The sequence below is a fragment of the Pleurodeles waltl genome, chromosome 2_1, assembly GCF_031143425.1.
Source record: "Pleurodeles waltl isolate 20211129_DDA chromosome 2_1, aPleWal1.hap1.20221129, whole genome shotgun sequence".
Classification (NCBI taxonomy): Eukaryota; Metazoa; Chordata; class Amphibia; order Caudata; family Salamandridae; genus Pleurodeles; species Pleurodeles waltl.
The window spans coordinates 322,085,654-322,157,742 of NC_090438.1; positions in this window are offsets into that span (position 1 = coordinate 322,085,654).

Genomic DNA, 72,089 nt, shown 5'->3' on the forward strand with positions numbered 1-72,089 from the left:
CCGGTAGAGCTGGGGCCAAAGCAGTTGGTGTCTCCGTCTTCTCTGCAGGGCTTTCAGGTCAGCAGTCCTTCTTCGTCTTAGGTTGCAGGAATCTATCTTGCTAGGTCCTGGGAGCCCCTAAATACTCAATTTAGGGGTGTGTTTAGGTCTGGGGGTTAGTAGCCAATGGCTACTAGCCCTGAGGGTGGCTACACCCTCTTTGTGCCTTCTCCCTGAGGGGAGGAGGGCCCATCCCTAATCCTATTGGGGGAATCCTCCATCTGCAAGATGGAGGATTTCTAAAAGTCAGAGTCACCACAGCTCAGGACACCTTAGGGGCTGTCCTGACTGGCCAGTGACTCCTCCTTTTTTTTCTCATTATCTCCTCCGGCCTTGCCGCCAAAAGTGTGGCCGTGGCCGGAGGGGACGGGCAACTCCACTAGCTGGAGTGCGCTGGGGTGCTGTAACAAAGGGGGTGAGCCTTTGAGGCTCACCACCAGGTCTTACAGTTCCTGCAGGGGGAGGTGAGCAGCACCTCCACCCAGTACAGGCTTTGCTACTAGCCACAGAGTGACAAAGGCACTCTCCCCATGTGGCCAGCAACATGTCTGGTGTGTGGCAGGCTGCTGAAACTAGTCAGCCCACACTGGAAGTCGGGTATGGTTTCAGAAGCCATCTCTAAGATGCCCTCTGGGGTGAATTTTACAATAAAATGTACAGTGGCATCAGTGTGCATTTATTGTGCTGAGAAGTTTGATACCAAACTTCCCAGTTTTCAGTATAGCCATTATGGTGCTGTGGAGTTCGTGTATGACAGACTCCCAGACCATATACTCTTATGGCTACCCTGCACTTACAATGTCTAAGGTTTTGTTTAGACACTGTAGGGGCATAGTGCTCATGCACTTATGCCCTTACCTATGGTATAGTGCACCCTGCCTTAGGGCTGTAAGGCCTGATAGGGGGGTGACTTATCTATGCCATAGGCAGTGTGAGGTTGGCATGGCACCCTGAGGGGAGTGCAATGTCGACTTAGTCATTTTCTCCCCACCAGCACACACAAGCTGGCAAGCAGTGTGTCTGTGCTGAGTGAGGGGTCCCCAGGGTGGCATAAGACATGCTGCAGCCCTTAGAGTCCTTCCCTGGCATCAGGGCCCTTGGTACCAGAGGTACCAGGTACAAGGGACTTACTTGGATGCCAGGGTGTGCCAATTGTGGAAACAAAAGTACAGGTTTAGGGAAAGAACACTGATGCTTAGGCCTGGTTAGCAGGCCTCAGCACACTTTCAAATCATAACTTGGCATCAGCAACACCTCCCCCACCCCGTCCATCTCCTAGGTCCCGAACTAGCACCCTACCCACAACATCTCCGGGGCCAGTGGTGCCTGTAGTGACCGGAATCTGGAGTGCACCGGCCACCAGGGCAGCCAGTGTGGCACAGAGCCACAGCACGGACAGTCCCCCACATGTGAAGCATCAAAAGTTGGCCAGTGCCCGGCGGGAGAGGGGGAAGACTCCAGCCACCAAAGCTGCTCCCAGGGGTCCCGGTGGAAGTGTGGAGTCAGCTGCGACACCTTCCAAGGTGGGGAAGGGCCACAAGAAACCAGGAAAGTATGGGAAGAGCAGCACGGTGATGGAGACCGTTCTCATCCCTGCTGCCCAGGAGGCCACCGCCATCATCCCCGCTGCCCAGGAGGCCACCGCCATCAGCCCCGCTGCCCAGGATGCCACCGCCATCATCCCCGTTGCCCAGGAGGCCACTGCCATCATCCCCGCTTCCCAGGAGGCCACCACCATCATCCCCGCTGCCCAGGAGGCCACAGCCATCAGCCCCGCTGCCCAAGAGGCCACAGCTATCAGCCCGCTGGGACAGAGAGGACCGCTAGCACAAGCCCCGCTGGGACAGAGAGGACCGCCAGCACAAGCCCTGCTTGGACAGAGAGGACCGCCAGCAGCTGAGTCACTGCAAAGGAGCCCGCCGCCTCAAGCACTGCTGAACAGGGCACCGCCGCTCCAAGCACCGCTGAACAGGGCACCGCAGCCTCAAGCACCACTGAACAGGGCACCGCCGCCTCAAGCACCGCTGAACAGGCCACCGCAGCTCCAAGCACCGCTGAACAGGGCACCGCCGCCTCAAGCACTGCTGAACAGGGCACCGCCGCTCCAAGCACCACTGAACAGGGCACCGCCGCCTCAAGCACCTGGACTACTAAGCTTGGTGTATATTTTGTTTATGGTGTATATATATATTTTTGCGTACTTGATTTTAATATATTGCAATGGTTACACTCATTTCCTTTTGTCTTTGCATGCTTCCGGTGGGCTTGGGGGGTGTAACTATAATGTACAAATATGTATTAGTGTGTGTGTTGTAGGGGGTGGGGGTGTTGCATGTGTGTGTCCCTGTTTTTTCCCTTCCCCCTCCCCTGTGTCGTAGGTGCAGTACTCACTGTGGTCGTCGCCGCCGGTGTTCGTGCTCCTGATAGAGGAGCAGGAAGACTATCGCAGGGAGAATTTGGAGTTCCGGCTCCATGGTGTCCTGGTTCCTCGTGGGGTGTGTAGAGGTGAGTGTTTTCCCTTCGAAGTCCTGTTTCCACCATGTTTTTATCCGCTTTGAATCCGCCCGAAAAAGGTGGCGGATTGGTAGGTTGTGATACTGTGGGCGGTACTTTGTCCTTCGCCTGTCTATTGGCGGTGACCGCCAAGCTGTTTGTCTGTATTGCCTTGGCGGTCGGAGTGTTAAAGTGGCTGTCTTTGTTGGCGGTTTCAGCCACGGTCATAATTCCAATTTTTTTACTGCCGGCCTGTTGGCGGTCTTACCACCGCTTTAACACCGACAGCCAGGGTTGTAATGACCACTATATTTCCTTACACATATTTTTAAGCCCACCACTGTAGGCTGGGTGTTTAGTTTTGAACTGCTTTTTCGACCAGACAATATAAACAGCTTACCAGGCCTAAACCTTCCTTTTTAATCATTATAAGTCACCCCTAAGGTAGGCCGTAAATGTCCATATGGCAGGGTGCATGGTATTTAAAAAGCACAAAGGGCCTGATTACAACTTTGGCGGAGGGGGTTAATCCATCCCAAATGTGACGGATATCCCATCCGCTGTATTATGAGTTCCATAGGATAAAATGGACTCGTAATACGGCGGGCGGGATATCCGTCACATTTGGGACCTATTAACGCCCTCTGCCAAAGTTGTAATGGGGCCCAATATGTATATTTAATGTTTTACATTTCCTGACAGTGAATGAACCTTCAAAGTTGTTTTTCCCTTTGGCAAGGCTGGTTCTGCAGTAGGTTAACGCTTGTTTACACTACTACCTCTAATAAGTGCTACAGTCAGTTAGAAAAATGGTTCATTAAAATCCAACTTAATGGTCAAGTCAGATTTATTATTTTGGGAACTACACTTCTAAAAAGTTGTCATTTTCATGCCTAAAACCAAAAGCCTTTTCTGCCAGTGTTCAGCAGTCACCTGACTCATGTGATGGGTGGACAAAAGGCTTTGAGTGTGGAGAGGGGGACTCCTTTGATAGGGTGGCCTGGGGCTATACCCAGGCCCTTCCTGAATTTCAGAGGTTGCCTACCTTATAACTGGCAGAAGAAGCTCACACCTAGGGCTGACTCCCTTTTTTCTCTCTAGGCAGGTTGCTTCCAAACCCAGTGAGATGGGAGGAACTGACCAGAACTGGTTTAGAGGATAAACAAAGGCTTGCCCTCCACTCACAGACACACATTAGGTATAAAAGTGAACTCCACACACCTACACTCAGAACTGTCCTGGACCAGTGAAAAGTCAGAATAAGGCCCGTCATGTTGTCTGAAAGACCTGAAGGATGACTGGACCTGCTTGCCATGAACCCAGGGCCCCAGAAGTGATTCCAAGTTTAAATTGGTTGACCTCTTGTTTGAGCCACAGGGACACAAAAAGCAACCATAGGTTTTTCGACCTGCAACTGTCTGGCTTAACAGTTCCAGCTAGACCTACCCTGGACTGTGCTGATGGCTTCTTTTAGAGTGAGTCCCAACACCCAAGGGTTTCCCCACTGGTCCTAGAACCGTGGCTGTTTCTAGAGTGTCTGCCTTGTGTTCCCAAACCACAAGAAATGGGACTCAAAAACTGTAGGAAGGTTCTATATATGATATATCATAATGAGATATATATCATGCAAAGAGTCTAGAAGTTCCCTTACTAATGGACAGGGGCTTTCTCTAGCAATCCCAATGTGCTCCATTTACAAGGCAGTGTGGTCGAGTAGCCTTAGGCTTATCAGAGAGGAGTGTGAGACATCTGCAAATACACACACAGTCAATAAATGAAACACACGACTCAAAAAGGAGATCCACTCCAATTTACAAAAAAAACCAGGTATATTAATATATATTGGGCACCAGAATCAATTCGATCAGGCAAGTACCTTTTGCAAGAAAAATCTTTACAGTTTAAAAAAGTGAACACACTTCAATTTTTAGCAGCTGTAATGTTATCCTATGGAGGAAAAACAAAGACTGCAAAGAGGTACAGTAGAGCAACTTACGGGACCAACTTCCTACACTTAAGGTGAGTATTGGGCAAGGGTCACGACCACACCAACAGGTCACAAGGTGCTGCAGGTGAGGACTGGGGATCCAGTCGAGGTGAACCAACAAGTGCGTTCCAATCTTGGGATGTTCAAGGAAGTGGGGACACCTTTGGTCCTCTTCTCCGCGGCCAGGTCAACAGGTGCAGAGGTGTCTTGAGGCTTTGGGTTTTCTCCACCAGAGCACTTGCGGTTGAGGGGGCCTGCATACAGAGGCTGCAGGTGGCGATGGTGAGTCCACACTGGCCAAGTCAAAGGTGAGCTTTGTCTCTGGACGGCTGGGGGACCACGTTGGCACTTGTTAGTCCACTTCAACTCAGGCTTGGCAGCACAGATGCAGTGGTGCCTTCAGATGTTGGGTTTGCGGGGGTCTTAGGGTGTCTGCAAGATGCAAGGATGTAGCTCCACTGCCCCACAGGAGTTCCTTGGTCCTTGTTGAAGGCAGGCAGTTCTCCCGGGCTTTGGAGGCACAACAGCTGCAGCATGAGACAACTTTGGCACAAATCAGCTGAAGCAGCAGACAGGCCGCCCTTCTGCCTCAACTTGCTGGTTCCCCCAGTGAAGGAGGTCCAACTTCCAGAAAATTTCTAAATTCGTTGTTGAGGTCTTCCTGAGTGCACACTTCGAAATTTGGCCACTTGGAACTTTTCCGCCTTTGTCCATGACTGCACCAGGAGCCCACTTGTCAGGAACCAACTATCAACAAGCCCTATTTCTGATCCAGCTTGCCCTGCTGATGGCTCATTGATGACCACTTTTTCTTCATAAATGTATCCATGTCGGAGCGTAAACTTTCTACTGGGGCAAACTTGGTCCTGGTTTTCGACCTGCATTCTAGTGTAGTCGGCCATTCTTTTATGCTTTGACACAATCTGCTGCGATGTGATATCTGCGGTTGGCGATTTGTGCTTTTTGGCACCTTTTTCATTCAAACTTTAAAAATTCATATTTCCAGTTGTCTTATTGGATTGTTGTTTATTTGGTGTCATTTCACCAATTAAAGTATTCTCTAATGTTCTTAATTGGTTTAGCTTTTGTGTTATGTTTTCACTTTATTACTGTTTGAATGCTGCATAAATATTTTACGTGTTGCCTCTAAGTTAAGCCAAACTGTTTTATGCCAAGCTAACAGTGGGTTAAGTACACGTTTCTTTAGCAAATTAAGTGGTTCACCCTGGCAAGGTTTGTGATTATTATTTGAGGTTGGTTCCCATCCCCTAAACTAATCCTCCAATTTCTTACAGTCGGTGATAGAAGAGAGGATGAACACATTATACATTTAATTACCAATAGGTGCTTGAATATGAAAAGTATATTTTACCAACTAAATGTATATCACTTAGTATTTTGAAATATAATAGACTGCTCCATAAAAACCATTCTTGGCATCCAATTATCTATTAAGAGAGATTTTGAAATTCATTCTGGTGCAGTACGTTAGTACCTATATGAATTATTGCTTACAATGTTCCTAATGTGCTGCAGGGAGGAAGACTAATTCCTAATGGTATTTCTGTGAGCTAATGTGGTTTGCACTCTCAAATATAACGTACCTGAGCATTGAACTATGGAGAGAGTGCAAGATGCAAAAAATATTGCATGCATTAAAATTTCACTGCACTAGTGCCGTTCATTTTCAGCAATACCTGAATTACCCCTTAGGAAGAGTTTGTGAGGTGTGTGAGGTTCTGTTTGGGAAGCTCCACATCCATGATTGCTTCTTAAAATTCTAATTCACAACCACAACAACATTTCCAGTTACAGCTTCTTTGTGGAATTCTTTGGCAGGCTCTGTAATGCACCAGGTCCACATGGCCTTCTTCATTCACCAGAAAAGACCGTGCAAACAGCCAAATGCCCAGTTGCAACTGAGTTAACTGAATCTGTATGAAGCAAGTCCAATTCCTTTTTCTCCTGGGCCTCCTGTGCTTTTCATCTGCAGCAGGAAATTTTCACTGTGAAAGCAACCATCCTGGACTCCTGTTATTGGAGGTCATTAAAGGCCCAACGCCCCTAGATCTGGAGAAACATTCTAATTTCTGAGATTCGAGTGACAGTCTGGAGACTACACTCTCCAGGCCTCAAAGGATCCCAGAGTTGCTGTAACAATAGGAAAAAAATCTTGACAGAAATTAGATTATCTTACGGCAATAATCAAGTGCCCAAAGAGATTTCCCCTTGTATGTCATCACAGACTCCTTCGGAACAAAGACTTGTATTGTAGCAACATTCAAACAAAGTGGCTAGACTGGCATTTGAAAGGCATGCCACTGAATACATATGATTTGTACTTGGAATTTCAGAATTGTCAGTTTTATAAAACCTGACTGTTAGACCTGGCATCCTTGGTGTGGTTTCCCGCTAACCTTTTGCCTTCAGACCACCTGTTTTTGCTGACTTTTTTTTTGCTGACCATGGGACTCTCTACACCTTACCACTGCTAACAAGTGATAAAGTGCTTGTGCTTGCTGCTCAAATCATGTTTATATTGTCTTATACCCAATTGGCATATTTAATTTACCTATAAGCCTCTATTAAAGTGTCCTACATGTGCCCAGGGCCTGTAAATTAAATGCTACTAGTGGGCCTGCAGCAGCCACTTAAGTAGCCCTTTAAACATGTCCCAGGCCTGCCATTGCAGAGTCTGTGTGTACAGTTTAAACTGTCATTTCGACCTGACAAAATAAACCTTTGCTAGGTCCAAACCTTATTTTTAAATACATGTCACTCACCCCTAAGGTAGGCCATGGATATTGACCACCCAAAGACAGGGTGGAGTGTATTTAAATAGTTGGACACATACTTTTAAGTTTTGCATGTCCTGGTAGTGAAAAACTCATACATTCTCTTTCCAGTGCTGCCAGGCCTAGCTCTCCCATAGATTAAAATTGTATCTGCCTTATTACATTTTATCAGTGGAATTTCCAAATGGGAAGTGATAACTGGTTTATGTTTGGTGTCTCTGGAATCCTAATTTAAAATCCTAACTTATGGTGAAGTCAGGATTTAAGTTACAATTCTAAAACTGCCACTTTAAGGAAGTTCGCATTTTCTGGCCTTACCCATCTGGTGCCTGCAACCTGTCTCTGGTCACATGGCTGGGTGTAGTTGGCAGTTGGGCTTTGTTTATTCCTCCTTGACAGCCATACATAAAGGTGAGACTGGATGGGCCATCACTGGCAGGATGGAAGAGAGGAGCTGGGGTCAGCTTTACTCACATTTGAATAGTCTGTGCCCTGTCTCCAGACAAAGGGCTGCATAACCCCGGTAGTTTGTCTGGAGGCAGGGTCAGGAAGGCAGGGCATCTGTGCACTTCAGAGGCAGGGGCAGCTCCTTCAAAATGTCAGAGGACCGTTGCCCCTGTGGCTAAGCCTGCAGCTGAAAAATAAAATGATAATTTACTATCATTTTATTTTTCAGCTGTTGGCTCAGCCAACAGCATATGCAGGAAGGGATGGGCTGGGCCATGGGAGGGGGAGTGGAGTGCATGTGAGTTTGTATGTGTTTTTGGTCGGCCGTCTTAGGCCGGCCATTCACACATGCACACTTAGGTTTCTCCAACCCGACTGTGTTACACAGCCGGATTGCAGAAGCTGCACAGACTTCCATGCAGTGTCAGAGCGGCAGACCAAGCCACTCATTTCAATTCTGGTGCTGCTTTCATGCTATGTTTAGCAGCAGAGCAGTGCCAGTATTGCTTGGGGAGCCTGTGCTGGTGTGCCAGGCACTGCTGGGACATTAGAAGAGCAGAGGAATGAAGCGGCGGGTGGCATCAGGAATGGCATGCTTTTTCTATTTACTTTTTGTTTTTTTAATTCACCACCCCCTTTCCTCATCCCCTTTGCCTGCCCCTCCCCTTGAGATTTGCGACAGCCGCTGCTGTTCAAAGACATGCCTGTAGATGTTTCTTCCCACTTTAAAGGCACAGCTGTGTATAAAAGAAGAACCTTAGACTCCACTTCAGGATCTGTGTATACTCTCCCAGGAAGAGAAAGTGCTGTGCTGCTACAATAACTGCCACTCTGCTGCCCTGCTGTACTGACCTGCTACCCTCTTACCTAGGTGAGAAGGACTGGATCTGCATCACTAGAACCCAGATTGACTCCAAGGGCTAGTGGGCTGTCCTCCTGATCTGAAGCCTTAGGGACATAACAGGCTTCCAACAGTCTTGCATCTGTACCTGGACTCTGCTATCTATAAGCCTACCTTGCTAAGTGGTGCCACCTCAGTCCTGGGCCCTTGGCAGTGGGTTTAATGTGCTTTGTCAGCCTCTGTGGTACCAGCTGAAACTATGCCTCTCCCCTGCTGCATGGATTGGACCTATTGCAAAGACATTCATTGTCTCTGCAGTCTGCATTGCCTTCAGAACTGCCACTGCGCATGCATCCTCAAGCGCAGGCAGCCTCCATGACGAAGTTGGACTCCACAATGTAGCCTCGCAGCCTTGCAACTCGGAACAGTCCCACATCACTTCCGGTGTGGGACGCATCTTTGACTTTGGACCACTCAATCCTCTGCAAACCAGGATTTAAGGTACTTCGTTCAGTGGGCCTAACTGGCTCACTGTAGCCAGCTTGTGCTCCATCATGGTTGGTGCAACCAGATATCTACAGTTGGCCTTTTATGCCTTTTGCACTATTTTCTCTAAAAACTATCTTCGATTTGACCAATTGAATTTATGTTGTTTTGGTCTTGTTTTATTTATTGAATTAAGCTCTACTTTGATATCCTGGTGTGGGATTCTTCTGTGTGGTGTTTTCACCCTGACTGAGCGCTGCAATTCCAACTCTGAACTTCGTATCTCAAGGCCTCGTCTGCAGGACCCTCAATGCAATTGCCAGAGGACCATGCAACACAGTCTCGGTGCCCCTTTGTTGGCGTGTCTGACCTTAAAAAGTAAACTTACAAAAGGGACACGAATAGGTCGATGAACCTTTTGACTCGCTTAAAGATGTTCCCACCATAGATCCAGTACATGCAAATCAATAATCAATCAATGACATTAGTAATCAGTGACAACTAGTGAAATTAGTAATCAGTTGGAGTCCGTAATTGACACACACCATGACCTTTCAGTCATGAATAACCACACCTTTATGTAATAGTTAGAATATTTATTTCCCTATATTAACAATACTAATGTCACGTAAAATAATCTCAAAACCAAATGATAAACATATAGAAACAATACTGGCTGACCGAATTGATGAAAGAAATGCAATCTAATCAAAGCTTGAACTATTACACATTCTAAAGTTACGGTGCAAAGGAATAACAAGAACAATTGCGCAAATGATATTACATACATTTAGATTCAGCAAAGGACAACTATATATAGGTTGCTATATATTAGATTTCATTAGTGAGGATCCCAACTAACCCCAGATTGGAATTAGTATGTTGGGCTTCATGCAAAAGAATTTAGTCAACACAAATTTAGGAAACATCTAACTATGGCTCTATCAAAATAGCGCGGTTGGTACCTAGAAAGAAAATCAAATAGACATAACAAACATCATCATTGTTAGTATACCTATCCTCGTTTGGATCAGCAAGTGGTGACAGTCTTCTTCATCAGAACATTAGTCTGGCCAGCACGGCATCAGGATTCAGCAGCAAAGTTCAGAACCGGTAAAGTCTTTTAAGCATTAAAGTTAAGCACGTTTCAAGATGCTCAATAAAGTAATGGATGTTTCTCTAGAAAGAATATGGGCAAATGGACTGTCTTCTCTCTGTGCAGTCTGGCTAACTTAGATTTCCTTAAATTACTCCCCAAGTCCCTATTGGTCAAGGGATCACGTATTCACACTTTGTCCAATAAAACTAAAACTTAAAATCTACATTTCTACTAGTACACCGTTCACATGACGATGATTGGCTCCTTCCATACTGTCCTCATCCATCCAGCTCGTCCGGTATCAATATTGTTGCAGCTTATACTCCAGTCAGTCTTACACATGTTACATTTACAATGTTACATTCAACAGGAACAGCATCTTCTAGCAAGCAGTTCTCATGAGAAAGACTTTAGCTAGGAGCACATTAGGTCAAGACAGTGAAAAATCGCAATTTAATTCTCTAATCAGACATTTTATTAAATGTCTAAGAAATGCAGGTTGACATGAAGCCGTGCAACTAGGGCAAGACCTCCGCTAAGTTAAGGGCTACAATTAATAAAACGAATACACAATGCATAACCTTTAATATGGTGTATTATTACATTAATCAAACTTAAGCTCATCATTTCATAATAATAAACCATTAATAAGTACACTTCGTGAACATAGGGGGACCACTCATGTAGTCATATTTTCAAATGTGTGCATTATTTTTTCTAGATTATTACATTTTCTACGCAAATCTATTACTCAAGATACATGAATATTCATTAATAATGTCATTAAAAACTCCTACTCTAACACCTTCAAAACTCATGCATCACCTTGACCTTGCGACACATCTTTGACTCAGATCCACACAATGCTCCCCAAACCAGGAGTTAAGGTACTCTGTTCAGTGGGCCTAATAGGATCCCTTTAGCTGGCTCATACTTCGTCGTGGTCGGCCTAAACTTGTCTTTGTCCCAGTCTGGAAGGACCAGATATACAACGTTGGTGCTTTATGTATTTGGTGCTATTTTTTCTAAAAACTGTCAAATTCATGATTTACTAGTCTATTAAATGAATTTATGTTGTTTTGGTCTTATTTTATTTATTGAAGTAAGCTCTATTTTTATAACGTGGTGTGAGATTCTTTTTGTGTCATGCTTTACTGTTTGAAATGTTGCACAGATACTTTACACATTACCTCTAAGTTAAGCCTGACTGCTCTGTGCCAAGCTATCAGTGGTCAGAGCACAGGTTAATTGGAGTTTGCTTGTGAGTCACCCTGACTAGGATTGTGGTTTCTGCTTGACCAGGTCTCACTCCACAGTCAACCAATAACCTAATTTTTTAACATTGAGGATCTCCTTTAGGAGATTGTGAAGTCGTATTTTGTCAATGTCCACCACCTTCTTCAAGCCTCTTTTTCATTCTGAAAGCCCGAAGATTAAATATATAACTTTTCATCTTTGATCCTGAATTTACATTTCCACATTTCTGCTGAAAGTTCCTTGATGGCATCTGTTCTCATAGATATTGAACTATCGTAGGTAGGTTCAAAGTTAAAGATGGTTTAATCGGTGTTTTACGGTGCGGGGAAGAGCTGCTATTAGAATAATTAGACTGCACGTGATTTTTCCCATATTATGGGAGAAGGTCTCTCGATTGAGATGAGATAACCCTGATATTGTGCGGATCTGGCCGTGTACGTACATCTGGCCCTTAGTGTGCAACGCACGACAGAAAGCGCACACAGAGCCACCTCTTATATATAAATATCTATATCTCCAAGAGACTCTGCGTCTCATCATATGCCTTTTTTTAATCTACACCTACGTTTTGGGAGCTATTTCAATCTAAAAAACTGTTTGCAATCCATACAATAAGTGAAGCTGTCCCTCAGTGAAATGCAGTCACTTTTTCAATTACTTATTTGCAGAAAAGCGAACACGGTTTTCTGCCATACGTTTGATTTTCTGGTCAGCATCACTTGGTATGTTTGTCGTATAAAGCTACAGAAAGCTGGACGTTTGCGAAGCAAGTAGTCCCTGGTTTATTGTATCCCACGATATAACTCTCTCTTCGGTTACAGCTTAATAGCTGAGTTGAACTTTCATTGTACGTGAATGATGCTTATCTCATTTTCTTTAATAATCCTGTTAGGTTGATATGTGCTTGCAAGCTCTGGTAACCTCTTTTCAGCTCCTCCCTGCAGCTGTCAAAATATAATAATACAATGTCTGCAACCTATGGAATAATAATGTGATTGTTTGGCTCTGTTGGGTCGCTTTAGATTTTAACCCTGTAATTGGTTTACTGAAACAGATCTTCCTGGACTCAGAAGTTGTTCACACGTGCATGCAAACATTCACCGTTTGTGTATTTGTAACGGTGCTAAACTGACATGTTTCAATCCTGTTTTTCAGGCAGCAGAAGACCTCTCTGCTCTCTCTGCTCTGCCACTTTGAGATATGTCTCCATAGCAGGCCCGCTATCATGCAGTTTAAACTGTGCCTCGGAAATCTGCCATAGACCACTCTTCTGCGATATGATTTGATGTGTTATTTCTGGCTCTAGTTCTGACATCTGTTTTTCCTACGAACTGCATTTAAATAGTTAATCAATTCTGACTTGATGCACTCTTCTTTAATGCCAACACGCTGATATTTCTCAGCAATTCCACCAGTATCACAGCCAGATGTTGCGTGTGAACTTTTTTGCCGGAACATATGCTCCTCGTTACAGGAAAGTGTCCGAGACACCACAAACAGTAACGTCAGCGCACTACAATGAGAGGACTCTCTTGTGGCCTATCAGCCGGAGGAACACTTCCTGTGCTTGTTCACATATATGCGTTGGGGTCCCTAGTACCAGGAAAGGATCACTAGAGAACTGATTTCCATGTACTTTCCTATCATTTGCATTAGCAATTCCCATGACTACTGCTGCAGATAGCGAGTAGCATAAGAAACTAGTCTGCGAATATAACATTTTATCTGAGAAATACAGATTGATCAACAGATAGATAGATGAAGGTTGATCAACAGATAGATAGCTAGATAGATAGATACAGCAGTCGAAAGATAATAGAAAGATCAATAGACAAATAGAGGTTGATAAGTAGATGGAGGTTGATCAATAGATAGAAAGATAGACAGACAGACAGGATGATTAACCGACAGGGAAATATAGATAGATAGATAGATAGATAGATAGATATCCTCGGGTAGGTCGCTCCCCTGCTCACGCAGCGCCTCCAGTCCCTGACTGCCTTCCTCTCCTGTGAGTGTGCTCCCCCCTTCTTGCCCGTGTACCCCGAGTGCTTGTGCTTGTGCTGGTGCTGACTAAAAATCCCTTTTCTCTCCTTGTATCCCGTGCGTGTGCCCCCGAGTGACTGAAATTCCCTTTTCTCTCCTTGTATCCCGTGCGTGTGCCCCCGAGTGCCGTGCGCCGTCCTCCCCTCTCAGCCCCTCCTTTTAGTAGATTTTAGTAGGCTCTTGTTCCCTTTTCGCCGTCTTGCCGCTTTTTCCCGCCGCTCCTACCGCGCTTTTCCTGCCGTTTTTTGCCGCTCTTTTTTGCCGCTCTTTTTTCCCGCTTCCAGCTCCCCTGCCCGCCCACCTCCCGCCTCCCAGCTGACCCCGCCTCCCCACCTACCCCTTAAATGGCGGCCGCTGCGAGGCAGAGGTAGCGACCACTGACCCTCGGGTAGGTCGCTCCCCTGCTCACGCAGCGCCTCCAGTCCCTGACTGCCTTCCTCTCCTGTGAGTGTGCCCCCCCTTCTTGCCCGTGTACCCCGAGTGCTTGTGCTTGTGCTGGTGCTGACTAAAAATCCCTTTTCTCTCCTTGTATCCCGTGCGTGTGCCCCCGAGTGACTGAAATTCCCTTTTCTCTCCTTGTATCCCGTGCGTGTGCCCCCGAGTGCCGTGCGCCGTCCTCCCCTCTCAGCCCCTCCTTTTAGTAGATTTTAGTAGGCTCTTGTTCCCTTTTCGCCGTCTTGCCGCTTTTTCCCGCCGCTCCTACCGCGCTTTTCCCGCCGTTTTTTGCCGCTCTTTTTTGCCGCTCTTTTTTCCCGCTTCCAGCTCCCCTGCCCGCCCACCTCCCGCCTCCCAGCTGACCCCGCCTCCCCACCTACCCCTTAAATGGCGGCCGCTGCGAGGCAGAGGTAGCAACCACTGACCCTCGGGTAGGTCGCTCCCCTGCTCACGCAGCGCCTCCAGTCCCTGACTGCCTTCCTCTCCTGTGAGTGTGCTCCCCCCTTCTTGCCCGTGTACCCCGAGTGCTTGTGCTTGTGCTGGTGCTGACTAAAAATCCCTTTTCTCTCCTTGTATCCCGTGCGTGTGCCCCCGAGTGACTGAAATTCCCTTTTCTCTCCTTGTATCCCGTGCGTGTGCCCCCGAGTGCCGTGCGCCGTCCTCCCCTCTCAGCCCCTCCTTTTAGTAGATTTTAGTAGGCTCTTGTTCCCTTTTCGCCGTCTTGCCGCTTTTTCCCGCCGCTCCTACGGCGCTTTTCCCGCCGTTTTTTGCCGCTCTTTTTTGCCGCTCTTTTTTCCCGCTTCCAGCTCCCCTGCCCGCCCACCTCCCGCCTCCCAGCTGACCCCGCCTCCCCACCTACCCCTTAAATGGCGGCCGCTGCGAGGCAGAGGTAGCGACCACTGACCCTCGGGTAGGTCGCTCCTCTGCTCACGCAGCGCCTCCAGTCCCTGACTGCCTTCCTCTCCTGTGAGTGTGCTCCCCCCTTCTTGCCCGTGTACCCCGAGTGCTTGTGCTTGTGCTGGTGCTGACTAAAAATCCCTTTTCTCTCCTTGTATCCCGTGCGTGTGCCCCCGAGTGACTGAAATTCCCTTTTCTCTCCTTGTATCCCGTGCGTGTGCCCCCGAGTGCCGTGCGCCGTCCTCCCCTCTCAGCCCCTCCTTTTAGTAGATTTTAGTAGGCTCTTGTTCCCTTTTCGCCGTCTTGCCGCTTTTTCCTGCCGCTCCTACCGCGCTTTTCCCGCCGTTTTTTGCCGCTCTTTTTTGCCGCTCTTTTTTCCCGCTTCCAGCTCCCCTGCCCGCCCGCCTCCCAGCTGACCCCGCCTCCCCACCTACCCCTTAAATGGCGGCCGCTGCGAGGCAGAGGTAGCGACCACTGACCCTCGGGTAGGTCGCTCCCCTGCTCATGCAGCGCCTCCAGTCCCTGACTGCCTTCCTCTCCTGTGAGTGTGCTCCCCCCTTCTTGCCCGTGTACCCCGAGTGCTTGTGCTTGTGCTGGTGCTGACTAAAAATCCCTTTTCTCTCCTTGTATCCCGTGCGTATGCCCCCGAGTGACTGAAATTCCCTTTTCTCTCCTTGTATCCCGTGCGTGTGCCCCCGAGTGCCGTGCGCCGTCCTCCCCTCTCAGCCCCTCCTTTTAGTAGATTTTAGTAGGCTCTTGTTCCCTTTTCGCCGTCTTGCCGCTTTTTCCCGCCGCTCCTACCGCGCTTTTCCCGCCGTTTTTTGCCGCTCTTTTTTGCCGCTCTTTTTTCCCGCTTCCAGCTCCCCTGCCCGCCCACCTCCCGCCTCCCAGCTGACCCTGCCTCCCCACCTACCCCTTAAATGGCGGCCGCTGCGAAGCAGAGGTAGCGACCACTGACCCTCGGGTAGGTCGCTCCCCTGCTCACGCAGCGCCTCCAGTCCCTGACTGCCTTCCTCTCCTGTGAGTGTGCTCCCCCCTTCTTGCCCGTGTACCCCGAGTGCTTGTGCTTGTGCTGGTGCTGACTAAAAATCCCTTTTCTCTCCTTGTATCCCGTGCGTGTGCCCCCGAGTGACTGAAATTCCCTTTTCTCTCCTTGTATCCCGTGCGTGTGCCCCCGAGTGCCGTGCGCCGTCCTCCCCTCTCAGCCCCTCCTTTTAGTAGATTTTAGTAGGCTCTTGTTCCCTTTTCGCCGTCTTGCCGCTTTTTCCCGCCGCTCCTACCGCGCTTTTCCTGCCGTTTTTTGCCGCTCTTTTTTGCCGCTCTTTTTTCCCGCTTCCAGCTCCCCTGCCCGCCCACCTCCCGCCTCCCAGCTGACCCCGCCTCCCCACCTACCCCTTAAATGGCGGCCGCTGCGAGGCAGAGGTAGCGACCACTGACCCTCGGGTAGGTCGCTCCCCTCCTCACGCAGCGCCTCCAGTCCCTGACTGCCTTCCTCTCCTGTGAGTGTGCCCCCCCCTTCTTGCCCGTGTACCCCGAGTGCTTGTGCTTGTGCTGGTGCTGACTAAAAATCCCTTTTCTCTCCTTGTATCCCGTGCGTGTGCCCCCGAGTGACTGAAATTCCCTTTTCTCTCCTTGTATCCCGTGCGTGTGCCCCCGAGTGCCGTGCGCCGTCCTCCCCTCTCAGCCCCTCTTTTTAGTAGATTTTAGTAGGCTCTTGTTCCCTTTTCGCCGTCTTGCCGCTTTTTCCCGCCGCTCCTACCGCGCTTTTCCCGCCGTTTTTTGCCGCTCTTTTTTGCCGCTCTTTTTTCCCGCTTCCAGCTCCCCTGCCCGCCCACCTCCCGCCTCCCAGCTGACCCCGCCTCCCCACCTACCCCTTAAATGGCGGCCGCTGCGAGGCAGAGGTAGCAACCACTGACCCTCGGGTAGGTCGCTCCCCTGCTCACGCAGCGCCTCCAGTCCCTGACTGCCTTCCTCTCCTGTGAGTGTGCTCCCCCCTTCTTGCCCGTGTACCCCGAGTGCTTGTGCTTGTGCTGGTGCTGACTAAAAATCCCTTTTCTCTCCTTGTATCCCGTGCGTGTGCCCCCGAGTGACTGAAATTCCCTTTTCTCTCCTTGTATCCCGTGCGTGTGCCCCCGAGTGCCGTGCGCCGTCCTCCCCTCTCAGCCCCTCCTTTTAGTAGATTTTAGTAGGCTCTTGTTCCCTTTTCGCCGTCTTGCCGCTTTTTCCCGCCGCTCCTACGGCGCTTTTCCCGCCGTTTTTTGCCGCTCTTTTTTGCCGCTCTTTTTTCCCGCTTCCAGCTCCCCTGCCCGCCCACCTCCCGCCTCCCAGCTGACCCCGCCTCCCCACCTACCCCTTAAATGGCGGCCGCTGCGAGGCAGAGGTAGCGACCACTGACCCTCGGGTAGGTCGCTCCTCTGCTCACGCAGCGCCTCCAGTCCCTGACTGCCTTCCTCTCCTGTGAGTGTGCTCCCCCCTTCTTGCCCGTGTACCCCGAGTGCTTGTGCTTGTGCTGGTGCTGACTAAAAATCCCTTTTCTCTCCTTGTATCCCGTGCGTGTGCCCCCGAGTGACTGAAATTCCCTTTTCTCTCCTTGTATCCCGTGCGTGTGCCCCCGAGTGCCGTGCGCCGTCCTCCCCTCTCAGCCCCTCCTTTTAGTAGATTTTAGTAGGCTCTTGTTCCCTTTTCGCCGTCTTGCCGCTTTTTCCTGCCGCTCCTACCGCGCTTTTCCCGCCGTTTTTTGCCGCTCTTTTTTGCCGCTCTTTTTTCCCGCTTCCAGCTCCCCTGCCCGCCCGCCTCCCAGCTGACCCCGCCTCCCCACCTACCCCTTAAATGGCGGCCGCTGCGAGGCAGAGGTAGCGACCACTGACCCTCGGGTAGGTCGCTCCCCTGCTCATGCAGCGCCTCCAGTCCCTGACTGCCTTCCTCTCCTGTGAGTGTGCTCCCCCCTTCTTGCCCGTGTACCCCGAGTGCTTGTGCTTGTGCTGGTGCTGACTAAAAATCCCTTTTCTCTCCTTGTATCCCGTGCGTATGCCCCCGAGTGACTGAAATTCCCTTTTCTCTCCTTGTATCCCGTGCGTGTGCCCCCGAGTGCCGTGCGCCGTCCTCCCCTCTCAGCCCCTCCTTTTAGTAGATTTTAGTAGGCTCTTGTTCCCTTTTCGCCGTCTTGCCGCTTTTTCCCGCCGCTCCTACCGCGCTTTTCCCGCCGTTTTTTGCCGCTCTTTTTTGCCGCTCTTTTTTCCCGCTTCCAGCTCCCCTGCCCGCCCACCTCCCGCCTCCCAGCTGACCCTGCCTCCCCACCTACCCCTTAAATGGCGGCCGCTGCGAAGCAGAGGTAGCGACCACTGACCCTCGGGTAGGTCGCTCCCCTGCTCACGCAGCGCCTCCAGTCCCTGACTGCCTTCCTCTCCTGTGAGTGTGCTCCCCCCTTCTTGCCCGTGTACCCCGAGTGCTTGTGCTTGTGCTGGTGCTGACTAAAAATCCCTTTTCTCTCCTTGTATCCCGTGCGTGTGCCCCCGAGTGACTGAAATTCCCTTTTCTCTCCTTGTATCCCGTGCGTGTGCCCCCGAGTGCCGTGCGCCGTCCTCCCCTCTCAGCCCCTCCTTTTAGTAGATTTTAGTAGGCTCTTGTTCCCTTTTCGCCGTCTTGCCGCTTTTTCCCGCCGCTCCTACCGCGCTTTTCCCGCCGTTTTTTGCCGCTCTTTTTTGCCGCTCTTTTTTCCCGCTTCCAGCTCCCCTGCCCGCCCACCTCCCGCCTCCCAGCTGACCCCGCCTCCCCACCTACCCCTTAAATGGCGGCCGCTGCGAGGCAGAGGTAGCGACCACTGACCCTCGGGTAGGTCGCTCCCCTGCTCACGCAGCGCCTCCAGTCCCTGACTGCCTTCCTCTCCTGTGAGTGTGCCCCCCCCCTTCTTGCCCGTGTACCCTGAGTGCTTGTGCTTGTGCTGACTAAAAATCCCTTTTCTCTCCTTGTATCCCGTGCGTGTGCCCCCGAGTAACTGAAATTCCCTTTTCTCTCCTTGTATCCCGTGCGTGTGCCCCCGAGTGCCGTGCGCCGTCCTCCCCTCTCAGCCCCTCCTTTTAGTAGATTTTAGTAGGCTCTTGTTCCCTTTTCGCCGTCTTGCCGCTTTTTCCCGCCGCTCCTACCGCGCTTTTCCCGCCGTTTTTTGCCGCTCTTTTTTGCCGCTCTTTTTTGCCGCTCTTTTTTCCCGCTTCCAGCTCCCCTGCCCGCCCACCTCCCGCCTCCCAGCTGACCCCGCCTCCCCACCTACCCCTTAAATGGCGGCCGCTGCGAGGCAGAGGTAGCGACCACTGACCCTCGGGTAGGTCGCTCCCCTGCTCACGCAGCGCCTCCAGTCCCTGACTGCCTTCCTCTCCTGTGAGTGTGCCCCCCCCTTCTTGCCCGTGTACCCCGAGTGCTTGTGCTTGTGCTGGTGCTGACTAAAAATCCCTTTTCTCTCCTTGTATCCCGTGCGTGTGCCCCCGAGTGACTGAAATTCCCTTTTCTCTCCTTGTATCCCGTGCGTGTGCCCCCGAGTGCCGTGCGCCGTCCTCCCCTCTCAGCCCCTCCTTTTAGTAGATTTTAGTAGGCTCTTGTTCCCTTTTCGCCGTCTTGCCGCTTTTTCCCGCCGCTCCTACCGCGCTTTTCCCGCCGTTTTTTGCCGCTCTTTTTTGCCGCTCTTTTTTCCTGCTTCCAGCTCCCCTGCCCGCCCACCTCCCGCCTCCCAGCTGACCCCGCCTCCCCACCTACCCCTTAAATGGCGGCCGCTGCGAGGCAGAGGTAGCGACCACTGACCCTCGGGTAGGTCGCTCCCCTGCTCACGCAGCGCCTCCAGTCCCTGACTGCCTTCCTCTCCTGTGAGTGTGCTCCCCCCTTCTTGCCCGTGTACCCCGAGTGCTTGTGCTTGTGCTGACTAAAAATCCCTTTTCTCTCCTTGTATCCCGTGCGTGTGCCCCCGAGTGACTGAAATTCCCTTTTCTCTCCTTGTATCCCGTGCGTGTGCCCCCGAGTGCCGTGCGCCGTCCTCCCCTCTCAGCCCCTCCTTTTAGTAGATTTTAGTAGGCTCTTGTTCCCTTTTCGCCGTCTTGCCGCTTTTTCCCGCCGCTCCTACCGCGCTTTTCCAGCCGCTTTTTGCCGCTCTTTTTTGCCGCTCTTTTTCCCCGCTTCCAGCTCCCCTGCCCGCCCACCTCCCGCCTCCCAGCTGACCCCGCCTCCCCACCTACCCCTTAAATGGCGGCCGCTGCGAGGCAGAGGTAGCGACCACTGACCCTCGGGTAGGTCGCTCCCCTGCTCACGCAGCGCCTCCAGTCCCTGACTGCCTTCCTCTCCTGTGAGTGTGCCCCCCCCTTCTTGCCCGTGTACCCCGAGTGCTTGTGCTTGTAATGGTGCTGACTAAAAATCCCTTTTCTCTCCTTGTATCCCGTGCGTGTGCCCCCGAGTAACTGAAATTCCCTTTTCTCTCCTTGTATCCCGTGCGTGTGCCCCCGAGTGCCGTGCGCCGTCCTCCCCTCTCAGCCCCTCCTTTTAGTAGATTTTAGTAGGCTCTTGTTCCCTTTTCGCCGTCTTGCCGCTTTTTGCCGCCGCTCCTACCGCGCTTTTCCCGCCTTTTTTTGCCGCTCTTTTTTGCCGCTCTTTTTTCCCGCTTCCAGCTCCCCTGCCCGCCCACCTCCCGCCTCCCAGCTGACCCCGCCTCCCCACCTACCCCTTAAATGGCGGCCGCTGCGAGGCAGAGGTAGCGACCACTGACCCTCGGGTAGGTCGCTCCCCTGCTCACGCAGCGCCTCCAGTCCCTGACTGCCTTCCTCTCCTGTGAGTGTGCCCCCCCCTTCTTGCCCGTGTACCCCGAGTGCTTGTGCTTGTGCTGACTAAAAATCCCTTTTCTCTCCTTGTATCCCGTGCGTGTGCCCCCGAGTGACTGAAATTCCCTTTTCTCTCCTTGTATCCCGTGTGTGTGCCCCCGAGTGCCGTGCGCCGTCCTCCCCTCTCAGCCCCTCCTTTTAGTAGATTTTAGAAGGCTCTTGTTCCCTTTTCGCCGTCTTGCCGCTTTTTCCCGCCGCTCCTACCGTGCTTTTCCTGCCGTTTTTTGCCGCTCTTTTTTGCCGCTCTTTTTTCCCGCTTCCAGCTCCCCTGCCCGCCCACCTCCCGCCTCCCAGCTGACCCCGCCTCCCCACCTACCCCTTAAATGGCGGCCGCTGCGAGGCAGAGGTAGCGACCACTGACCCTCGGGTAGGTCGCTCCCCTGCTCACGCAGCGCCTCCAGTCCCTGACTGCCTTCCTCTCCTGTGAGTGTGCTCCCCCCTTCTTGCCCATGTACCCCGAGTGCTTGTGCTTGTGCTGACTAAAAATCCCTTTTCTCTCCTTGTATCCCGTGCGTGTGCCCCCGAGTGACTGAAATTCCCTTTTCTCTCCTTGTATCCCGTGCGTGTGCCCCCGAGTGCCGTGCGCCGTCCTCCCCTCTCAGCCCCTCCTTTTAGTAGATTTTAGTAGGCTCTTGTTCCCTTTTCGCCGTCTTGCCGCTTTTTCCCGCCGCTCCTACCGCGCTTTTCCCGCCGTTTTTTGCCGCTCTTTTTTGCCACTCTTTTTTCCCGCTTCCAGCTCCCCTGCCCGCCCCACTCCCGCCTCCCAGCTGACCCCGCCTCCCCACCTACCCCTTAAATGGCTGCCGCTGCGAGGCAGAGGTAGCGACCACTGACCCTCGGGTAGGTCGCTCCCCTGCTCACGCAGCGCCTCCAGTCCCTGACTGCCTTCCTCTCCTGTGAGTGTGCCCCCCCCTTCTTGCCCATGTACCCCGAGTGCTTGTGCTGGTGCTGACTAAAAATCCCTTTTCTCTCTTTGTATCCCGTGCGTGTGCCCCCGAGTGACTGAAATTCCCTTTTCTCTCCTTGTATCCCGTGCGTGTGCCCCCGAGTGCCGTGCGCCGTCCTCCCCTCTCAGCCCCTCCTTTTAGTAGATTTTAGTAGGCTCTTGTTCCCTTTTCGCCGTCTTGCCGCCGCTTCTACCGCGCTTTTCCCGCCATTTTTTGCCGCTCTTTTTTGCCGCTCTTTTTTCCTGCTTCCAGCTCCCCTGCCCGCCCACCTCCCGCCTCCCAGCTGACCCCGCCTCCCCACCTACCCCTTAAATGGCGGCCGCTGCGAGGCAGAGGAAGCGACCACTGACCCTCGGGTAGGTCGCTCCCCTGCTCACGCAGCGCCTCTAGTCCCTGACTGCCTTCCTCTCCTGTGAGTGTGCTCCCCACTTCTTGCCCGTGTACCCCAAGTGCTTGTGCTTGTGCTGGTGCTGACTAAAAATCCCTTTTCTCTCCTTGTATCCCGTGCATGTGCCCCCGAGTGACTGAAATTCCCTTTTCTCTCCTTGTATCCCGTGCGTGTGCCCCCGAGTGCCGTGCGCCGTCCTTCCCTCTCAGCCCCTCCTTTTAGTAGATTTTAGTAGGCTCTTGTTCCCTTTTCGCCGTCTTGCCGCTTTTTCCCGCCGCTCCTACCGCGCTTTTCCCGCCGTTTTTTGCCGCTCTTTTTTGCCGCTCTTTTTTCCCGCTTCCAGCTCCCCTGCCCGCCCACCTCCCGCCTCCCAGCTGACCCCGCCTCCCCACCTACCCCTTAAATGGCGGCCGCTGCGAGGCAGAGGTAGCGACCACTGACCCTCGGGTAGGTCGCTCCCCTGCTCACGCAGCGCCTCCAGTCCCTGACTGCCTTCCTCTCCTGTGAGTGTGCCCCCCCCTTCTTGCCCGTGTACCCCGAGTGCTTGTGCTGGTGCTGACTAAAAATCCCTATTCTCTCCTTGTATCCCGTGCGTGTGCCCCCGAGTGACTGAAATTCCCTTTTCTCTCCTTGTATCCCGTGCGTGTGCCCCCGAGTGCCGTGCGCCGTCCTCCCCTCTCAGCCCCTCCTTTTAGTAGATTTTAGTAGGCTCTTGTTCCCTTTTCGCCATCTTGCCGCTTTTTCCCGCCGCTCCTACCGCGCTTTTCCCGCCGTTTTTTTGGCGCTCTTTTTTGCCGCTCTTTTTTCCCGCTTCCAGCTCCCCTGCCCGCCCACCTCCCGCCTCCCAGCTGACCCCGCCTCCCCACCTACCCCTTAAATGGCGGCCGCTGCGAGGCAGAGGTAGCGACCACTGACCCTCGGGTAGGTCGCTCCCCTGCTCACGCAGCGCCTCTAGTCCCTGACTGCCTTCCTCTCCTGTGAGTGTGCTCCCCACTTCTTGCCCGTGTACCCCAAGTGCTTGTGCTTGTGCTGGTGCTGACTAAAAATCCCTTTTCTCTCCTTGTATCCCGTGCATGTGCCCCCGAGTGACTGAAATTCCCTTTTCTCTCCTTGTATCCCGTGCGTGTGCCCCCGAGTGCCGTGCGCCGTCCTCCCCTCTCAGCCCCTCCTTTTAGTAGATTTTAGTAGGCTCTTGTTCCCTTTTCGCCGTCTTGCCGCTTTTTCCCGCCGCTCCTACCGCGCTTTTCCCGCCGTTTTTTGCCGCTCTTTTTTGCCGCTCTTTTTTCCCGCTTCCAGCTCCCCTGCCCGCCCACCTCCCGCCTCCCAGCTGAACCGCCTCCCCACCTACCCCTTAAATGGCGGCCGCTGCGAGGCAGAGGTAGCGACCACTGACCCTCGGGTAGGTCGCTCCCCTGCTCACGAAGCGCCTCCAGTCCCTGACTGCCTTCCTCTCCTGTGAGTGTGCCCCCCCCTTCTTGCCCGTGTACCCCGAGTGCTTGTGCTTGTGCTGACTAAAAATCCCTTTTCTCTCCTTGTATCCCGTGCGTGTGCCCCCGAGTGACTGAAATTCCCTTTTCTCTCCTTGTATCCCGTGCGTGTGCCCCCGAGTGCCGTGCGCCGTCCTCCCCTCTCAGCCCCTCCTTTTAGTAGATTTTAGTAGGCTCTTGTTCCCTTTTCGCCGTCTTGCCGCTTTTTCCCGCCGCTCCTACCGCGCTTTTCCCGCCGTTTTTTGCCGCTCTTTTTTGCCGCTCTTTTTTCCCGCTTCCAGCTCCCCTGCCCGCCCACCTCCCGCCTCCCAGCTGACCCCGCCTCCCCACCTACCCCTTAAATGGCGGCCGCTGCGAGGCAGAGGTAGCGACCACTGACCATCGGGTAGGTCGCTCCCCTGCTCACGCAGCGTCTCCAGTCCCTGACTGCCTTCCTCTCCTGTGAGTGTGCTCCCCCCTTCTTGCCCGTGTACCCCGAGTGCTTGTGCTTGTGCTGGTGCTGACTAAAAATCCCTTTTCTCTCCTTGTATCCTGTGCGTGTGCCCCCGAGTGCCGTGCGCCGTCCTCCCCTCTCAGCCCCTCCTTTTAGTAGATTTTAGTAGGCTCTTGTTCCCTTTTCGTCGTCTTGCCGCTTTTTCCCGCCGCTCCTACCGCGCTTTTCCCGCCGTTTTTTGCCGCTCTTTTTTGCCGCTCTTTTTTCCCGCTTCCAGCTCCCCTGCCCGCCCACCTCCCGCCTCCCAGCTGACCCCGCCTCCCCACCTACCCCTTAAATGGCGGCCGCTGCGAGGCAGAGGTAGCGACCACTGACCCTCGGGTAGGTCGCTCCCCTGCTCACGCAGCGCCTGCAGTCCCTGACTGCCTTCCTCTCCTGTGAGTGTGCTCCCCCCTTCTTGCCCGTGTACCCCGAGTGCTTGTGCTTGTGCTGACTAAAAATCCCTTTTCTCTCCTTGTATCCCGTGCGTGTGCCCCCGAGTGACTGAAATTCCCTTTTCTCTCCTTGTATCCCGTGCGTGTGCCCCCGAGTGCCGTGCGCCGTCCTCCCCTCTCAGCCCCTCCTTTTAGTAGATTTTAGTAGGCTCTTGTTCCCTTTTCGCCGTCTTGCCGCTTTTTCCCGCCGCTCCTACTGCGCTTTTCCCGCCGTTTTTTGCCGCTCTTTTTTGCCGCTCTTTTTTCCCGCTTCCAGCTCCCCTGCCCGCCCACCTCCCGCCTCCCAGCTGACCCCGCCTCCCCACCTACCCCTTAAATGGCGGCCGCTGCGAGGCAGAGGTAGCGACCACTGACCCTCGGGTAGGTCGCTCCCCTGCTCACGCAGCGCCTCCAGTCCCTGACTGCCTTCCTCTCCTGTGAGTGTGCTCCCCCCTTCTTGCCCGTGTACCCCGAGTGCTTGTGCTTGTGCTGACTAAAAATCCCTTTTCTCTCCTTGTATCCCGTGCGTGTGCCCCCGAGTGACTGAAATTCCCTTTTCTCTCCTTGTATCCCGTGCGTGTGCCCCCGAGTGCCGTGCGCCGTCCTCCCCTCTCAGCCCCTCCTTTTAGTAGATTTTAGTAGGCTCTTGTTCCCTTTTCGCCATCTTGCCGCTTTTTCCCGCCGCTCCTACCGCGCTTTTCCCGCCGTTTTTTGCCGCTCTTTTTTGCCGCTCTTTTTTCCCGCTTCCAGCTCCCCTGCCCGCCCACCTCCCGCCTCCCAGCTGACCCCGCCTCCCCACCTACCCCTTAAATGGCGGCCGCTGCGAGGCAGAGGTAGCGACCACTGACCATCGGGTAGGTCGCTCCCCTGCTCACGCAGCGTCTCCAGTCCCTGACTGCCTTCCTCTCCTGTGAGTGTGCTCCCCCCTTCTTGCCCGTGTACCCCGAGTGCTTGTGATTGTGCTGGTGCTGACTAAAAATCCCTTTTCTCTCCTTGTATCCCGTGCGTGTGCCCCCGAGTGCCGTGCGCCGTCCTCCCCTCTCAGCCCCTCCTTTTAGTAGATTTTAGTAGGCTCTTGTTCCCTTTTCGCCGTCTTGCCGCTTTTTCCCGCCGCTCCTACCGCGCTTTTCCCGCCGTTTTTTGCCGCTCTTTTTTGCCGCTCTTTTTTCCCGCTTCCAGCTCCCCTGCCCGCCCACCTCCCGCCTCCCAGCTGACCCCGCCTCCCCACCTACCCCTTAAATGGCGGCCGCTGCGAGGCAGAGGTAGCGACCACTGACCCTCGGGTAGGTCGCTCCCCTGCTCACGCAGCGCCTGCAGTCCCTGACTGCCTTCCTCTCCTGTGAGTGTGCTCCCCCCTTCTTGCCCGTGTACCCCGAGTGCTTGTGCTTGTGCTGACTAAAAATCCCTTTTCTCTCCTTGTATCCCGTGCGTGTGCCCCCGAGTGACTGAAATTCCCTTTTCTCTCCTTGTATCCCGTGCGTGTGCCCCCGAGTGCCGTGCGCCGTCCTCCCCTCTCAGCCCCTCCTTTTAGTAGATTTTAGTAGGCTCTTGTTCCCTTTTCGCCGTCTTGCCGCTTTTTCCCGCCGCTCCTACTGCGCTTTTCCCGCCGTTTTTTGCCGCTCTTTTTTGCCGCTCTTTTTTCCCGCTTCCAGCTCCCCTGCCCGCCCACCTCCCGCCTCCCAGCTGACCCCGCCTCCCCACCTACCCCTTAAATGGCGGCCGCTGCGAGGCAGAGGTAGCGACCACTGACCCTCGGGTAGGTCGCTCCCCTGCTCACGCAGCGCCTCCAGTCCCTGACTGCCTTCCTCTCCTGTGAGTGTGCTCCCCCCTTCTTGCCCGTGTACCCCGAGTGCTTGTGCTTGTGCTGACTAAAAATCCCTTTTCTCTCCTTGTATCCCGTGCGTGTGCCCCCGAGTGACTGAAATTCCCTTTTCTCTCCTTGTATCCCGTGCGTGTGCCCCCGAGTGCCGTGCGCCGTCCTCCCCTCTCAGCCCCTCCTTTTAGTAGATTTTAGTAGGCTCTTGTTCCCTTTTCGCCATCTTGCCGCTTTTTCCCGCCGCTCCTACCGCGCTTTTCCCGCCGTTTTTTGCCGCTCTTTTTTGCCGCTCTTTTTTCCCGCTTCCAGCTCCCCTGCCCGCCCACCTCCCGCCTCCCAGCTGACCCCGCCTCCCCACCTACCCCTTAAATGGCGGCCGCTGCGAGGCAGAGGTAGCGACCACTGACCCTCGGGTAGGTCGCTCCCCTGCTCACGCAGCGCCTCCAGTCCCTGACTGCCTTCCTCTCCTGTGAGTGTGCCCCCCCCTTCTTGCACGTGTACCCCGAGTGCTTGTGCTTGTGCTGGTGCTGACTAAAAATCCCTTTTCTCTCCTTGTATCCCGTGCGTGTGCCCCCGAGTGCCGTGCGCCGTCCTCCCCTCTCAGCCCCTCCTTTTAGTAGATTTTAGTAGGCTCTTGTTCCCTTTTCGCCGTCTTGCCGCTTTTTCCCGCCGCTCCTACCGCGCTTTTCCTGCCGTTTTTTGCCGCTCTTTTTTGCCGCTCTTTTTTCCCGCTTCCAGCTCCCCTGCCCGCCCACCTCCCGCCTCCCAGCTGACCCCGCCTCCCCACCTACCCCTTAAATGGCGGCCGCTGCGAGGCAGAGGTAGCGACCACTGACCCTTGGGTAGGTCGCTCCCCTGCTCACGCAGCGCCTCCAGTCCCTGACTGCCTTCCTCTCCTGTGAGTGTGCCCCCCCCTTCTTGCCCGTGTACCCCGAGTGCTTGTGCTTGTGCTGACTAAAAATCCCTTTTCTCTCCTTGTATCCCGTGCGTGTGCCCCCGAGTGACTGAAATTCCCTTTTCTCTCCTTATATCCCGTGCGTGTGCCCCCGAGTGCCGTGCGCCGTCCTCCCCTCTCAGCCCCTCCTTTTAGTAGATTTTAGTAGGCTCTTGTTCCCTTTTCGCCGTCTTGCCGCTTTTTCCCGCCGCTTCTACCGCGCTTTTCCCGCGCTTTTCCCGCCGTTTTTTGCCGCTCTTTTTTGCCGCTCTTTTTCCCCGCTTCCAGCTCCCCTGCCCGCCCACCTCCCGCCTCCCAGCTGACCCCGCCTCCCCACCTACCCCTTAAATGGCGGCCGCTGCGAGGCAGAGGTAGCGACCACTGACCCTCGGGTAGGTCGCCCCCCTGCTCACGCAGCACCTCCAGTCCCTGACTGCCTTCCTCTCCTGTGAGTGTGCTCCCCCCTTCTTGCCCGTGTACCCCGAGTGCTTGTGCTGGTGCTGACTAAAAATCCCTTTTCTCTCCTTGTATCCCGTGCGTGTGCCCCCGAGTGACTGAAATTCCCTTTTCTCTCCTTGTATCCTGTGCGTGTGCCCCCGAGTGCCGTGCGCCGTCCTCCCCTCTCAGCCCCTCCTTTTAGTAGATTTTAGTAGGCTCTTGTTCCCTTTTCGCCGTCTTGCCGCTTTTTCCCGTCGCTCCTACCGCGCTTTTCCTGCCGTTTTTGTGCCGCTCTTTTTTGCCGCTCTTTTTTCCCGCTTCCAGCTCCCCTGCCCGCCCACCTCCCGCCTCCCAGCTGACCCCGCCTCCCCACCTACCCCTTAAATGGCGGCCGCTGCGAGGCAGAGGTAGCGACCACTGACCCTCGGGTAGGTCGCTCCCCTGCTCACGCAGCGCCTCCAGTCCCTGACTGCCTTCCTCTCCTGTGAGTGTGCCCCCCCCTTCTTGCCCGTGTACCCCGAGTGCTTGTGCTTGTACTGGTGCTGACTAAAAATCCCTTTTCTCTCCTTGTATCCCGTGCGTGTGCCCCCGAGTGACTGAAATTCCCTTTTCTCTCCTTGTATCCCGTGCGTGTGCCCCCGAGTGCCGTGCGCCGTCCTCCCCTCTCAGCCCCTCCTTTTAGTAGATTTTAGTAGGCTCTTGTTCCCTTTTCGCCGTCTTGCCGCTTTTTCCCGCCGCTCCTACCGCGCTTTTCCCGCCGTTTTTTGCCGCTCTTTTTTGCCGCTCTTTTTTCCCGCTTCCAGCTCCCCTGCCTGCCCACCTCCCGCCTCCCAGCTGACCCCGCCTCCCCACCTACCCCTTAAATGGCGGCCGCTGCGAGGCAGAGGTAGCGACCACTGACCCTCGGGTAGGTCGCTCCCCTGCTCACGCAGCGCCTCCAGTCCCTGACTGCCTTCCTCTCCTGTGAGTGTGCCCCCCCCTTCTTGCCCGTGTACCCCGAGTGCTTGTGCTTGTACTGGTGCTGACTAAAAATCCCTTTTCTCTCCTTGTATCCCGTGCGTGTGCCCCCGAGTGCCGTGCGCCGTCCTCCCCTCTCAGCCCCTCCTTTTAGTAGATTTTAGTAGGCTCTTGTTCCCTTTTCGCCATCTTGCCGCTTTTTCCCGCCGCTCCTACCGCGCTTTTCCCGCCGTTTTTTTGGCGCTCTTTTTTGCCGCTCTTTTTTCCCGCTTCCAGCTCCCCTGCCCGCCCACCTCCCGCCTCCCAGCTGACCCCGCCTCCCCACCTACCCCTTAAATGGCGGCCGCTGCGAGGCAGAGGTAGCGACCACTGACCGTCGGGTAGGTCGCTCCCCTGCTCACGCAGCGCCTCCAGTCCCTGACTGCCTTCCTCTCCTGTGAGTGTGCTCCCCCCTTCTTGCCCGTGTACCCCGAGTGCTTGTGCTTGTGCTGGTGCTGACTAAAAATCCCTTTTCTCTCCTTGTATCCCGTGCGTGTGCCCCCGAGTGACTGAAATTCCCTTTTCTCTCCTTGTATCCCATGCGTGTGCCCCCGAGTGCCGTGCGCCGTCCTCCCCTCTCAGCCCCTCCTTTTAGTAGATTTTAGTAGGCTCTTGTTCCCTTTTCGCCGTCTTGCCGCTTTTTCCCGCCGCTCCTACCGCGCTTTTCCCGCCGTTTTTTTGGCGCTCTTTTTTGCCGCTCTTTTTCCCCGCTTCCAGCTCCCCTGCCCGCCCACCTCCCGCCTCCCAGCTGACCCCGCCTCCCCACCTACCCCTTAAATGGCGGCCGCTGCGAGGCAGAGGTAGCGACCACTGACCCTCGGGTAGGTCGCTCCCCTGCTCACGCAGCGCCTCCAGTCCCTGACTGCCTTCCTCTCCTGTGAGTGTGCTCCCCCCTTCTTGCCCGTGTACCCCGAGTGCTTGTGCTTGTGCTGACTAAAAATCCCTTTTCTCTCCTTGTATCCCGTGCGTGTGCCCCCGAGTGACTGAAATTCCCTTTTCTCTCCTTGTATCCCATGCGTGTGCCCCCGAGTGCCGTGCGCCGTCCTCCCCTCTCAGCCCCTCCTTTTAGTAGATTTTAGTAGGCTCTTGTTCCCTTTTCGCCGTCTTGCCGCTTTTTCCCGCCGCTCCTACCGCGCTTTTCCCGCCGTTTTTTGCCGCTCTTTTTTCCCGCTTCCAGCTCCCCTGCCCGCCCACCTCCCGCCTCCCAGCTGACCCCGCCTCCCCACCTACCCCTTAAATGGCGGCCGCTGCGAGGCCGCGCAGCGGACGCGCGCAGCGGGCGTGCCGCTGGCGCGCCTAAGGCAAGCCCGTCTGCGCCCGTCCGCGCCTCGACCGCGCCCAGCGCCCGAACCCCTGGCCCCCGCGCCCCCCGCCTGAACTATGACTCCGCCACCCTCGCCAACCTCAACCCCGGCCGCGCGCCGGGCTGCTACCGCGCCACCCCCAAACGAACCCACGGACCCTTCACCTGCAGCAACTGCCGCTTCACCTGCCTACGGACCCACACCGCCACCACCAAGAACGACGCCCCCGGAAGCAACCTCAAATGCATCCTGGTCAACACCCGCTACGTCCACAGGCACGCCATCGAACTGTGGAACCTCATCAACTCAACGAACCCAGACATCGCCTTCCTCACCGAGACCTGGATGAACCCCTCCTCGGCACCCGACATCGCCATAGCCATCCCCGACGGCTACAAAATCATCCGGAGAGACCGCTTCAACCGCACCGGAGGAGGCATCGCCATCGCACACAAAAGCTCCATCAGCATCTCGACCCACACCGACAACTCACTTCCCGACGCCGAACACCTCCACTTCGCGATCCACATCGACCCCAAGACAACCCTAAGAGGCACCCTCATGTACAGACCACCAGGACCCCGCACCAAGTTCAGCGAAGACATCGCAGACTTCGTCAACCCCCACGCACTCTCATCCACCGACTACATCCTCCTAGGAGACCTCAACTTTCACCTGGAGAACCACACCGACAACAACACCACCGCCGTTCTAGACAACCTCGCCAACCTGGGACTGAAACAACTGGTCAACACCCCCACCCACTACGCCGGACACACGCTCGACCCCATCTTCTCCTCAAGCAAACACATCACCTTCAGCCACACCACCGAACTCACATGGTCGGACCACAGCTGCGTCCACTTCAGCTTCAAGAAAACCACCGTGCATCACCACACCCGGCAACCACCAAAAAGACACTGGAACCGAATCACCACAGAACAACTCGCAGCAACGCTTTCCCTGAACCAACCCACCAGCACCAGCAACCCCAACGAGGCCGCCAACAACCTCACCAACTGGATCTTCAACTGCGCCAACCTCCTGGCCCCTCTGAAGATCCAAACCAACACCAACAACCACAAGAAAAACTCCTGGTTCACCACCGAACTCAAAAACTCCAAGAAAGAATGCCGCCTCCGCGAGAAGACATGGCGCCTCAACCCGACAGAGGAAAACCTGACAGCTCTCAAGGACACCACCCGCCAACACCACCAACGCCTCCGCACCGCACGAAAAACATCTTACCAGAACAGACTTGACAACAACGCCCACAACAGCAAGGAACTATTTGGCATCGTCAAAGAGCTCTCCAACCCGGACGCAGAAACCAACCCCATCCCTCCCTCACAGGACCTCTGCGACTCCCTCGCGACCTTCTTCCACCGTAAGATCGCCGACATCTACAACAGCTTCACGACCACCAACATGAACCTGCCCCCGGAAGCCGCAAACGACATCTCCACCATCCTCGCCTGGAACCCTACCACCACCGAGGAAACCACCCGCGTCATGAACTCGATCCACTCGGGATCACCCTCCGACCCCTGTCCTCACCACATTTACAACAAGGCCGACAACATCATCGCACCCCACCTCCGAGACGTCATCAACGCCTCCCTCACCACTGCTACCTTCCCTGAAAGCTGGAAACACGCAGAACTCAACGCCCTCTTAAAGAAACCTACAGCAGACCCCACCGAACTCAAAAACTTCCGGCCTATCTCCCTCCTACCGTTCCCCGCCAAAGTGATTGAGAAAATCGTCAACGCTCAACTCACCGCCGCCCTGGAAACCTCCGACTCCCTCGACTCCACTCAGTTCGGATTCAGGGCCAACCACAGCACCGAAACCGCCCTCATCGCAGCCACGGACGACATCCGAGCCCTGACCGACAAGGGTGAAACCGTGGCCCTCATTCTCCTGGATCTCTCTGCAGCCTTCGACACGGTCTGCCACCGCACCCTGATAGACCGCCTCTGCAGCGCCGGCATCAGAGGCAAGGCCCTGGAATGGGTCATCTCCTTCCTCTCCGGAAGGACCCAGAGAGTCCGCCTCCCCCCCTTCAGATCCGCAGCCACGGAGATCATCTGCGGCGTACCCCAAGGATCCTCCCTCAGCCCCACCCTATTCAACGTCTACATGACCCCCCTGGCAAACATCGCACGCAAAAACGGACTCGACATCATATCCTACGCCGACGACACCCAGCTCATCTTATCCCTCACCAACAACCCCACATCAGCAAGGACCAGACTGCACGACGGCATGAAGGAAGTAGCGACCTGGATGACAGACAGCCGACTGAAACTGAACACAGATAAAACGGAGGTCCTCATCCTCGGCCCTACCCCCTCCGCATGGGACGACTCCTGGTGGCCCCCCGCCCTAGGCAGCACTCCCCAACCGACCAACCACGCACGCAACCTCGGCTTCATCCTGGACTCCTCCCTCTCGATGACCAGACAGGTCAACTCAGTGACCTCAGCGTGCTTCAACACCCTCCGCATGCTCCGCAAGATCTTCCGCTGGATCCCCATCGACACCAGGAAGACCGTCACCCACGCCCTCGTCACCAGCCGCCTGGACTACGGGAACACTCTGTACGCCGGCATCACCACCAAGCTGCAGAGGAAACTTCAACGGATCCAGAACGCCGCAGCACGACTCATCCTGGACATACCTCGCCACCACCACATCTCCGGACACCTGAGAAAACTCCATTGGCTCCCGGTCAACAAGAGGATCACCTTCAGACTCCTCACCCACGCACACAAAGCCCTCTACAACCTCGGACCCAAACTCATCAACTCCCGCGTCTCCTTCTACACTCCTCCGCGCACTCTGCGCTCCACCGGTCAGGCCTTGGCAGCCGTTCCCCGCATCCGCAAAACCACCGCCGGAGGAAAATCCTTCTCTTTTCTGGCAGTGAAGACCTGGAACTCCCTGCCCAGTCACCATCGCGCCATACCCGAACACCTCCCCTTCAGAAGGCAGCTCAAGACCTGGCTCTTCGAGCACTGACCCCCTCCCCCCCAGCGCCTTGAGACCCTTATGGGTGAGTAGCGCGCTTTATAAATGTGATTGATTGATTGATTGATAGATAGATAGATAGATAGATAGATAGATAGATAGATAGATAGATAGATAGATAGAGAGATAGATAGATGCGAGCCAAATGGCAGCACTTTTTTTTACCACATTTCTAGCCATGCGGATTTATAATGTTGTGCTCTCAATCGTGAAAGGCTTGTAAGAACGTTTGAACAGGTTCTGAGGGCCATATTTATATTTTTTTGCGTCAAATTTGCGCCACTTTTTGACGCAAAAGCAGTGCAAACTTAAAAAATACAATTGTATTTTGCACGTTTGCACCACTTCTGAGTCAAAAAATTACGCAAATGGGGCGCTAAAAAAGTATAAATATGGGCAGAAGAGTGTTAACTAAATAATACATTTGCGAGCAGTATAAGTAGGAGTGCTTGCAGTCTCAGTCCAAGATGGTCTGCACTGTTTGGGCAGGGTCGTTTGCTGCTAATTGGTGGTGGCCACTACATTCTATGTCTCAGAGAGCCCCTTCGCTTCCCGGCTGTGTTAATAGGCTTGATTGTTGTTAATTGGTGGTCGTCACTACATTCTATATCTCTGCGAGCCACTTTGCTTCTCGGCTGCATGCATGGGCTTGCAGCATATTACATCTAACCAGCTTGTGCATGCACTGTTAATTTGCCCGTTGCTATGACAAATCACTGCTATCTTGTTGTGGAAAAGAAGGAAGACGGATCCAAATAAGTGTGAAATCTGGTCTTTAATGGAGCATCCCATCCACAGCAAAACTCCTCTCCTTCTCTCAGCTCTGCTCAAATCTCTCTCCATTCCACATTCTACATGATGTCAGACTATGACATCAGACCCAAAGCAAAGCAAAGAGAACATTCTACTGTGGTTTACACAAGAGTATATACCACACACCTCCCTCCTTAAAGACAGGATGCTTTTGATAACTATATACAAAATTTTTTAAACTTCACAAAGAAAACTAATTAATACAATGCATAAGCGAAGAACACCATTCTTAACAATTTCCTATAAATTTTACAATTCTATTAAGATTCCATATTCTACCATCTTTTATCTTTACAGCATTTCTGAAAAGTTTGACAACTTCAAAAGGTCCCTGAAATTTACTTTTATCTTTACTCAATGTCGGTTTTTTAATCAAAACTTGGTCTCCAATCTTTATGTCACTATGATGCACACCTTTCTTGTGGTCATAATACAGTTTCCTCTTTTGTACATTCAGACTCTCACGTACAATCTTCTCTTCCATAATGTCTTGTCCAATTACATTCTCTCTCCAACATACCCACGCAGGTGCTAAAGATGTGTTAGCTTTCCGACCACGGAAAAGATCAAAAGGAGCCTTTCCTGTAGTGGAATGAGGAGTTACCCTATATGCATAAAGACATTTTTTCAAACCTTCCTTCCAGTCCCTATTCGAAGTGTTTTCTAGTTGTATGCATTCCTTCACACACCTATTGAATCTTTCAATTATTCCGTTTCCTTCTGGATGGTAAAGAGAACATTGTTTGTGCTTTATGCCAAACTTCCCAAAGAACTCACTCATTTCTCTTGAAACAAACTGCGGCCCATTATCCGTGACTACAGTATTGGGAATTGGGTATTGGGAAACACATGTGTCCAGAGATGCACAGTAAAGGCTGTACCTACTTAAAGGTGAAATATTTAAAAATTAATGGAGTTCGTTTTTTGAAGATACTACATCTACCATGATGCAATGGGGCAGATTAATTGCTGGGATGTCAGGCAGGTGCGCTCCTAACTGTTTGTGACTTTAAAGGCTCCCTTGAGCCATTGGGCTGACGAGCTCTGGAGCAGGCACCAGCAGGCCAGGGAAGAGGTACTGAAACCGGGTGATTTATGGCAGCATTCCCAGCACCCCGCGAATATGTTCTCTGCTGAAGAAGGGACTAACCCAGAAACACATGTGTCCAGAGATGCACAGTAAAGGCTGTACCTACTTAAAGGTGAAATATTTAAAAATTAATGGAGTTCGTTTTTTGAAGATACTACATCTACCATGATGCAATGGGGCAGATTAATTGCTGGGATGTCAGGCAGGTGCGCTCCTAACTGTTTGTGACTTTAAAGGCTCCCTTGAGCCATTGGGCTGACGAGCTCTGGAGCAGGCACCAGCAGGCCAGGGAAGAGGTACTGAAACCGGGTGATTTATGGCAGCATTCCCAGCACCCCGCGAATATGTTCTCTGCTGAAGAAGGGACTAACCCAGAAACACATGTGTCCAGAGATGCACAGTAAAGGCTGTACCTACTTAAAGGTGAAATATTTAAAAATTAATGGAGTTCGTTTTTTGAAGATACTACATCTACCATGATGCAATGGGGCAGATTAATTGCTGGGATGTCAGGCAGGTGCGCTCCTAACTGTTTGTGACTTTAAAGGCTCCCTTGAGCCATTGGGCTGACGAGCTCTGGAGCAGGCACCAGCAGGCCAGGGAAGAGGTACTGAAACCGGGTGATTTATGGCAGCATTCCCAGCACCCCGCGAATATGTTCTCTGCTGAAGAAGGGACTAACCCAGAAACACATGTGTCCAGAGATGCACAGTAAAGGCTGTACCTACTTAAAGGTGAAATATTTAAAAATTAATGGAGTTCGTTTTTTGAAGATACTACATCTACCATGATGCAATGGGGCAGATTAATTGCTGGGATGTCAGGCAGGTGCGCTCCTAACTGTTTGTGACTTTAAAGGCTCCCTTGAGCCATTGGGCTGACGAGCTCTGGAGCAGGCACCAGCAGGCCAGGGAAGAGGTACTGAAACCGGGTGATTTATGGCAGCATTCCCAGCACCCCGCGAATATGTTCTCTGCTGAAGAAGGGACTAACCCAGAAACACATGTGTCCAGAGATGCACAGTAAAGGCTGTACCTACTTAAAGGTGAAATATTTAAAAATTAATGGAGTTCGTTTTTTGAAGATACTACATCTACCATGATGCAATGGGGCAGATTAATTGCTGGGATGTCAGGCAGGTGCGCTCCTAACTGTTTGTGACTTTAAAGGCTCCCTTGAGCCATTGGGCTGACGAGCTCTGGAGCAGGCACCAGCAGGCCAGGGAAGAGGTACTGAAACCGGGTGATTTATGGCAGCATTCCCAGCACCCCGCGAATATGTTCTCTGCTGAAGAAGGGACTAACCCAGAAACACATGTGTCCAGAGATGCACAGTAAAGGCTGTACCTACTTAAAGGTGAAATATTTAAAAATTAATGGAGTTCGTTTTTTGAAGATACTACATCTACCATGATGCAATGGGGCAGATTAATTGCTGGGATGTCAGGCAGGTGCGCTCCTAACTGTTTGTGACTTTAAAGGCTCCCTTGAGCCATTGGGCTGACGAGCTCTGGAGCAGGCACCAGCAGGCCAGGGAAGAGGTACTGAAACCGGGTGATTTATGGCAGCATTCCCAGCACCCCGCGAATATGTTCTCTGCTGAAGAAGGGACTAACCCAGAAACACATGTGTCCAGAGATGCACAGTAAAGGCTGTACCTACTTAAAGGTGAAATATTTAAAAATTAATGGAGTTCGTTTTTTGAAGATACTACATCTACCATGATGCAATGGGGCAGATTAATTGCTGGGATGTCAGGCAGGTGCGCTCCTAACTGTTTGTGACTTTAAAGGCTCCCTTGAGCCATTGGGCTAACTAGCTCTGGAGCAGGCACCAGCAGGCCAGGGAAGAGGTACTGAAACCGGGTGATTTATGGCAGCATTCCCAGCACCCCGCGAATATGTTCTCTGCTGAAGAAGGGACTAACCCAGAAACACATGTGTCCAGAGATGCACAGTAAAGGCTGTACCTACTTAAAGGTGAAATATTTAAAAATTAATGGAGTTCGTTTTTTGAAGATACTACATCTACCATGATGCAATGGGGCAGATTAATTGCTGGGATGTCAGGCAGGTGCGCTCCTAACTGTTTGTGACTCAAACTCATTGAGGTCTGTAGCATCTTCACCTGGATCCGGAAGACTCTCAAATATTTCTTGACCCTCACACCCAAGACAGTGCATGAGAAGTGCAGTTTTACGTTCATTTGTCAAGTTAGAACCACAAACCCTGGCATAATGTAAGAAAGTCTTCTTCCATTTGGACCACTTTATCAAAGGTTCACCAGGTGTTGTTAAAAAGAAAGGTGGTGGAGTAACACTTTGCATAATGCCAACACTTAACTAAACTAACAACAAATACAAAAGAATAAAATATTATCTCAGTAAAATAAACATTTCCCAAAAGTATGTAAAACTTGTAGAACAGTCAATTTCGTTTAGTAACTGGTAGCAATTAGTCAACCTTCTAAAGGAAATAGTTCTTGTTTCTCAATACATTTGGCATACTTCTGATAGAAACGTGCAGAAAATGTCTGGGTGAGTTGACTTTAAAATTAACCTAAATTCCAATAATGCCTATACCAAACAAGTTGAGTATTTCATAAAACAAGTCTTTTTCAGCAACGTGTTATAAAAAAAAACGAGTGCCGTTGACTTGAACTGATGGACCACTGTAGGAGCGCCCTTCTCCTAGCACTACAAATACCAAATACAGAACAGAAATTAAAACGTTCCTTGGCGTCGAATATAATTGAAAAACATAGCAGTCTAGAAATCTTCACGCTCTCCTGAACGTGAAATTAATGCCAACCAGGTTACAAATGTTGAATCCTGCTTGCGTTGAAATGAAATAATGAATAACTGAAGGATCACCGTTCTCCAAACACTTCAACAGCCAAGAGCTATACGGTGATTGTAACACTCCTTTGAACTCAAGTGTTATTGTACTGAACACTTCTCATAGCAGTTCAAAACAAACAAAAAAACTTCACGCTCTCCTGAACGTGAAATAGATATAAAACAGTTCAAGCTGTAGAGTCCAGCCGGACTCATTCTAGTCTTTCTGCCAGCCACTCTGCTGAGGGCTGGTCTTACAGATGTAACCCACACCCACCCAACACAGGCATCACCAGTCAGGTGACCCTGCCAATAAAAGAGGCCAGGCGCACGTGCCTGTGGCCAGTTCAGTACTACCCTACCACCGTGTCTGCGTCACCTCATTTACGAGCATGAGGGCCTAGGGCCCCACATTACAATGGCGACGAGTGGAATCTGCAACCCCACGTGGTTGCAGACATGAACCTAATCGGTGGAGGAAAGAGAAGTGAGGCCGTCGGAACCCCAGCCCCATTGGTACCAAGGAAGGGGGTGAGTGCTGTCGATCACAGCTTCCCGCAGCGCTGCCAAAGGCTGCGGTGTCGAAAATAAGTAAAGCGCTGTGAGGCGCCCAGTGCTGGGTTACCGGTGCCCCAGAAGAAATTGCCCTGAGCCCCCCCCCCCCCCCAGAGTCGGATAGAGCGCGCCCGCAGGGCTGCGGGAGTCCGCGCAGCACATGGGCAAAAGGCGCTGTTGCGCGCCGTGGAGAAGAAGAGAGAATGTGCTGAACCATGACTGAGACCGGCCGCCCCCGCCCCCAAGAAAATAAACGCGGTCCGCAGCGTGTCCCGTGCTGCGGCGGCCGCGCGTGAAGAACGTGGTGCGATCGGGCACCGAGAGTGCAGAAAAGACCAGGGACCGTTTTCGTTTTTCATTTAAAGTAGCGTAGTAGTGCGCCGTGAGGAGAAGTTGGCAAAAGGTGCCGGGGCCGGTCGCCCCTTTTCATTTTAATAATGGTGCACTCGCGCACTGAAGGAAATTTGCCCAGGGCCGCCCCCACCACAAAAATGCTGGAAAACGGCCGCAGCACGGAGGACTGCTGCAGCCGCAACGTAAGGTCCCCGACGGTGCTGGCATGCACCACAAACTAAAGGAAAATGCCCAGGGGCTGCCCCCCCCCTTGTCCTGGCAGGAATTGAAGAAAGTGGTGCAGACACGCACCGAAATAATTTAAAATTGCATGGTGCAGACACGCACCAGGTGCCCAGGGCCGCGCCCCCACCTCACAGCAACTGAATGACGGAGTGAGGTGCTCACACGCACCTAGAAAAGAAAAAAACAGTACCCGGAGCCCCCAACCCCCTCACTGAAATTCGTGCCATCTGCACGCCTCTTCAAACGAGGCTGTGCTGTTTTAGAAAAAAAAGTGGACAGAAGAAGAAAAAAAAACACAGAAAGGAAAAGAGAGAAGAGAAAAGGGAGAGATGAGAAAATGAGTAAAATGAACTTACCTGCATGCCTCCTCCAGCAGCGTGGCTCCTCAGCATTGTTTCACCAAGTCTGCTTCAAACCAAACAAACAAGGCCGGTCGGGAGAAAGACTGACTTGAAGCTAAAAAAAAAAAGTGCACTACTGGCATCCAGTGGCCAGAGTTGGTATTGCACCCTATTTCTGTTTTTAAAGGGAAAAGAAGCTTGGATGAAGGCATGTTTACAGCAGCACCTTCAGAAAGTGACTGCTCCAAACCCAGAGTGCGCCCGTGGACAGAAACGGCGCAGAAGACGGAAACGGCGAGAAAGAAGGAAGCGACGCCGGCGACGCTGCAAAAGGGAAGGAGAAGACTGCAGCTGTCCCAGCCAAGCTGCAACGGTGAGAAACGGACGCAAGTGCCACGTGAGGTACGAAGAGAGCGCACATGGTCTGCACAGCCTCTGGCGGCCGTCCGCCGCCACCGACGAAAGAACGCCACATGCCCCAGCAGTGATGGTCATCACCGCAGGACAAGAAAGGGACATGCCAGGCGTTGCCACAGGACGCCCAGAAAAAAAAAAGAGACTGACAAGTGCGCAGCGAGCACAGAGAGCTGCGCCCGAGAATGTGACGACATGGGTAAAGTCCGTGAAGATGGAGAGAGTACCCGAGAGCGTGACGTAACGCACGGGACAAGAGGCCATGTCAGTTGGCCCGCACAGCCCACGCAGTCCCGCAGCAATCCAGGGACCAGGGCCTCCAGCAAATTCCTGTGAGAGCGGAATATCGCTGAGAGAGAATGCATCTGACACAGCTCCACGTCAGGCATCCGGAAGCACGGAGGTCTCATATCGAGAGACTGGTCACCTGAAGACTTTGCACTATGGCCAGAGCACCTGAATCCGGATGGCTCGAGCAAGCGGACCCTGCATCAACAACCCTTGTGGCTCCATGCGAGACTAGGATGTGGTCCTGTAGGCTGTTCCTCTGAGACGTCTTTGCTGGGCCTGAGATAGGCAAGCACAGTCCACACAGTCCTGTGGAAGCCCGCGAAAGGGCCTTGAGGAGACTCCTGCTTGATGGAGATCTGGCACGAGAGGGAAGACTGCCGCTTCTCTGCCGCTGGACTCCCAGGCGCCCCAGGCCGTCACGTCATCTGCAGTCTTAGGAGGTAGACAATCTCCAGAGTCAGAATGCCGTCCAGAACTGTGTACAGTGGACTCCCCACTTCTCCAGATGCACCCGCATCAGAAACTGTAAATAGACTTTGACCACATGAGCCCAGGCAGGACCGGATCGACTATATCCAGTGAACTGTGAGGTCGTGGACAAGCAACTGAAGTATCTGGACTTCATCCACACCGTGTTCGTGCCCAGCTGTACCTGGTTAAATTATGGACTCGTGCGGAGGTGTCCGGATGCTCCCAGCTGCACCATGTCCACTGCAATTCTGCAGTCTGCCTTTTCGAGGCCGAGAGACTGATTGTGGTGCTTTGTTATTGTTTCTTTTACAGGTTGGACTTTTGTTTGGTTCCTCAATAAAGTTTGGGAGGGATGTAGAGTCCAGCCGGACTCATTCTAGTCTTTCTGCCAGCCACTCTGCTGAGGGCTGGTCTTACAGATGTAACCCACATCCACCCAACACAGGCGTCACCAGTCAGGTGACCCTGCCAATAAAAGAGGCCAGGCGCACGTGCCTGTGGCCAGTTCAGTACTACCCTACCACTGTGTCTGCCTCACCTCATTTACGAGCATGAGGGCCTAGGGCCCCACATTACACAAGCGTGTTTTGAATATGGAATGCTGCTCGCGCTGCACAGCGCGCGAGCCAAACTGAAAAAAAAAAACGTTCAAAACATCATGCGCTGCCGAGCACAATAACTAAAGAAAAATTACCGAACTTCACTCTCTTCTGAGTTTATATGTAAGATTAAAATTGAAAATTGAACGAACTTAAACCTTTCGTTCAAGTAATCCTGCTAAGGCTTTCCTAGGCGCAGTTAATTGTTCAAAACATTATGCTCTCCTGAGCATAATAAAGTGGAACAGATGAAAGAGTCTTTCCGCTCTGCTGAATGTAAACCGTTCCTTGTTTAGTTTGTGAACAAGGCACAGGGCTCAGCTGGAGAAAAATCAATAAACCTTACAGCTCGTTTGTTTAGTTTGAGAGAAGGCACACGGCTCAGCTGGAGAAAAATCAATAAACCTTACCCTCCTTTGTTTAGATTGAAAGCAAAACACACGGCTCAGCTGGAAAAAATCAATACATCTTCACCTCTCCTGAGAGTGAATGCAGACTGGAGTAGAAAAAAAAAATATTATTAAAATAGATTCCTTGAGAAGCAATGCTAACTAGTATGGATAAACACGTCAAAACATGATCAGCCCCTCCCCCAAAAAAAACAAAGGCTGATACCATGTAAGAATTGAGGTTAAAAAAAAATATATATATTTTTTTTCTACTTTTCGCAGGGCAAAATCTCAAAAACAGAACCACCACAAAAAAAAAAAATTGAAATCCAAATGGTACAATCCTGCACGAAGTAGCCACATACAAAGTGTTAAGATGCTCCAGAGGATCCCATCCGTGCACATCCCATCCTCGTCGCCAGTGTGGAAAAGAAGGAAGACGGATCCAAATAAGTGTGAAATCTGGTCTTTAATGGAGCATCCCATCCACAGCAAAACTCCTCTCCTTCTCTCAGCTCTGCTCAAATCTCTCTCCATTCCACATTCTACACGATGTCAGACTATGACATCAGACCCAAAGCAAAGCAAAGAGAACATTCTACTGTGGTTTACACAAGAGTATATACCACACTTGTGTCAAGATTTTACAATAAACTTATGGGCTTGTCTTCTTTTTTTTGTCACTGCCGCCTTATAATTTCCAGCTAGAAGTTAGTTCTAGGGGTGTATGGATCTGCAGATAACTATAACAAAGAGAAATACTGACTGAAGTGGCATAAACATCTTCAGCAACACGTAGTTGGGAAACGTTGCAGCTTCTGTACTCGACTGCCTCTTGAACTTTATCAAAATGAAGGAATGCATTTACATACGAGGTATGAAGGATCCGGACCAGAACCAGCAAAGAAATCATTAGAAACAGGAGTCGGAGAGCGAAATCCTCTACATTTTAAACTAATCATTTTATTGGAAATAATGGAGTACCACTCTACTAATTTCTCGAAAGACAAGCTGTAGGAAAATGCCACTGCTGGCATGGTCACCCCTCACTTTTTGCCTAGTGTCGATGCCAACTTTGATTGAAAGTGTGCTGGGACCCTGCTAACCAGGTCCCAGCACCAGTGTTCTTTCCCTAAAACTGAACCTTTGTTTCCACAATTGGCACATCCCTGGCACACAGTTAAGTCCCTTGTAAAAGGTACCCCTGGTACCAAGGGCCCTGTGGCCAGAAAAGGTCTCTCAGGGCTGCACCATGTATCATGCCACCCTCGGGACCCATCACTCAGCACATGCACACTGTCTTGCAGCTTGTGTGGGCTGGTGGGGAAAAAAAGACTAAGGCCCTTATTATCACATTGGCGGTAAATCCCACTTACCGCTGCGCTGACGACCACCAACTTACCGCTGCACTGGCAAATATCCGTTCACCATATTATGACACACACACACACACCAATCTGCCAGAATACAGCCACATACACAAATCCGCTAGCCCAAAGGTCAGTGATAAACTGGTGTTCCCAAAATCCACACCGTTACGCCAACAGAACAACTCCCATCACATTATGATCCACGAATCACCACGGCAGACATGCAACAGCGGTAAACCATTGGAGGTACATACCGCCGCGCTCACAATAGACACCCACATACAAAACAACACCACATTGGCCTACACCAAAAACTCGCTCCTAAAACCATACACACACCACACCCACACCACTATAAAACACACACCCACATTACCCACAATCCTTTACCATCAACTATTGCTACCAGGAGACTGAGAAGAAGAGCACAGAGACAACTAGACACACACACCACATACACCCATACACCCCTCACGCACTCTACATCACACACCCCACCACATTACCCAACACACTCTCACCAACACACATCACACAACAACCATGGCACCACAAAGGCACCCTCGTTTCACTGAGAAGGAGTTAAGGGTCATGGTGGAGGAAATCTTCAGGGTAGAGCCACAGCTCTTTGGAGCACAGGTGCAGCAGATATCAATAGCAAGGAAGATGGAGCTATGACGGAGAATCGTGGACAAGGTGAACGCCATGGGGCAGCACCCAAGAACAAGGGACAATTATCAGCCCCCATACCTGCATGCCATCACACACCCTCACCTCCACTCCCATCACGCCACAACATCCCACACACTCCACGAACACATCTCACTAATCCCAATGCCAGGCCCTGCATGCTGTACTAATGCATGGACACCCCTCCCAGCCCTGCATGGACACTCATCACCAAAGCATGCACAGCATAGGGAAACAATCCCACAATACACCAACACACACAAGCAACATCTGGCAGGGTAACAACAACCTTAGGGGGGAATCTACAGAAGTACAAATGTCATACACTTGAAGCATAATACATCATTTACATCCCCACAGGTACCCCAGATGATGTTACTGGAGAGGAGGTGCCACCGCTATCCAGTTCCCCAACAGAAGAGGCCCACAGTGATGACAGTAACTCTGGACTTCAAGATCTGGACGACCTACCTGGCCCATCAGGGACCATTGGCCAGCTGGTCACTCAAGCCCACTCACAGAGCCTCCCCCATCAGGTACCAACACCATAGCACCCACCCAGCATACCCACGCCTCTGTCCTCAGGCATGTCAATCAGCAGTGTACCCACCTGTCCAAGGACCCCAGGCCACACCTCACCCACAAGACAATCAGGGACCTGGGGTCAGTGGGAACACTGTTTAGGGGTCAGAGCACAGGCCAAGAGGGAAACTGGGAGGACTGCTATGCACCAGGGGGAGGACAGGAGCAGGAACCGACACTCCGGGAGGCACTCTCCAAGATCCTGGGAGCCTACCAACATTCCCAGGACATGATGGGCCAGATCCTAGACAACGTGCAGAAGAACTGCCGGCTGCAGGAGGGATAGTATCAGGGGATCAGGGAGGACTTTCAGACCATCAACACCACCCTAATCTCCATAGCAGGAGTGCTGGCAGACATGGCCAACATCTTGAGGGAGGCAACAGCACACCAGTGGGCCCCTGCCACTAGCCAGTCATCTCAACAGCCCTCCACTTCCACTGCTGCTAGTGGCAGGAGGCCCTGCCACAGGACCAACAGGCCACCAGCACCCCTCCCCTGCAGAAGGTGAACCACCCCACAAACGTTCTCTGTGAACCAGACAGAAGCCAGAGACACTTGCCAAGACCACTGCCAGGAAATGAGACTCTCCTGACTGTCCCCTTGTGTCCCACTCAGTCACCTGTTCTACCTTGAACTACCATTGCTCCCCTTCCTATGTCCTCATGGACAATAAACTTGTGCTACAAACAGACTGGAACAATACCCTGGACTTCCCTCCATCATCACCCCATTCCATTGCACTATCCACTCTATATACTAGCACAAAAATAAACACCCTTGGATAAAACTCGACTACTGGTATTTCATGTTTTACAAATTTATATTGTTTGATACAGCTACCACCATTTCAAATGAACTGTGAATAGTATGAGCATAGAATTATTGACCTGTCTCTGGCTGTTGTGATCACATCAAGACAATGTTGTCATGTCACTAACATCTGTAAAATGAATATCCATAGGAAACAGTAAGTAGGGGAAAGAAGTGTCCCCAGCGGCTCCCCAGCCTCTCCCCTCTCACTGCACTCTGAGGCTTTCAACAACCTTCCTCCTCCCAAGGCCCAGGTAAAAAGCCTTGGTTTTTGGTTGGATTCTCGCCTGACTATGGACTATCAAGCAAAAAGAATCTCCTCTACATGTTTTTGCGTTTGAAGAGTCCTTAGTAAATTTTTTAATCTTCTTCCCCCTACGGCCAGAAGAATCCTCGTTCAAACTTTGATCCTTTCCCGTCTGGACTATGGGAACTTGCTGTTTCTCAGCTCCCCGGCCTACGTCATAAAGAAGCTGCAGACAGTCCAGAATGCAGCAGCCAGGCTTCTTATTAATCTCCCCAGACATTTATCCGCAAAGCCTGCTCTTTCAACACTTCACTGGCTCCCCATTAAGCAGCGTACCCATTTTAAAGCCCTGTGCATTGTTCACAGAGCCCTTCAAGATAAGGGTCCGATGTTCTTTAGAAAGTGGCTACATCTCTATGCCCCCTCTCGAAGTTTGAGGTCCTCCTCCTCCCGACATGTCATCATCTTGCGGTCTAAGAGAGCTTGGGGAGCCAATTCCTTTCCCCCCAAGGCCGCTCGCCTTTGGTATGATCTTCCCTCTGAGCTTCGTTATGAACCCTCAGAGCAGCTTTTTAGAAAAAAACTTAAGACTATTCTTTTCTGTAGGTAACTCTCTGAATTCTCCTGTTGCCGGCATTGGTCATGTTACGTTAGCGCTGGGATGCCTTAGGGTAACTACGTGCTTTATAAATCCTCAAAACTAAACTAAACTAATGCCAGCATGCCAGTGCCACACAGAATACACCAATAGTCATAGAAATGTGAAGTTTCACTGTCTCACCTGTGTGTCATTGAAAGTACTGACGTATCACCAATGCTCTGTTGTCCACATCCTCATCCTCCTCATCCTCACTGTCCTCAGGATCCACTTCTACTACAGGAGCATCTCCAGACTCCTTCTCCTGCAGAAAAGGTACATGGCGTCTGAGGGCCAGGTTGTGCAACATGCAGCATGCCACTACTATCTGGCAGACCTTATTGGGTGAGTAGCACAGGGATCCACCTGTCAGATGGAGGCACCTGAAGCTGGCCTTCAGGAGGCTAAAGGTCTTCTCAATGATCCTTCTGGTTCGCCCATGTGCCTAATTAAAAAGAAGGGATTATGGCGTGCCATCGCCAAGGACGTGCGGACCCTGGGGGTCTATGGTAGCGTGGCACCCACTGTCGGAAACAGTGGGAGGACCTGGGACGCTGGGCATGAAAGACCACTGAGGCCCAGCTGGGGATGGCCTCCCAATGAGGAATTGGTGCCCGTCGACACGCATACTGGCGGTGGCCTACCCTGAGCTGAATGGGCGCTTGAGGGCACCACAGAGGCCACAAGGGGGTGAGTACAGTGGCTATCATTACAACTTAGGGCTGGAGGGGTGGTATCCGGGTGATGGTTGTGTGTCAGTGGGTGGCCCTAGGCCAGGCCAGACATTGCAGTGCAGGTCCTCTGGAGGTTTAGGGTTTGAATGGAAATTACTGCTCACATAACTTGTTAGTATTCACTTCTAGACAGGGCTACGTGGGTCCCAGGTGTGCTGCAGTTGGCGGTGTGTTCCCCTCCTCATGCCTTGGTGACTAGCCATTTCACTGGTAGTGCAATGCATAGTGCGTATGCCTGTTCCCTGTGTGTGAGGGTGCTATGTACGCCCATGGTGGTGTCGGTGCAGTCATTGACCCAGTTTATCGTTTGTCTCTCTCCCCACTTTCTTGTTTTGTCATCCTGTCATTATGTGCATTAGCATCATCTGGCGGAGGAGCAGAGGCACTGGAGACAGAGGAAGCTGCATTCTACAGGACTTTGGAGGCAGAGTTCACCGACGCCGAGGGAACCCGTGGGACGGAGGGCGAGGGGAGCACCACAGCGGACACTGGAGGGGACAATACAGACTCTGATACCTCCTCGATGGGGGCTCCCTGGTGGTGGCGGACACCTCTGTGACCACTTCAGCTGCAGGTACAGCTGACAACCCCTGTACCAGCACCGCCCTCCCAGTAGCCCCTCAGCGAGTTGTCCGTGCCCGCTCACCCAGGAAGGTGGCCATCTCCTTCGCTCCAGGCACCTCAGGCCCTGCCCCATTGAGCACTGCTGCCCTGAGTGAGGAGGCTATTGACCTCCTGAGATCCATTTCTTTAGGGAAATCAACCATTGTGAATGCCATCCAGGGGCTGGCATCCCAGATGCAGCAATGCAATGCATTCCTGGAGGGCATTCACGGTGGATTGGCGGCCCAACAGAGATCAATTCAGGCTCTGACCTCCTCTCTGATGGCAGCCAATTTCCCTGTTTCTACTGTCCCCCCTCCAACTTCCACTTCCCAGACCCGTTCTCCCCAACCCATTCCAAGCACATATACAGATGAGCATGCACACAAGACAACACACAAAAGTGGCACAGGCAAATACAAGCGCCACACTTCATCCCACAGGCACTCACACAAAAACCATTCAGTTGCAGACATGACATCATCCACTGCCTCCACTGTCTCCCCTTCCTCCTCCTCCTCTACCTCCCACCCAGTTATGTCCACATTCACACCTGCATGCACTGCATCAATATCCACTACCAGCATCTTCACCACACCAAGCAGAACATACACCTCACTGCAGACACCTCCACAACATCCATGCACACGTCACCTGGGTCCTCTCCCACCATGTCTGTCCCCCCCTCCTAAAGGACACAAACACAAGCACTCAGACACCCAACAACCATCGACCTCACAACAGCATACAGCCCATGCACCTGCACCCAAATCCAGCAGACATACACCTCCAACAACCACTCCCTCATCCTCCACTCCAATAACTTCTCCCTCCTCCTGCCCCAATGTCCCTGAAAAGCTTTTCCTTTCCCAGATTGACCTCTTCCCTACCCCTACTCCCTTCCTGCAAGTATGGGCAGGGTAGAAAGGACATAGCCCACCACCTCAGCCAAAGAGTTTGCGGGGACTGTGGTAGCACCACCTACTCGTGCTGATAGGGATACCAGAACAACGCTGAAGGGGAAGGAGGCAGCACACCTGGGATGAAAGGGAAGAGTCCGGCACCAGCTGTGAGGAAGGGAAAGGAGCCTCCACCAGCTGTTAGAAAGGGGAAGGAGCCTGCACCAGATGGGAACAAGGGGAAGGAGCCTGCACCAGCTGGGAAGAAGGGGAATGAGCCTGCACCACCAGGCAGAGAGGGGAAGAGCCCATCTAGGAAGGGTAAGGGATCCCCAACCCATGACCAGGAGGTGAAGAGGCACTCTACACCAGCGGAAGCTGTGAGGAAAACACTGCCACCACCAGCAGCTGTCATGGGGCCCCCACCACCAGCCGTGGATGTGCTGTCATCACAGAGTGCAGGGGCTGCCCAGGAGCCTCCCCAGCCACCACCAGCATGCAGCCATCACAGAGTGCAGGAGCTGCCCAGGAGCCTACCCCAAACACCACCAGCATGCAGCCATGTAGTCCACCCTCCAGGGCCTACTGTGTGGGCTGCCCCCTCCAGAACCAGTGGGCAAGTCATCCACTTGAGAGACTGTGGCCTTGCATTCCTCAGGACAAAGCAATGGGCATGTTGCCCCCTCCAGAACCAGTGGGCTTGTTCCTGCATCCGGCTAAGGTACCCCCTGAGGTGCCTATTTGCAAACTGATGCCCCTGCAGTGTTCTATCCGGATGTGCTCAGGTTTCTAGTTGGCCCTTGGGCTGTGCCCCCTGTCCATGTGGGCCCTTTGAACTTTGGACTGGACAGTGTCCCTTTTCTATACAAGGGTACATATTTGTTTCATGGCCAAATCTGATTATTAATTTTGCTGTTGAACTGATTACAATCACTTTCATAAATTCCTGTTGTCCTTGCATTACTCTGCCGATTTTCAGGGTCAAAATGTTTTTGTATTGCAGCTGGTTGTGTGTGGTGTGTGTGTCTCAGGTGTGTGTTGTGCCTGTGTGTGCCACTCTCTTTTTCCTCGCACCCGTCCTTGTGTGCTAGGCAGCTGTACTCACCTTCGTCATCTTCGTCTGCGTTTGTGTTCCAGGTGGAGCATAACATAGAAGATCATCGGGAATACATGCAGTTCTGGTTCCATGGCGGCGTGGTTCTTCCCTGTGTCTCCAATGGTGAGTCCTTTGACTTTTGTGCTCTGTTTCTGCCAGGCTTTTGATGGCATTGGTACTGCCCTGGAAAAGGTGACGGTTTGCAGGGCCTTAATATGGTGGGCAGAAGTTTGACTTCTGCCTGGCTGTAGGGGGCTACCACCGTGGTGGCTATTGTTTCCGCCCTGGCAGTTGGTGTGGTACATTGGCTGTCTATCGGAGATATCACCACCATGGTCGGAAAATGGCGGTACTTACCGCCTGCCTGTTGGCGGTATTACCGCCATTTTATCACCCACTGCCAGGGTTTTAATGAGGGCATAAGCAAACATAGCTGCCCCCCTCAGAGTGCCATGCCCACTAACCACTGCCTGTGGCATAGGTAAGTCACCCCTCTAGCAGGCCTTACAGCCCTAAGACAGGGTGCACTATACCACAGGTGACGGAATAGCTGCATGAGCACTATGCCCCTACACTGTCTGTCAATTCTTAGACATTGTAAGTGCAGGGTATCCATACTAAGTGTATGGTCTGGGAGTTTGTCAAAAACAAATTGCAAAGTTCCATAATGGTTCCACTGAATACTGGGAAGTTTGGTATCAAACTTCTCAGCACAATAAACCCACACTGACGCCAGTGTGGGATTTATTGAAAAATGCACACAGAGGGCATTCTAGAGATGCTCCGTGTATGTTAGCCTATCTGATAGTGTAAGACTGACCAGTCTGTGCCAGCCTGCCACTTCCAGATGAGTTTCTGACCACAGGGGGTGAGTCACTTTGTGCACTCTGTAGTCAGAAACAAAGCCTGTCCTGGGTATAGGTGCTTCACACCTCCCCCTCTAGGAAGCATAACACATGGCGGTAAACCTCAAAGGCTCAAGCCTTGTGTTACAGTGCCCCAGGGCACTCCAGCCAGTGAAGATGCCTGCCTCCGGACAAGCCCCCACTTTTTGGTGGCAAGTCCAGAGGGATAGTGAGAAAAACAAGGAGTCACTCCCTCAACCAGGACCACCCCTAAGGTGTCCAGAGCTGAAGTGACCCCGTCCTTGAGAAATCCTCCATCTTGCCTTGGAGGATTATGACCAATGGGGATAAGGATGTGCCACCCTCCCCAGAGGGAGTGGACACAAGGAGGCAGTAGCCACCCTCAGGGACAGAAGCCATTGGCTACTGCCCCCTGGCTCTAACACACCCCTAAATTTAGTATTTAGTGACAACCATGAACCCAGCTCTTCAGATTTCCCGATGACCTCAGGAAAAAAGAAGGACTGCTGAGCTGACTACCCAGCAGAAAGGAGAAGGAGACACCAACTGGCCCATCTCCTGCTTCAAAAAGCTGCAAAAGAAGAAACAACACATTCTCCAGAAGCAGCGACCCCTGAAAAGCCTCCAGGGGACTGCCTGCATCACCGAGGACCAAGAAACTCCTGTAGACAGCGGGCCTGTCCAACAAAAAGACAAATAAACCATCTTTAAAGGGATTCCCACCTCACTCCAGAAGTATGAGTCCAAACTACTCTGCTCCCTATGCCCCTGGCCCGTGTCCAGAGGAACTAACTACCCAGAGAGGATCCCCAGGAGATTCCGACTGCGTGTCCACCCCGGGCCAACCTCTGTAGACCCCCATGATGACGCCTGCAGAGGGAATCCCAAGGACCCCCCGACCGCAACTGCCCGGGAAAAAGATATCCGTCGCCTAGAGACGCTCTGCACCCGCAGCCCCCAGACCTGAGAGAAACCGACCACTGATGCAGCAATGACCAGCAGGTGGCCCTCACCCTTGCCCAGTTGGTGCCTGAGAAGCCCCCCTGTGCTCTGCCTGCAGCCCCTAAGAGACCCTGGGTCCCTCTATAAAGTTCCATTGAGAACCAGACGCCATGTTCACACACCGCACCCAGCCGACCATGTCCTACCTGGACATCCCCCAGTGCTCCTCCAAACTCCCCGGGTCTGCCCTCCAACAATGTGGGTACTTACCTGCAAGCAAACCGGAAATGGAGTACCCCCTGTTTCCATAGGCGCCCATGTTATTTTGGCTCCTGTTTGACATCTGCACCTAACCAACCCTGTGTTGCTGGTGCGGGTATTTGAGGTTATCTTGAACCCCTAACGGTGTGCTACCAATGCCCCAGAGACTGAACCAGTAAGTTTGTTACTTATCTCAAAAACTGTACTTTACTTGCCCCTCCCAGGAACTGTTGAAAATTGCAGTGTCCACTTTTAAAATAGCTTTTTGCCATTTTAAAGAAAACTGTGTACATTGTTGATTCCATTCAAAGTTCTAAGTATTACTATGCAAAGTACCTTTCATTTAATGTGCTAACCTGCTAAATGAATCTTGTGGTTCAAGAACTAAAGTACCCAAAGATATTTTTCTATATAAAAAACTTTTGGTCTGGAGTTAAGTCATTGAGTGTGTGGTTTCACTTATTGCTTGTGTGTGTGTACAACAAATGCTAACACTACCCTCGGATAAGCCTAACTGCTCGACCACACTACCACAAATAGAGCATTAGTATTATCTATTGTTGCCTGTGTCAAGCCTCTTGGGGAACCCCTGGACTCTGTGCACATTATCACCCTCATTACAACCCTAGCAGACGGTGGAAAAAGGGCGGTAAGACCGCAAACAGGCCGGCTGTCATTACTGCCCCATTATGACATTGGCTGTTTGGCATATGCCAAACTGCCAATGTCCCGCATCGTCTGCCATGGTAGTAATGACCGCCAGGCTGGAGACAACGGTCTCCAGCCCGGCTGCCGTCACTAGACTGCTGGAGGTATCAGAACTCTCCCCTCCCCTGAGTCCTCCCAAAACACCCACTACCTCCCTACCACCTCCCAAGGGTAGTAGGACCCCCTCCCCCACCCCACCCCCATTGAAACCACCGAGCATACCCCCTACATGCACGCCCACACCACTAACACACATACACATGCACATACATGCACACATACATACACGTTACATTTCCCGTACACACATTACACCCCGCATGCATACACGCACTCACACAACCCCTCTACACACTCACACGCACACCCCCATGCATGCACACAACAGCCCCCACACCCTCCCCTAACGGACAATCACCTTACCTGTTCTGGTGACCCTCTGGGAGGGAACGGGATCCATGGGGGCTGCTCTGCCGCCAGCTCCCCGTCACCGAACACCACCACGCCGAATACTGGGTCGTATTACAGTGGGCGGTGTTCTGATGATGTGGCAGTGACGGTAGAACTGCCTCCACTTCACCGCTGACCGCCAGTATGGCTGCTGGCGGCTCTCTGTCCAAAAAAGGGCAGAGGGTTGCCAGCAGTCATAATATGGTTGGCAGAAAACCACCCACACTGGCAGTCTTCAGCCCGGCGGAACCTTGGCGGTCTTCAGAAAAGACCACTGAGGTTTAAATGAGGGCCTATATCTCATTTTGATATAGTATATACAGAGCCAGCTTCCTACACAAGCAGTTCAAATTTGCTGGCTTTTAACAGGTAAACCCATACTTCATTACAATGTAAATTTGGGAGATAAAAGAGCCCTGTTTTACCTACCGAGTGCTTTAAAATTAACCGATTCCACTTGAAGGCACTTTCTAAAATGCTGACATGAAAGTGGTGCAAATACACACCAAATAAGTGTGAGCTTCACATCTCACAGGCATGGACATGTCTCTGTCTCAGGAACGCTGCTGAAGCCTGTACCTTGTCTCCTGGAATGTAACAGAGCATTTCCGACCCCCTTCAAACAGCAGAGCTAGCACCAGACAGAAACAGGAAGAGAAGAGGATCACGGAGAACCTGTAAACCTAAAAGAGGGGGCGTGACTAGCCTTCTCACACAATGGGGAAGGAATTTCTTGTAAAGCTGCCGGGTCCTGATACAAGGTCTTAAAGCAGCAGGACCGTAGCTACGCTTTAAAACAAATATAGAGATGCACTCCCAGTTCTTCAATGCAAACATAGGCAGCAGCATGATGTAGCACGTACAATGTGAGAAATGGGGTCTCTAGTTGGCAGTCAGTTTACACCCTGTCCAAGTAGGGACCTTCACTCTAGTCAGAGTAAGGGAGAAACACAGCTCAGATAACTCCTGTTTACTCCCTTGGCAGCTTGGCACAAGCAGTCAGGCTCAGAGACAATGTGTAAAGTAATTGTACAAACACATACAGTAATACAGTGAAAACACCACAAAAGAACTTCACACTAGTTTAGAGAAATAGCCAACATTTATCTAATCAAACAAGACTAAAACAACAAAAATCCAACAAACAAAAGAAAATGATTTTTTTAATGTAAAACGAATCTAAATCCATAAGAATCAATGGATGTGTTGTTTCAGCACAAAGTACCTGGAATGCATAAAAAATAAAGCTGCAGGGGTGAGCATGCATCGGAAAAGCAAGTGATGCGTTGATTCCTTACTTGCAAGGGAGGCCATGCGTTGATATTTTTCTCCTCTGGGTAATGGATGTGTCAATTCTTTCCTTGTAGGAAAGGGATGCATTAATTTTCAGACAAGCAGCCCTGTGTCCATGCAGTGATGTTGTTGATTTTGACACCTAGGGGTGATGCGTGGAAAATCCAGACGCACAGTGATGGTGAAGTCCCGATGAGATGGTGATTTCTGCAGCAGTGAGGCAGGTGCAGCATTAAGTTTACAGCAGTGAGGCAAGTGCTGCATCGATTTCCCTGGTGTGTGGATCTTCACTCAGGTTCTGCCAGCTTCTCCTTCCAGGGTCCCAGGACTGGATGTGGCACCATTTCGCAAGGTTCCCCTGGGAAGACATCATCCCTCATACCTGAGCAAAGGCCTGAAGTCTGCATAAGCAGCTGTAGCGAAGAGTCCAGCAATCGGCATGCTGTCGCGATCCTCTCTCTGGAATCTCCCTCTAACGTGTAAGGGACAAGGAAGTGTTTTTTTAATAAAACAGCTGATGTTCTGGAAACATTTCTCTACGTAAGGATGTGTGTTTTTCTATGAATACCAGAGACGAAACTTTTTCCAGGTTCACTGGCAGCCTATCTTACTACAGCCTTGAACGAAGCACAGAGTGTGCAAGAATGTGTTGTTTGAGAACGTAGTGCTGGCCTAGGCAAAAAAAGCTAGATAGAGAGAAATAAAACAAGACTGCAAAAGTGGCTATCGTTAAAATAATAAACAAAGCTGAATAAAATATATCTAGGTTAAAGTGCACAGCGGCACGCCTAGTATGCTAAAATAACATGCATGAAGCCATAACTAAAATGGCTACACAACAGTTAACACCGCTGAGGAATCCAACAACGCCAGGGGAAGTCTACTTCAGTGAGGCCCATGGAAGAACACAGAGGCCAGTGGAGCAGGCTTTTGGGCTCCTAAAGACCAGATTTTGCAGTCTGGATAAAACTGGTGGAGCCCACTCTACTCACTGGATAATGTATGCAGAATCCCCATGGCCTATTGCATGTTGCACAACGTAGACTGCATCAGAATATCCAGCACATTGGATGGGCACCATGATGAGCCATTGGGTGAGGAGGTTGAAATGCCAAATGGAAATGATAGAGGTGAAGAGTAAGGAACTGACATAGGTTTAGATGTTACTGACTTCTCACATGAGTATCAGTATATCTTTGCATAATATTACATTCAATGTCAAAACAACTTGTAGTAATATGAGCATATCAGTCTGTGCTGGAATTTGTCTAAGAACGGGTAGTTCAGGAAATTCCAGGGCAAACATTTTCGGTGATTAACCTTTTTACACGTTGACTACTGTGTTCATTTACATTGTTTATCTTTGATTGTTCTAAGCAAATGTGTCCTCATAATTTGTCATATGTAATGTGTCTATTTTGTCACTTAAAATCATTATTTTAGAATCATCCATTTTAGAATCCTTCACCATGTGATCTTCGTTTGGACATTTCAAAGTTGTGACATTTGCATTTATATGCTGCTGTTGTAGAGTACAAAGGAAACATAGATTGATCCTATGAAAGACACACATACTTAGGATGTACGTATTGTGTACAAAGACAACTTATACAGTGATTGAAAGGATGTTTTTTGAGTTTGCATAAGGCTTATTAGACATGTTTTCAGTTGATTGTTGCCACAAAGGCAATATGTGCTGCTTAACGTGCTCTAACTACCTGTGTAAGTCCACCCATAGCATACTCATCTCCCTTCTCATTTGTAAAATCCTCATTTGTGTTAAGTGTATGAAGCTGTTGATGTGTCTCTACATTGTAGAAAAACATGTTTGTAGCACACCACATAAAGTTGGATGTGACATGCCACCAGACATTGCCACAGTGTATTGGAAGGATCTTGTGGCCACACAATGGAGTACTTTCATGATTTTGACTTAGTGTTATTCATGTGGGATTTCTATTCTGAGGCAGGAGGTCTGGCTCCAGCTGGTGACATATATCAATAATAGTTTGCCTATTGAATAGGATTTTTATTATTATATCCTGTTATTCCACAGTGTCAACATCTGGAACTGTAAAAATTAAAATGACACACGCTATTTTGGTTATGCATGGGTAATATATTTTTTTACATTTGACAAACAATTCTTACTAATATATGAAATTGATAAATTTTGATTTGTGGTGTTTGTTATATTTCACTTTTTTGAAAATCGGAGAAACATTACCTAAATATAGCGTTTTGTGGAGAATTTTATTTTGATTACTTGCATTTTTAAAATAGTGATGAAAGGAAGAAATAAAAAAGTAACTACCACAAGAAATACAACACCAGTCTTTGACTTTGTGTTTTTACAATTTATTTTACAAACACAAATAAACTAATACAGGATGAAAACCAAATAAAGTTGAAAACCAAAAAAAGAGTCAATCATGATGACTTAAACTACTGTTTGGAAGGCAATTTTTCCAAGCACCAAATACAGCTCTCAACTAAAAGTTATGTGTCCATAATCTAGTCCACAGTGTGTATGGTAGTCACACACTTGGAGAAATTAGGTTCTTGACCCCTTGCTTGTGGTTTTGGAGGTCTTGTTATCCTCTCCTGGTAGTCTGGATGAGTGTTCCCTTTTGAGGGGGAGGGGAAGTCCAGAATTGCGGGGACTGAGTTGGTTGCAGGAATTTGTGCTTGTGGCAGGGCCTCTCTTTCTATGGTTGAGGCAGTGGTGGACCTGGATGTTGTATTGACACAGAGATCGGTAGATCTTGCTGGGAAAGCCCTGCACATATGGTGGTAAATGTCAAACAGCACCCCAGTCAGGGAGTTCGAATGTGATTCTACACCTCTACATTGTACTGACTGTGTAACTACTTAATGTCCGAGAGCTCTTTAAGGACCTGACCCCTCATGTCTTGGGACTGATGTGGGGATCCCAGGAACTGGTTAGTGATGGCCTGGGTGACAGTGAACCCAGTGGCCTCACTTTTCTAGCCCACAAATTCCCTCACACGTACCCTACTCCTACTTCCCTGCGCCTTTGAGCCAGTGTGCTCCATCCCACTGGGTTCTGGCTGAAATGGAGGTGTTGGCTCAACAGCAGCCAGGACTGGGAAACACAAGATTGGGGTGATGTTCCTTTCGACACAGGAAGTGGAGGTGTTTATTGGCTGAGGTGCTGTAACAGGTGGGGTGGGAGGTGTAGGTGTGGGCTGAGTGAAACAGAGCTGTCTACCCAGACAGACCAGGTGGACCAGGTTGCTCCACATCATCCGGACTTGCAGGAGTGGAGTCCTCAGTGAAGGCTTGATCCTGGTCTGGAATGGAGGTATCCTCAGTGCAGATGGTTTTCCATGTACTGTGGGTGTAAAATCTAATATGAATTACAAGAAAACATATTGTAGAAATCTGGATTATGCATCAAATGTGTTTGAGCTACAAAGGAAGCAAACTAAAATTAGAAAAATAGTATTAATAGTATGTTTGGACCTTGTGTTTTTCTTTTGCTAATTTCCCAAACATTATAAATTACACATGCAAACTGCAAAAAGTGGCACGTGAAGTGATGTTCTGAAAAGAAAAAATAATCCTAGGAAGTGTACATTAATCGTAACACATATTCAGCCCACCTCAGTAGAGAGGAAAGAGGAGAAGTGAACCATTCCATGGCCTAGTAGGCTAAACTTAAGACTATTATACAATTTAGCAGGATTAATGTCATTGGTCAACATATAACCCTTGCTAAGTAACTGTGTTATTATTACAACTTATATTCTGCAAACAACATAACATGATTTAAAATATTTAGGTCACCGTACTTTGAGTTATGAAACCAATTACATCACGTCAATGAAATGACAGCATACAAAAGTACATGAAATAATCCAGTTATTATTCATTGCATAAAATGGGGCTTGAGAAATGCCTGACACTTTGACATATGTTCATATATGGAAGAAAAGAAAGAATGACCAGCATCACATTGCAAACATATTTTCTATATCCAAAAACAAGACATTGTGGTATTTGTAGTCCTTTCACTTTGATATTGCCAACACTTGGAAAATTGTAAGTTAAACATTCTTAGTAAAATATATGCATTGAAGATGTACACATATTTACTAAATCATGATGTGAAATATGTTAAAAGGTAAAAAGTTACTTACAAACAGCATATGTTCATGGTATGATAGATGGGGTTTAAAACTGATATCTTAACTCCAATAAAATACATTCAACCAAACAAACAAGCAAATACAAGAAATGATCAATGAATAATTTACATATTGACCGCACACATTGCCTCGTAGTAAAAGAAGTGATTACACCTTAATGCTACTGCTTTACAATAGATTTGTGATTTTCAAAATTCTGCTTCTATGTCTTACAAAGGTGGACAATACATTATGAACGGCTAACCTAAGAGCAAAATCTACATTTATGTTTAGTGAGACATAAAATAAGACTAACTTACTAGTCTCCTCTCCGCCAGGGAGTCCTTTTATGGTTTCAGGATGTAGGATCTGCAAGACTTTCTCCTCCCAGGAAAATAGTTATAATGGGGAACTGGGGGAACCACCACCAGTCCTCTGAGCCTCCAAGTGATGCTTGGAAGCCAGGGAGCACACTTTACCCTGCAGGTTATTCCACCTCGTCATAATTTCCTCCTGTGTGTGCAGGTTGTTGGGTACAGCATTCACTCTGTCAACTATTCTGGACCACATTTACCTTTTCTGAGAAATGGTTGTATTTAGCACTTGGGCTCCAAACATTTGTGGCTCTACTCTATTGATTTCATCCACCATGACTGACAATTCTCCCTCTGTAAAACAGGGATTTCTCCTCAATGCTATTATGAGTAAATAAAATTGGATGTGATAGAGTATCCACAAGTAAAGGAAAAAAATCAGACAAGTGAAAAATGAACAGAAAAAAAAAAAGGAAATAACCTGACTTCTGTGTAGCAAACGCAGAAGCAAAATGGGGTTGTGCAGTGGAATAGCAAAGGATCATGGTCTGAAATGGAATGTGTTTTATAGTGTGGTATGCAGATAATCACAAATTAGCCAACAGTCCTTAGGTGTGTGCTGCTAACATCCATCCAATAGCCACAGCCAAAGTACAATGTTGAGGGGGTCCCACTATGGACTCCTGCCACTAGGAACCTGCTGCTAGTACAACAGTAGCACAAAGATGAAGTGTATATATGCTTGGCACAATCCTGCCATCCTTATGGAGTACTGTTAGCTAGCATAGGAGTCCACTGCGTCTGCAGCGGAAAACTGCTAACGCAACATACCATACTCTCTCCTCCTAACCCACTGTATTACACTGACGGATTTCAACCTTCTGTGTGGGCCTGATGACTGAATAATGATGATCTTCTTCAGGGCTGTACGTGCTCTTAGTGTAGGACACTTTTGTATTTCTCAATGAGATATTTTTAAAAATGGGAGTAGAGTGCTCAGCCACAAAGGTTGGTATTTGTTTAAGTGCTGTTTTCGGACCTCTCGCTTTCCATGGGGATCAAGCCTATAAAGAACACTCCATATTTTGCACCTTTCACAATTCAACTGTTCTTGGAGCTCATATAGCACTCCTATGGGCCACTTCAACATTTAAAATGAACCCGGCATGTGCCTTGCATTACTCTTTGACGTTCCCTGTACATCTAATATTGTAGTATGGCCAGAAACTTGGTGAAAATGCAGGGGCTAAATTGAGGCTAAAGAGGAGGACTCTGAATTGATAATGGGTGCCAGCTATCACTTACCTTAGGACCTTTCAATGTTTTGGATGAATCTGAGCATGAAAATATGCACCTTGTTGGTTTAGGGCAGTCGTGTGGTCCTGTGGTTGAGTAGGTGTAAAATGTCTTGTGGGCTGACCATGTTAAAATTCTTTTTTTCAAGTATTTGTTGAGCTTCTATAGATCTAAGATAGGGCACCAGTCTCCTGATATTTTCCTTATGATGAAGAAACAAGAGTAGAAACTGATTCTCCTCTAATCCTTCAGGACCTCTTCTACTACACCCTTTGCCAGCATGATAGATATTTCCATCAAAAGCTGTATTAATGGGGAGGCGGGAGCTCTTTTAATGGAACATTTGGTGGTTTGCTAATGAACTTGAGTGTATGTCCCGAGCTATGACATCCAGGACCCATTTAACAAACATAGTAGGATGTATGGTCCCCAAGTTCTCTTGTTTGCAGTGGGAGAAAAATGGAACCAAGAAGGGGTCACTGTTTTTGTAGCTGTGATTTACCCCATAGGAGGCTGTTTTCCTCCTGTTGGTTGCTTGTATGCTACCGATGGTGGTTGTTGATATTATTGTGTATACTGGGGGCAATATTAACTCTGTAATGGCTGAAATTTTTGTTTGTATGTTTGGAATACTCCTCAATAAGAGTAGGCGCCTGTGCATCTAGCTCCTTGAATGCCCTGTCTTTTCATCTGTAAAGTGGCTAGAGACTTTATATGCCTGTGTTAGTTTCAATAGTGCAGACCATCATCAATATGTATTCTGAACAAGGCTTCTCCGTCGTATGGCATGTCCAAGATCTTACTTTGGGCCTCTGGTCTGAAGGATATTGCTTTCAGCCAGCCTTGCCTCCTGAGTACTGCCGCTCTGGCTAATTGCCTGAACCCTGTTGATGAAATATCAATGGCACAGTCAATAATCTGATGAGGCTCGTTCTCACTCTTGGAGAACCTTTTTGGCATCCACCTTTATGTCTTCTAGTAGGAGGGCTATACATTGCGCCATATCAGACTACATCTGTCAGTTGAAGCTCCTTAAGATCGCCAGAGAATTGGCTGCTCGAACTGTGATAAATACCATGCTAGAGAAACGTTTGCCAATGTTATCCAGGTGGTATCTATCCCTATCCGGTGGTGCAGTGACAGGGGTTGATGGATTTTTTTAACGTCTTTCGGCAGATTATGTAATAACAGAGTCAGGCTTAGGGTGACACACTAGACATGCTGGAGAGTCATCCGGTGCTTTGTATTGTTTGTCTGATCTGGGCATTATTGCTGAGACCGTGGCTAGACATCTCATGTTTTTATGTCCTCCTGCCAGAAAAAATCCACTATATGTATGACCCTTACTGATGTTTCCATAAGCTCTCTAGAATTGTACAGACAACAGTCTCTCTGATTAGTGGTAATAGGAAGATGAAACCTAGTTGCTGCTGTCTCCATGATATTAAAGAAGCCAACAATGTCTTCTGGTGGTGAGTCGACTGCTGGTGGCATGTTTAATAATCTTGTAGCATATGCTGCAGGATGGAGACTAATTTGAGGGGCATCTGGACCAAGTGTTCCTGTTGTTCCTGGTGGCCAAAGGCAGCGAACCGTTCTTCATAATGTTGTTGGTGTTCAGCGGTGTAATAGACATCATCATTTTATTGATCATTGTTGTCATCATCTTGACACTTTACGTGTAATTCAGAGGGATTATGAGCCACACCAAAGAGACCTTCCTTGTCTTCATCAAGTAAATGTGCAGGTGGGACCAGCAAAACCTTGCTTGGAGATGCATGGGCAGGAAGACATATCTTTAGTTGATGATTTAGAAAGTGTCATTATAGATACAAGCATCATTGATATTAATGGTACCCTGTGGATTGTGGTTATGTTTCCATTAATTCAGATGCCATAGTGTAGGAAAGTACCATCTTGACTGGCATGTTACCCCCATTTTTCACTTACGTGTCAGTTTGTTTTTGCCTGTCTCACTGGGGTCCTGCTAGCCAGGACCCCAGTGCTCATAGCTGTGGCCTGAATGTGATCACTGTGTGGTGCCTAACTGTGTCACTGAGGCTCTGCTAACCAGAACCTCAGTGCTTATGCTCTCTTTGCCTTTAAAGTTGTCACTGCAGGCTAGTGACCATTTTTACCAATTCTGATTGGCACACTGGAACACCCTTATAATTCTCTAGTATATGGTACATAGGTACCCAGAGTATATAGCATTTCTTGTGACACCCATAGGGAGCTCAGACCAATATTACACAGGACTGCCACTGCAACCTGAGTAAAATAACGCCCACGTTATTTCACAGCCATTTTACACTGCACTTAAGTAACTTATAAGCCACCTATATGTCTAACCCTCACTTAGTGGAGGTTAGGTGGGGGAACTAGCCAAGGATGCCCCCACATAGTTCAGGGCAATTTCCACGGACTTTGTGAGTGCGGGGACACCATTACACGCGTGCACTACATATAGGTCAATACCTATATGTAGCTTCACAATGGTAACTCCGAATATGGCCATGTAACATGTTTAAGATCATGGAATTGTCCCCCCATGCCAAATATGGTATTGGGGTGCCAATCCCATGCATTCCCAGGGCTCCAGCATGGACCCCGGGTATTGCCAAACCAGCACTCAGGGGTTTTCACTGCAGCTACCACTGCTGCCAATCCACAGACAGGCTTCTGCCCTCCTGGGGTCTGGGCAGCCCAGTCCCAGGAAGGCAGAACAAAGGATTTCCTCTGAGAGAGGTGTGTTACACCCTCTCTCTTTGGAAATAGGTGTTAATGGCCTGAGAGGAGTAGCCTCTCCTGGCCTCTGGGAATGCTTTGAAGTGCACAGATGGTGCCTTCCTTGCATAAACCAGTCTACACCGGTTCAGGGATCCCCCAGCCCCTCGTCTGGTGTGAAACTGGACAAAGGAAAGGGGAGTGACTACTCCCCTGTCCATCACCACCCAAGGGGTGGTGCCCAGAGCTCCTCCAGTGTGTCCCAGACCTCTGCCATCTTAAATGCAGAGGTGTGAGGGCACAACGGAGGCCTCTGAGGGCTATTTAGGGTCTCTCCTGTGGGCTTTTCTTCAGATAACGAATGCAAGAGCTCACCAGAGTTCCTCTGCATCTCCCTCTTCGACTTCTGCCGAAGATTGACTGTTGACTGCTCCAGGATGCCTGCAAAACTGCAACAAAGTAGCAAGAAGACTACCAGCGACATTGTAGCACCTAATCCTGCCGGCATTCTCGACTGTTTCCTGGTGGTGCATGCTCTGGGGGCTATCTGTCTTCACCCTGCACTGGAAGCCAAGAAGAAATCTCCTGTGGGTCGACGGAATCTTCCCCCTGCTAACGCAGGCACCAAACTTCTACCTCACCAGTCCTCTGGGTCCCCTCTCATCGTGACGAGTGTGGTCCCTGGAACACAGGAGTTGTATCCAAGTGAACTCGAGAGTCCAGTGGTCCATCTGTCCAAATTTGGTGGAGGTAAGTCCTTGCCTTCCCAAGCCAGACAGTAATCCTGTGTACTGTGTGTACTGCAGCTGCTAGGGCTTCTGTGCACTTTTGCAGCCCATTGTCCCCAGCACTCCGGACTGCATTGCTCAACTCGCTGAGTTGACCACCGGCTTCGTGGGACCCTCCTTTGTAGTGTTGAGACGACCGCCATGCTCAGTTTTCTTGAAGTACTTCTGTGGGTGCTGCCTGCTTCTGTGTGGGCTCTCTGTATTGCTTAGTGCCCCCTCTGTCTTCTCCTCCAAGGGGCGACCTCCTGGTCCTTCCTGGGCCCGGGTAGCACCCATTTTCTTCAACTGTGACTTTTGTAGCTAGCAAGGCTTGTTTGCGGTCTTTGTGCGTGGAAACAACTCTGCATCCTCCAGCACGCCGTGGGACATCTTCTCTGCAAAGGAGAAGTTCCTGGCATTTTCCGTTGTTGCAGAATCTTCAGCTTCTTCCACCCGGAGGCAGCCATTTTGCACCTTCATCCGTGGTTTAGTGGGCTCCTGCCCTCCCTGGACACTTTCGTGACTCTTGGACTTGGTCCCCTTCCTTTGCAGGTCCTCAAGTCCAGGAATCCGTCTTCAGTGCTTTGCAGTCTGTTGTGGTCTTTGCAGAATCCCCTATCACGACTTTAGTGTGTTTCTGGCAAAGTAGGGTAACTTTACTCCTACTTTTCAGGGCCTTGGGGTGGGGTATCTTGGACCCCCCCATAGGCCCTCATTACAACCCTGGCGGTCAAAGACCACCAGGGCTGTTTTGAAAGTTGCACCGCCAACAGGCTGGCGGTGCAAACTCGCGGATTACGACTGCGACGGAAGCGCTGCGGTCGCACCGCCGGGACCGGTGGTTTTCCGCAACGGTGGCCCCGGCGGTTTTAATTCGCCAGGGCAGCGCTGCTTGCAGCGCTGCCCAGGGGATTATGAGTCCCCTTCCAGCCAGGCTTTTCGTGGCGGAAGGAACCGCCATGGAAAGGTTGACGGAAAAGGGAGTCGCGGGGCCCCTTGGGGCCCGGCACTGACCATGCCTTTTGCATGGGCAGTGCAGGGGCCCCCTGGCACAGCCCCACAAAGCTTTTCACTGTATGCACAGCAGACAGTGAAAATCGAGATGGGTGCAACTGCACCCGTCGCACGGCCGCAACACCGCCGGCTCCATTTGGAGCAGGCTCCCATGTTGTGGCCCACATCCCCGCTGGGCCAGCGGGCAAAAACTTTGTTTCCGCCTGCCGGCCCTGCGGGGATGTCATAATGGGCACCGCAGGAGTGCGGCCGCACAGTGGTTACAACTTGGCGGGCGGCAATGTTGTAATGAGGCCCTTGGTGTTTTCTTACACTCCCAGTGACCCTCTACACACTACACTACGCCTGCGGTCCCTAAGTGGTTTGCATTCCACTTTCTTAGTATATGGTTTGTGTTGCCCCTAGGCCTATTGCATCCTATTGAATTCTACAGTGTTTTCAGTACTTTTTTAACTGTTTACTTACCTGATTTTGGTTTGTGTGTATATTTTGTGTATTTTACTAACCTCCTAAGGGAATATATCCTCTGAGATATTTTTGGCACATTGTCACTAAAATAAAGTACCTTTTATTTTTAGTAACTCTGTGTATTGTGATTCTTATGATATAGTGCTATATGATATAAGTGGTATAGTAGGAGCTTTGCATGTCTCCTATTTCAGCCTTAGCTGCTCTGCTGTAGCTCCCTCTATCAGCCTAAGCTGCTAGAACACTACTAATAAGGGATAACTGTACCTGGCACAAGGTGTAAGTACAATCAGGTGCCCACTATAAGCCAGGCCAGCCTCCTACACCTAGTCACTGTTTTATTTGACAGTGTTGCTGGTGATGGTGTCCTTGTTGAGGTAGTTTTTGCTGACTTGTCATCGTCGTCAGGGCTGTCGTCAACGTTTTTCTTTTCGATGGGGCCGTTCTTGATGGTGTCTTCGTCAATGGGGTTGTCATTGACAGTCACTTCATCGACGAGGTCTTTGGCGGTGTCTTCATCGATGAGGTTGTCGTTGACAGTGTCTTAATTGAAAGAGCTACCAATGATATTGTCTTCATTGTTGGTGTCTTCATTGATGGGGCTGCCATCGACGATGGACTCGTCAACAATGGTGTCACCAATGGATGCTTCAAAGTCGATTTTAGCAGCAGGTTTGAAGATTGAAGAGTTTTCTCAGACACTCTTTTTGATGATGGTGCTATTATCGATGGCAGTGTACAACAAATAATGGTTGCGATGCTGCTGGAAATGATGATAGTATAATTGGTGACATTCCTGAGGTTGATGTTGACGTCGTATTAGTATATGTCACGCTGTTGTCTACAATGTCATCATGGACAGTGAGAATGTCAACAAAATTTGGAATTTAGGTTCAGAAAGTGATACGGTAGTTGCTGGTAGTGATTTTCAAGATCTTTTGACAGAAAATTTGCTGATAAATGGAGTTGAGGGTTCAGATGAAACCTTTGAGGAAATGTTTTTTTTTATCGTCAGTGGTAGGTGTACATCAGATTTTTTATATTGTCTAGATGACTCATGCTGAGTTTTCTTTGAAGATTTTGTAGGTGGTTCAGAAGGCTCTTTCTCATTAAGTCTATCCCTCTTGCTGGAGTTTTCACTTCTAGAAGAGTCATCATTTTCTTCTTCAGAAAGAGGTTCTTCCTTAGGTTTCAGCTTCTGCAACCATAATAATAATCTCCCTTCCCTATCCTTGAGAGTTTTCCGAAAGAAAGTGCAGCAAATTAAGCAGTCTTTCACTGTATGCTCTGGGTGAAGATAGTAAATGCACTCTTTTGAGGGTGCTCTGAGTGCAATCACTTTTTGCCACATACCACATGGCCTAAATAATCCTTTTCTTTAGGTTGATCTGGCACGGTCATGTAATCTAAGGTTATGAAATATAGATAATTCTGGCCTGAAGAGAATTCTTCCTGAAGTAGCTTTAATGAAGGAAAAACTGAGCAGAGCTCAGGGAAACTCCCATTGCATGACATGCAGTAGAAAATCTGAGAGACTGGAACCTTTGTGGTGAGGGTTCTAAAGGGTGCTGTTGCCTAATTGGCTGGACTTTGAGTCACTAATAAGCTAGTAAAGTGATTGTGTTTAACATTAAGTCCTATGTAGTACTTTCTCCAGTGCTTTTCCTGGTATCGTGGGACTCCCACTTAAACGATGATGAATGATTCAAGCACATGAATCTATGAAAGATCCAATAGTAGAGAATTTCAACTACTGGTAAAAGCACATGACCAGGTTTGGCCTGGCCTTTGATTCAATTGGGCATTTTCCTGTAGGGTTTTGAAAAGCACAGAGACGCTCCCTGGGCCTATGCTATCTCTCCCAGGTCCCGGGGACTAATTTCAGCAGATTCAAGGGTCTTTGAGAGGGAGCAAGGAATTGAAAGAGAGCTAGAGATTACAGTGGAGAGAAGGAGAGAGAGAATGGATGGATGGAAAGAGAGATTGTGCAAGAAGGAGCATTTTTACCAGGGCTCCTTATGGTTCTCTAGTCTGTCTAAGACACCAACTTCTTTGATTAATGAACATCACACTCAAGATCAGCCGTCATGCATAAAGAAGGATTGCTGGATTGAAAAGAGGCAATTATGTTGAAGGTCAAATTCTCCATGGGCCTCACCAGCTCATTAATGTCCATTAGAATTTGCTTTATATTACTTGTTTTGCGTTCATAGCAAACAACAGCCAAATGCTTTTACTGGAAATTGTCTTAACACACTGACACCAGAATCACCACTATTGTCATCTCTCATACTTTCAATGACAAATATATATTTACTGGTTCACTTGTACTTGTGGGTCTCCACATCTGCAGCACCCTTGCTTCGACTTCACTCATTCAGCACCTTCCCACTTTTGGTGAATTGCTGTATGTTTTTGTCAATAGCCATCCATTCTTCATTCAGCACAATGACAATTCTCTACCTTACAGTTCTATCCCTTTATACAAGTTGTATCACTAGGTACTTCACCTGTAAATGTTCTTAATTCACACAATATCGGGGTGGGGTAATGGCCAACAAGATGGCCAGTGGCAGCTAAACCCAGGAGCTCCCAGCTCCCGCATTGGTATCCTGAACTCTAAGTGGGGTTGATCGGCAAAAACAGGGTGCCAACAGACCCCCCCATGCTGGAGAGGACTATTTCAAAGGGAAAAGAGGCTGCTCATGCAAGATCCTGCCATAAAGACTTGGCTTGTGAGCCCTGGTACGTGTGAGGTAGGCCTACGATGGTAGCCATGCAGAGCTGAGACAACTTGAGAAAAGGTGCACAGCCCAGAGCGACAGCAGCTTTAGGGTTATTTTCAACACCAATTTCTCTGAGTGAGAGATCAGTGAGCAGCAGTAGGGAAGCAGTGCCCAGTGCTTGTGACAGGCACTTACGGCAATCGCCAGAACCCTTCTGGAGAAGAGGTCGGCCCCAGGAGAGCTGTATAGTAGAAATCTCACGGGGTGATCCAGCTGCCCCAGAATAGTTGTACAATGGGGACCTTGTCGGGTGACCTAGCTGCTCTGGGATACACTCTTGAGGGCCCCAGATATCAAGGGCCAGTAAAAGAAGTGACCCCTGCGTGATCCTGCTGCCGAGATTTGGCCAGTAGAATCCAATGCTTGTGAGGCAGGCCTAAGATGGCAACCACGCAGAGCAGAGCCAGCAGTTCTGAAGAGACCAGAGAGCAGCCGCGGTGCATCGCTGTGCAGCACTTGTTGGGTGTAACTGGAGCAGAGCCCAGCCCCTGGAGGTCTACAAAATGGGGACTGCATGGAGTGGTCCGGCGGCTGCTGTGCAGACCTCTGAGAGTGCAGAAACATGAGGGATCCCAGACATTAAGGGTGGGCTGACAGTCTGACCATGGGACATACCAACGTGCTGTTAGAGAAGACAACCACTGCAGGAGGACCACACAGCACAGACGCAGAGAGAGTGGGAGACCACCTGGAAATTCTGTTACATGGAAGTAGGGAGGAGGCACAGTTGAACTGGCAAGGTGGGGACAGAACTTCCTCCACTGCTGTTGGATGGGCGGGGTCCCCAGAGAGACATGCCATAAAGGGAGGCAGATTGAAAGGACTAACTGCAGATGCCTGAAAGGGGACACTTTGCACTACAAGGTGGATGGCCCCTGTAAGCCCCTTTGGAATTGCGTTTGGGGGACCTGAGAGACTCTCCCATTGACAGAGCCCAGTGATTGAAGCAAACTGCCTGTGGGGGCCATTTTCCCTCAGGAGGTGGGATCTGTCCCCCACACCCTCCTCTGCACTCTTAGAGATGCTATGATGGGCAAGGATAGGGCACATTGGACCACTCAACAGATGAAAATACGTCAGTTTGCTGCCACCAGAATACGCTGAACTGAGGGGGGCTTCATAGAGGTTGTACCACGCAGGAGCTAGTGGGCCCCATGGGCACCCAGAGTCTGGTGGCAATTGAAAACTTGCACTCAGCACAAGAAATGGAAATAGATAAAATTTCACAAGATGTTAACCCACTGAGAGAGGATGTGAGGAAAGTGGCTGAATGCTCCCTGGCCACAGAGTGCATTGCAGCAGCATTGCAAGGGAAAGTCCGTGCCCTTACAGCAATGGTAGGAACATTCACAGAACTCAACAGAAAGTTGGTAGAATGAGTTGGAAATGGAGAGGTATGCTTGCAGAGAGACAAACTCTGTTTCATGGGCTTCCTCAAGAGATTTGAGGGGAAGAGCTCCAGCACTGTTCCTGGAGAGATTGATTAGAGCTGTGATCATACTTGCTGCAGTCTAACATTTTTGTAATTGAAACAGCCCATACGTTGCTGGCCCCAAAACCCCCACCAGGCCCACCACTCAACCGATAATTACTAAACTTCTCACAGAGACCGCGATGTGATACTACAGATGATTCATCTCTTGAAAACCACATCATCGGTATATTCTGGAGTACACACAAAGACTATATTGCCTCACAGCCTTGCAGTGCAGTCAAACAGAAACTGAAAACTGTGGGCAGATGATACATGCTACTTTTCCATGCAAAAGGAAAGGTCCTCTGTGGGGGAAAAGCATACATCTTCACAATGCCAGAAAAGACATGGGACTGGATAGGAGTGCACGGAGAGAGCTGCCCTCCGCCCTTGTCGAGTGGGGAGCCCTGTCCATGAACATTGCAGTGACAGTGGGTTCAACCGCTTTGATGATGCTTGAGGAAATCAGAAGGGTACTCAATCACAGCCCTGAGTGTTGGTCTGCAGGGATAGGACGTTGAGCCTATGAAGGCAACAGACGGAGCAAGAGGAAACCAGAGCATTAGTAGAGGGGGTGCAGTGACAATTATAGCTGTAGAACTGGAAGGACTAATAAATGACACCTCAAACGTGATCTACATGAATGAATCTTGACACAACTGCCAGACCCATTCAGAATGGAATAAACTGTGGCAGGTCCCTCTGTTGGGGCAGGGTCAACATCAATGAGGATATGCCCGCAACTGTGACCAGTAGACAAGGGGCAGTGATGACAGACACTGCTGGTCAGCCACCCCTTCTGCACTCTCCCCCTATTTCAGGGTAGGGGGGGGTCTAGCCCGATAACTGGAGAACTTGGGGTACACTGCAGAAGCCACTAAATAACCTGAACCTCGTACATACTTAACTAGATCTACATTTGTATTCATATAGAGTTATTTAACTGTTTGTTTCAGTTGAAAAAGACTTTAAGTGCTTGAAATAGGAATTTCCTGGATACTCCCCCTGCAGTCCTGGTGGAACCATTCCTGCGGGGGCAGGCGAGTCGACTGTGTTCCCGGAACTATAGCATTACATGGTTGCAATAATAGTAAATGCACCAACATTTCTGAGGTGGGTGGGGGAGAGAATAGGAATTGTAACCAGTACGCATGAGGAGACACAGTTGGTGAAAGTATGTATTTATCTCGGGAAGTGGGTACGGAATATTCAGGTTGTTTAGCATCATTACAGCCTTATGCCTGAATCAACAGGCAGGAAGTGGGGAGGCATGGTGAGGTATCTTAGTGGGACAGGACGGTGAGGCTCTCCAAGGGTGCACATGTGCGCCCTGAGAGGAACATTGGTGTGGATCACAATCAATATGGTCACTTTAATTGTTCAGGAGTTAACTAGGAGTGAACTACATTTATATAACAACACATAGTACAGTTTTTTTTTTAGAAGACAGGGGTCTGTATAGCATTTCTCCAAGACACTCACCTACTACATGGGAGGAAGAGAAACTAGGGAGGAAATGGTGGGTGCAATTATACTCTGCAACATTCTCAAACTATTCAAGATCTGCATGGCTGTAGGCATAGCATACCAGATGCACTTCTTTAAAGCTGAAATAGAGGGAGATATAATGTTGCTATATGGTACTTTGGGTGGCAAAACGTGCCTATTAAACATCTATGCCCCTAACACAGTTTATAGAGATTTTTCTATAAAAATCAAAGAGGATTTGATCCCCTACCTGGATATACCATTCATATGGGCAAGGAAGTTTAACTGTATTTTCGATGGGCATGCCGACAGGCACCCCTCTCCCTCCCAAGTAGGGAATAAGCCCGATATGTCCACCACACTTAGGGAAAATATGTGTGTACATCTGGATAGTGACCAACCTAGACAGCAGGGTATTTTCATGGTACACACTGGTTCACAACGCATATAGCATACTGGACCGCTTCTTGCTTATAGAGATGATCGCACACAGGGTGTGTGGGACACAATACTTGGAAAAGGTCTTCACAGATCATGGACCAGTTCTGATGGAGTACATAGTGGAGAGGTCAAGACCTCTTGTCCCCCTTTGGAGATTGCCCCCTGATGCACTAATAGATGATGCATATAGAATGGAACTAGGTAAACTACTAACTGGCTACTTTGAGATGAACAGGGTGACTGTGACCAATAGGGGAACAGGGTGGGAGATGCTCAAGGTGGTTACGGGGGGTGAGTGCTTCACCAAGATATTCAGCACACGGCAACACCTAGAATGTGACCTACAAAACAGTGAATGCCAAATGGGTGACTTATAATTAGATATACTGGGGACCACCAAAAAACGGAGATGACAGTTAGATACTAAGGGCTTAATTGGTGGTATATGACACAGATCAGATTAATTTGTGAGAAGTGAGTACTGATAAAAACTCCATGCTGAAGGGGACGAAACAGGCCACCTATTGGGATTGTTGCTTTAGAAAGAAAAACCACCCCCCACAAAACTGGCTTCGAAAAGTCCTGATGGGGTAACCGTGGCCATACAGCTGGGGCTTAAGGAGATACTGAGGGCACATCTGCAGGGGAACAGCGTCTCACACACACACACCGGTGCTAATGCGTGGGTTTCTCAAGCAGGTGACTCTTTCCAGCGTGTCAGCATGAAGCTCTAGAGGCAGGCCTCAGTGGAAAAAAAAAAATCACACAATATCAACATAGTACATAAGGTTGGGGGGTGGCCAGACAGCAATGGAGTAGGTAGCACTGAGCAGTGATCCAGCTGATGAAGCCCTATCAGCACCATCCTGGCAAATTAGATGGACTTGAGGGCCACTAGCAACCCGAGATGGACCCCTGGACAGCAGCGGGACCCAGGGGGCACTGCAGCTTCAGTGAGCAAGCAATTAAAGGCCCCATAATGGCCTTCAGAAAGACGCAGCCATGCAGACAAAATGGCAGTCACTGCCGAATAACAACAAAGTGGACCCAGGAGCAGTCTGAGATTGCCAAGTGAGGCGGCCAGTGGGGCTGTCCCTTGTCCCCCCTGCTGCTGGCAGCGATCGTTCGACCGAAGCAACTGATTTCCTGGGTCCCACTCCTCCTCCAAGCAAGGCCAGAATTCTTCTGGGAGCCACGGCTCAATCACAGGAAAATCAACGAGGAGCGTGAGGCATCTGGTTCCGATTGAGGCCTATCTGTGGAGTACTCACAGTGCCGCTGGCCCGCTTGGAGGATAAGGACTCACCTTAGACCCAGGGTGGGCCAATAAGAGCAGCAACTACATCAGGACTGGTGGTGATTGAAGACTCAGCAGAGCATTTTCCCCTCTCCTCCCTGGAGCCGAGCGCAATTGCAGTGGGCTCACGAGGCGTGGTCGGCAGTAGGATGCCCACTGCAGAGATCTGAGAGCCCCTCTTGATGATTCACTGCCTTGAAGGCCGTGTGCCACTTGGGACCCCCTGTGAATTGAAAACCTGACCCTGGCAGCACGTTACTCATTTTAAGGGGCCATGCAGACTCACTAAAGCTGGATGGGGCCTACTCCACACTACTAGGCCTCCTTATAGCAACCAGCACCTGGGGGACCACTGGTCTCCATGGGGGATCG